We start from the raw sequence: 69257 nt of genomic DNA, 5'->3' as shown, positions 1-69257 counted from the left end.
ATTTTTCTGTACTACTTTTTTTTTTTTTTGGTACTAGAGATTTAACCCAGGAGCACCTAACACTTAGCCACATTCCCATCTCTTTTTATTCTTTATTTTGAGAGAGGGTCTAAGTTGCATAGGGCTTCATTAAGTTGCTGAGACTGGCTTTGAGCTTGTGATCCTCCTGCCTCAGCCTCCTGAGCTGCTGGAATTATAGACCTGTGCCACCATGCCTGGCTATACTACATTTCTTATAGGTGGCAATCTTTTCTATATTCCAACACTTTCAATAAGGAAATTATTATTTTTTAGAAAATCTGAAACATCAAAAAAATGGTTTAATACATTTAGCTGAAATCTACCATTGAATAACTTTTAGTCTTTTTATCTTCAGGAACACAGGATATGCAGGATATATCCATTACATCTTCCTTGCACTTCTGGTTTAAACATATGTACAGATTCCATGTCACTCTTAAATCTATTCAAAGTTAAATAACACTTCTTGTCTCATACTTCTCATAGTCGAGCTCAGTGGCACACACCTGTAATCCCAGTGGCTCAGGAGGCTGAGGCAGGAGGACCATGAATTCAAAGCCAGACTCAGCAAAAGTGAGGTTCTAAGCAACTCACTGAGACCCTATCTCTAAATAAAATACAAAATAGGGCTGGGGATGCGGCTTAATGGCTGAGTGCCCTGAGTTCAATCTCCAGTACCCGCCCCCCCCCAAAAAAAAGAACACCTCATGTTATACACATGTTCTTCAACTTATAATAAACCCATTGTAAGTTGAATATAAAAGTAAAAATTGCATTTAATACACCTAGCCTACTGATCATATCTTAGCAATATAATGCCCTATAGAGTGTCTATTGTTTACCCCCGTAACATCTGACTGATAGGGAGCTGTGACTCATGGCCACTGCCCAGTATCATAAGAGAGCGACATGGCAACTATTAGTAGCCCAGGAATAATATCAAAATTAAAAACTAAGAGAATGTGTATTGCTTTGGCACCATCACAATGTAAAAAAAAAATCATAAGTGAAACATTAAGTTGGGATCCTCTATGTTTTGTTATGCCTTCACCATCCTGAGAATCCTTTAGTCGATGTCTTTACCAATATCTTTCAAAGTTTATAAGTTAAACTGTATACAGCATCCTAAAGTGGGACAAGTCCATGGCTGATATAGAATCTTTGTTCAATTGATGTAGCCAAAAAATGGAGAGCATTTTAAAGACAGCATGTCGTATCATTGCCTGATACTGAGATTGTAGTTCATTGTCTTATTTCTTGTTATGGTTTAGATGTGAGGTAACCTCCAAAAGCTCATGAGTGAGACAACACAAGAAAGTTTAGAGATGAAATTATTGGGTTAGGAGAATCTTAACCCAATCAGTGAATGAATCCCCTGATAAGGATTAACTGAGTGGTAACTGAAGGCAGGTAGGGTGTGGCTGGAGGAGGTGAGTTATTTGGGGCATGGCTTTGGGGTTTATATTTTGTAAGCTGAGCTTGGTCTCTGCTTTCTGGTGGCCAAGTACTGAGTGACTTTCCTCTACCATACTTTTCCACATTGATGTCCTGCCTTACCTCGGGCCTAAGGAATGGAGTTGGTCATCTATGGACTGAGACCTCTGAAACTGTGAGTCTCCAAATACACGTTTCCTCCACTAACATTGTTCTTGTTGGGTCTTTTGATCACAGCAGTGAAAAAGCTAACTAAAATAGTTCTTATAAGTACATAAAAAATTACTCCCAAATTTAGTGCCTGTCAACAACAATAAACATATATTGTCTCACATGGTTTTTGTGGTTCACGCTTTGGGAGAAGGTTAGCTGGGTGATTCTGGTTCAGTGTATCTCATGAAATTGCAGTTAAGATCTCAGCTGAGGTTTCCATCCTTTGGAAGCTTGTCGGGGGCTGGAGGTCTGTTTCTAAGATGGCTCACTCAAATGCTTGTCAGATTCATTCTAGCTCAGTTCCTCACCACATGGACTTCAGAGGCCTGCTTCATCATCCTCCTGACATGGTATGAATGCTGCCTTTCTCCAGAGTCAATAATCTAAAGAGAGAACTGGGCAGGAGCCACAATATCTTTTAGGTTCTGGCATTGAAAGACACTCTCATTTTTACAGGACACTATTGGTTGCACAGGTCAGCTTTATCCAGTGTGGGAAGAGTCTACGTCAGAGGAGGGAGGGATTGTTTGGAGCCATTTTAGTGGTTGGTGCAGGAATCCATCCTCTATCCTCCAAGGAGTGACCTCCCTACCCCACACAAAGCATACTTCCATCTTATGATTCCTCCCCACCCTAAAGTATTACCCTATTATAGCACCATTTCTTTTTTTACGGTGGTGCTGGAGATTGAACCCAGGGCCTTGTGCATGCAAGGCTAGCATTTTACCAACTGAGCTATATCCCCAGCCCAACAACACCATTTTAAAGTCCAGAATCCTGCATCCCAACCAGACATAGATGTGGATGAGGCCTTTTCAGAATGGCTCCTTGGGTACAGCTCCTTTGATCCAAAGACTGAGAACTACAGAGATAAGATTATGTTCTCCCTGTCCACACACATACAATGGTAGGTCAGAAATGGATAACCAATATAGACATTCCTATTCAAAATGTAGAAAACCAGAAGTGTGTAGGAGTCAGGAATCCATAGCAATTCTGGAATCCAGCTAAGTAAATATTGAAGGCTCTTCACTAATATTCATTCCTACTGCTTTTGGAATGACTTTTGGTTCTACCTTCTTGAGTTACTTCTTTTCCCATGAAAAGCAGCCTAGGTTTGCAGCTGTGATTTTTTTTTTTTTTCCCCAAGTCTGGTTTCTACCTATAAAAATTTGGAGGCCCCAAAGCCTCTTTTCTTTTTTATTCTATATCTGTTCCTTTCAGTTCACCCTGCTACTGTTTTTAACAATTAAATATTCTTAAAAATGTGTGTCTCCAGTGAATTTTAATGGAATTGAGTCCATTATACAAAACCCACACCTATAAATCTTTTGAGATAAGACCTTCTGTATTTAGGTTTTCTGCTGAGATTACTAAAGGGCAGTACCTTTTGCTTTCTAATTGTACTATTTTTCCTCTTAGGCACAATATTACATCTTTCTAAGGGTTTCTTTCTTTTTCTTTCTTTCTTTCTTTCTTTCTTTCTTTCTTTCTTTCTTTCTTTCTTTCTTCCTTTCCTTTCCTTTCCTTTCCTTTCCTTTCCTTTCCTTTCCTTTCCTTTCCTTTCCTTTCCTCCCTCCCCCTTCCCTTCTCCCTCCCCCCCCCTCTCTTTCTTTCTTCTTTGTTTTCCATACTGGAAACTTTGTACCACTAAGCTACATCCCCAGTCATTTTTTAAATATTTTTTTAGTTGTCAATGGACCTTTGTTTTATTTATTGATACATGGTGCTGAGAATCGAACCCATGCTACGCAAGCACTCTGCCACTGAGCCACAATCCCAGCAACCCCCGCCCCCAGTTATTTTTTATTTTATTTTAGTATAGTTTAGTTTAGTTTACTTAGTTTTTAGGACGGAACTCAGAGCATTCCACCCCTGAGTACATCTCCAGCCCTTTAATTTTTTGAGTCAGGATCTCACTATGTTGCCAGGCTGGCCCAATTTGAGATCCTTCTATTTTAGCATCCTGAGTAGCTGGGATTACAGACTTGCCCCACCCCCAAGTTCTAAAGTCTAAAGGAAGGAATTTAGAACCAAGTCCTCACCTTCATTTTCATATCATGAATATCTGGCTGTAGCTGGTTTTGATCTTTTCCTAGAAACCATTTCTTTAATTTAGCATTGTTTTCCATCCTGACAGGCTGCAATTTTCAAGTTCAACAAGTCTTGGATTCTTTTGATTTAAGAGGCCTTCCTTTAATTATTCTTTCTCCAGTTTTACCATAAACAACAAGAAGAAACCACGCACAAGAAGGAACCAAACATCTTCAAAATTCTAACGGGAAATTCCTTACCTAAACCATTAGATACACCATTTCCAATACAACATGACTGCAGGTGACAAGGTTGCTTAACTTTCTGCCACTATATTAAAATATCTCCCCGTTTTTTTCCCCAGTTGCCAATAAGCTTTCTTAGCAGCAGCCTCTTCAAAGGCTGTTAATAGCAGCCTTTTCAACACATTTTTCACACTCTGATGGGGCAGCATATGCTTGTAATCCTAGTTATTCAAGAGGCTGAAACAGGAGGATTGCAAGTTCAAGGCAACCTAGGTAATTTAGCAAGACCCTCTCTCTCAAAAAAAAAAAAAAAAATGTATCGGGGTATAGCTCAGTGGTGGAGGGCTTGGCTAACATATGTGAGGCCCTGTGTTCAATCCCCAGTACAGGGAGAAAAAAAAAAGACATTTTCAAATTTAACTAACACCCTCTTCAATATCCAGTTTCTGCCACTGCCTCATTCTGATGACTCGCCCACATTTTTAGAATTTGTTAAAATAGCAGCAACCCACTTCCAGATATATTAGTTATCTTTTAACATACAGAAAATTACCACAAAACTGGTGGTGAATGGTGGTTCAAAACTACAACAAAAAATTAACTATCAAGGAATGAAGTGGCTCAGGCTCACACATGTGCTTTGGAGGCTTAAAACAGGAGCATTGAAAGTTTGAGGCCAGGCTACACAACTTAGTAAAGCCCTTAACAACTTAGCAAGACTCCATCTCAAAATTAAAATAAAAGGAGCTGAGAATGTGGCTCAGGGTTCAATCCCCAGTATTCCTTCCCCTCCCCCACTATCTCTTTCTCTCTCTCTCTCTCTCTCTCTTTCTGTGTATGTGGGGGGGTTCAGTTTCTGTGAGTCAGATATTTGGAAGCAGCTTATTTAAGTGGTTCTAGTTCAGGGCCTTTCATGAGATTGGATGTAAGATATTGGCTGTGACTGAGCCATCAAAGACTAGGATACTTCTGTGTGTGGTTGAGTACATTGTCATTCTGGCTGTCAACAACCTCAGCTCCTTAACCACATGTACTTCTCCATGGGCTAGCTGAGAGTTCGCATGACATGAAAGTTCTTCCCCACACCACTGTCAGAGATTGATCCAAAAGAAAGCAAGGTAGATGTTGCTGTATCTTTTGTGCCCTAGCCTGGGAAGTGACATATCATTATTTCTTCAATATCTTTGTTTTTAACCTAGTACTTTAATTCAGGGCCTACCACATGCTAAACTCTACCACATCCCTAGTCCATTCTCAATGTCTTATTAGTTATAGATCAACTTATTTATTGTGGGAGGGAGATGCAAGACAATGTGAATGATAAGAGCCTGGAATCACTGGGCCTATCATGGAGACTGGCTACCACACCCACTAAAATCTCTGATAATTTGATTTCTACATGCTTCTACTAAGCTAGATTCATTCCTTCTGGTTTTTGTTGATTTTTTTAAATTTAAAATTTACCCATATCCATTATTAGATTATTTGTTTATTTTCAGTGCTGGGCTTTATACAGGCTAGGCAATTGCTCTCTTACTACTGAGCAATATCCCGAACCCTCCATCATTAAATTCTTTTTTTTTTTTTAAGTTGTAGATGGACACAATACTTTTCTTTTATGTATTTTTATGTGGTGCTGAGGATTGAACCCAGTTCCTCATACGTGTGAGGCAAGCAGCCCTCTGCCATTGAGCCACAATCCCAGGCTTCTATCATTGAATTCTGATTGTAGTTTCAATTTCCTATTCCAACCTATTCAAATAATTTTGAGTTTTATTTCTGTCATATCAGCAATACTCCTGAACTTTGAATTATTGTGAAGTGTGCAAAGTAAGGAAATTTTAGAAATTCAATTTATTGATTAAAAGTCATACTAAGCATTTATGTCTCTAGGGCCATGTACACATTTAAAGTTTATAAAATAAGGACACATCTCTTTACCTGCATCATTGTAGAATTAAATAACCATTATTTCATTTTCTGTCAGATATAAACAGGGTCCAATTCTACCATGCTTCATGATAACATAAATATGCTCTGCACTGGGTAGCTACAATTCCTTCAGGAACTCTTACATACTTTTGAAAAACTGAATTAGACTGACAAAACCCTCAAGAACTTAATAATAAAGAGTGCAAGTTAAAATTTCTAACTTGGAAATCAGAAACATAACTGAATTACCTCTTCAAAATTATAAGATAGAATAATTTCATTACCTTTTGCCCACTAAATTCTAAGTTTTTGTTGGTCTTCTTCTCCCATTGGACTTCCCACGAACCTCTGTGTTATGGATTCTTTAAAAGATTTCTATTTTATTTATTTATTTGTTTGGTGGTGGTGGTGCTGGGGATTAAATCTGGGGCCTCACATATGCTAGGCAAGTCCTCTACCACTGAGTTACAGCCCCAACCCAACAAATAATTTCTTATTTTCTTAATTGTTAAATTGGCTAATAAATTGTTGAAGTATTTTGAAATTCCTCCTCACTAGTCTCTTGGTATGCAATTCCTTCTACCAATTGGTACCCTAAGTTGCTTCCTAGTGTTCTAAGATGAGAATCTTTTTTAGCCTCCTTCTATCCAATCAAAATTGACCATTTGAAAAGGACAAAGTTAGACAATTTAAGAAAATTGAGGGATCATTTATTACCAAGGCCTTAATTCATATTAGTGTATCTAGTGTGGTGGATTTTTTTTGTGGTGGATTTGTTTGTCCATACAAACCATGAGAATTTGCCATCTAGTCAACGCTTCAGTAGGGCTACTCTTGGATGATGAACATGTCAGTTGATGAATTCTTTACCAGGAAAATCTGGGCTTCCTGATGCTGGGATTCTATTTCTCTAGATCTGTCTTGTCATGGATTATTCTTTTTCTTGTTCACTCAACTTAGGAAACTTAATAGCATTTTCAAATTGCTATTAGCAATTTGAATGTTGTTGCTACTAATAAATGAATAGCATTTTCCTACTTTCATTAGTGACCCATCATCCAGCCAGTCACAAAAACTTGAAGTTTGCCTGAATTCTCCCTGAAACTTCTTATCCAACAGACTTTTAGCTATATTTCTTAGTTCCATTTTCTCTCTGCCATAATCCCAATTGAAAGCCTTTGGTCAACTTCTGGCACACCTCCTTTCCACATTAAGTCATTAAGGCACGGAATCTATCCACTCATTCCACTGCTTGGAAGCTTCAGTCCTGTCCCCTCACTGACGACAAGATGAACTCCAAATTTCTTCATCATATTTTCAGTGTCTGCCACATTCTAGCCACAATTTAACTTACCAGACTTATCTTTCACTCCCTTCCCACGCCACATTATTTTTGGTTCATTAAATTCATCCCACATCTACAGTCAAGTCTCTAGTATGCTTTTTCCCCTCTGCTTTTTGTTAAAACCCTGCTTGATTTTTATTTTGCATTGATTTAACTTTTTTGAGGCAAGTTCTCTCTATAATGCCCAGACTGGTCTTGAACTCTCAGTCCTGTCACCTCAGTCTCCCAAATAGCTGGGATTGCAGACATGCTCACCATCATGCCCAGCCCTGCCCAGCTTTTCAAGTTAAAATCAAAGGGAATCACAAACATGATGTCCTGATCCTCTCAGCTGGAAGACTTTTCATTCTTTGCTGAAAGTCCAGGGTACTCTGTAGCACTCCAAAGTTATTTGCTGAGTTCTGAGAATTCAGCATGCTTTACCTCTTCTTGCAGATTTTAAGCTTCCTGAGAATATGCGTCATATCTTTCCATGTGTAGCAGTTAGCATATCTGCTTTGCTTAGAAGTGGAACAAGATAGGTAGGTATTATACCTTGATTTAGGAGTGGTAGGTAGTATGGTTAAAAAAAAAACTTTAGAGGTCAAACAATTCCAGATTTAAATTCAGCATTACTGGTTTCTAGTTGGATGACCTTGGGCAAATAATTAATCTCATCAGTCTTGGTCTTCATCAGTCAAAGAAAATGGCAGTGCCTATTTCATGGATTTGTTGTCATATTTAATGAGATATTCTGTATTAAACACCTTAATAAGTAATTATTATCTTCCCATCCTCTATTGTGCCTAGCACAGAGTCTTGCAATAGTTTTCCATAACTTTTTTTTATTAAATAAATGAATTATTAAAAATTTGTATTATGAATTCTGAATTCCATTTTAAATACACATACATATGTAACAATTAAGAAAACACATTGGAAATATATAAGGGAAGGATAAAAATGGTAGAACAAAGTATAGAGTCAAGACATTATTTTAAAAAAGTAAGCAAGAAGAAATTTAATTTTCAATACAGACTTCTAACATAATTTTCTCTCTGCAGAATATGCTGAGAATTCCTTAAAATTTACTAAGGGGAAAAATTAAATTACCTGTTATTAATTCTAACAGTTTGCATCTTAAATTGCCTATAAAGATGTTTAAATACAGCAGCTGATGGGAAGCCCAGGCAGTCTGCCATAAGCTGCTAGAAGATTCTGAACCACTGGGGAATTTTTGTGCTGGACCACCCACTGCAAAAGGAAAAAGTTGGTACCCTTGCCACTGTGGCTATTTCTCTGGAGTAGTACTCTGAGCTGTTGTAACCATTTTTCTTCAGGAAGATCATGGAGGAATAATATGTGAGAAATGACTGGACAAATGTTATTTGTCCAAGTTTCAAAGTAATAATCAAAGCTGGAATTAAACTTTCACACAGCAGCTCTCCCAAAACTTAAGTCTGTTTATATAGATTTGGGTTGACTTGTTTCAATCTGCTTTGTAGGACACAAATTTACATGAATAAAGCTAGAATTTCAAGGCAAGTCACGCTATTTAGTTATAGTTTGATTCAGATTTTAGGTTCTTTTTTATAATCTTTCCCCAAAATGTCTTTAGAAACAAGCCCGTCAAACAGTAATGCTGAAATAACACTTGCATTTGAAGTCCTGTTTCTAAGTTCCTTGGAATAATCTTTTCATAAAAAAGCAAGAGATAACTCAAGTGGTGGTAAGCTGAGCCTGGAGAAGGTGAGGAAAGCTGCACAAGATCTTTCCTCACAATTTTCCCATTTTGTAGCAACTAATATTTAATCTATTTTATCTTCAAAATGTTATCTGTAATTAAGAGCAGTCTGGGAATCTAGTGTCCTGAACTAATGCAGAGCAGATGTTTGTGAAAGTACCTGAAATATAATAGACCTTTAGTAAGTAATATTTTGATGGTTAAAAAAAAAAAAAAAAGAAAGAAAATCTTAACAGGTGTGTGTGTACTTGCATGTTTACGTTTGTATGTGTACCCACAACCCTCCTTCCTCACCCCCTCACCTGCCTCACCTCCCAGGCAGTGTTAGCCCAGGGCCATTAGAAGACATTAGAAGATGAAAAGTGTCTACTATGGCTTCAAAAGTCCCTCCTTAGGACAAGACTGTAGACACAGAAGAGGCCATTAGTCTATCAAAGCAGGAACCCTTTTTTGTCACAAGTGGCAGAAACCCAATTTGAATGAAGTTAGGCCAAACAGGAAATTACTGACCTAGACTGACTAGCAAGATCTCAGAAAGGACACAAGTTTGATTAGACCTGAAGGATCCTAGTAACCTGACCATCACCAGGACCTTCTCTCTTGAGCTCTCCTTTGTGCTTCTCTGAGTCAACTTCCTGTCTTATCAGAGGCTGCTGTCTTCTGCCTTGGAGAACCTGGTTTTTGACAGCTCATCTCATTATCATGAAAAGGACTGTTTCTCTTCTCTAAATTCTCATTGGAAAATTTGTGAGGAAGGATCCAAAGTCCAGCTGAGGTCATGTGCCTTGTTTTGGGAATATGGAGACCCACTCTAGGATTGGCAGCCTCCATTAGAACAATACAGTTGGGGTTAAAAAAGACCAGTTCCCTCAGTAGGAGGACAGTTTTATTTACAGAAAAAGGGGAGCAGGGAGGGTGCTGGGCAGACAAAGCAAGTGTTCATAAAATTGTATTTTTAAAAATTAGGATAAGCCAGGCTTGGTGGGGTGTACCTGTGGTCTCAGCTGCACAGGAGGCCAAGGCAGGAAAACCACTTGGTTCCAGGAGTTCAAGACCAGCTCGGGCAGCATAGCAAGATTATGTCTTTTAAAAATCAGAATTGGATTTATTAAATATGAAATAAAGGTATCTTTTTCAGTTGCTTTTTATTTTCTATAAAACGTCTTTCTCGGTCAACTATTGGTGCCTGCCTGTAAATCCCAGTGACTCAGGAGACTGAGGAAGAAAAATGGCAAGTTTGAGGCCAGCCTGCACAATTAGCAAGACCCTGTCTCAAAATAAAAAATAAAAAGGATTGGGATATCACTCAGAGAGAAAGCATCCCTGGACTCAGTCCTCAATGCTGCAAAAATAAAAAATAAAAGAAAAATTAATGTCCTTCTCTGCCACTTAGTATTTATCTCATATTTCCTCTGTCTTAAATGTCTGGGGCTAAAAAACACCACCTATCCCTTTTAAGTCCTATCCCATCCCTACTTCAGCTCTGTACATGAGATGCACTCCTTGAATTTCTGTTAAAATGTGATTAATCAAATATACTCATTTAATCTTGATTTTTCCCCCAAACGCTATTAAAATGTCAGAGGGGAGAGAGGTGCGGGGGGGGGGGGGAGAAGCATGCAAAGGGGGAAAAACAGAATAAGCCCCTCACATACAAAAAAGGAAGAAAACTGTAATAAATGAAAAGTGACAAAAACTTTTGGCATATAGAAAGTAGATGTGTAGTGCAGTTGTTCAAAGAGCTGGAGAACTGAATTCTAAGCTCACTCACATTGCTGTTGGCAGGAGGTTTCAGTTTCTCACTATAAAGTTGCTTATGAAATACTAATTACAATGGAAAAAAAAACGTAACATAAGTCTTTAAAATAGCATTTAAACATTAAAATAGTGAAACAGATATTACCTTAAGTAATTAATTAACATCATCAAATATTGATACATTGACATTGGGTGCCTCATGACATGATGTACAAAGGGCACAGCATTGCTATGCACTATGCTATCCTGAGTATCATAGAAGATATGTAATCTGAATCTAATCATATGAAAATAGTGTGAAAAATAAAAACTGAGACATTCTAAAAGTCACTTATAATCTTCAAAAGCTTTAAGATTATGAAAGTGTATCGTGTGCTTTGATAGGGAAGTGCACAGGAAGGACACATTGACCTAACCCAGTGCCAGGGCATAAGTGAGGACTTTTTCAGAGTAGGGATATCTGAGCTAACATCTAAACTAGATTTAAGAAGGGACAGTGGGGATGGGGGAAAGCGAGAAAGGACAGCAGAGCCAGGAAAGATGGCACATGCCTGTAGGAGGTTGAAGCAAGAGGATTGGAAGTTCAAGGCCACCCTCAACGATTAAACAAGATCACAATCAGCAACTTAGTGAGATTCTGTCTCGAAATAAAAAGGACTGGGGTGTAGCTCTGTGGTAAAACACCCGGGAATCAATTCCCATTTAATAAAAGAAAAAGAAAGAAAGAACAAGACAAGACAGCAGATTATAAAGTACAAGACTAAAGAAAAACCACTTGATAACTCGTCAATTGATATATATGTGTATGCAGACATATACATATATACATATGTATATTTATATATAAATATATATATATATCCTTATTTAATATTAGCAAGAGTTTAATGCTTTTTCTACTCTATCTAAATGTCACATGTCAAAGGTTTTGATAATTTGTGTATTTTCCTTTTATTTTATTTTATGAAAGGCAAGTTCTAATCACACCAACAAAAAGTATATAGGATATGAACAGTTCTTTCAGGGAGGCAGTAGTTTTTGTGGCTTTGTTAGACTGTGCCTGATTTGAGTCTTATTCTTGGCTTGATTCTGCCACTCACTAATCAGAAAGCCTGAGGCAAATTACTGTTGAGCATCAATTTTCTCCTCCATCAAATAAGAAAATAATAGTATCTACTTTGTAGTATTGTTGTTGTAAGAATTAATTGAGATTACATATGAAAAGCACTAGCTAGATCCTGGCTCATAGTAAGTACTCAACAAACTATCTTCTGCATCACTCTATATTATTATATTTAGAGAAATTATGAATAAAATAAATCAAAAAATATATTGAGTGCTGTGAAAATAATGTCATGATTGCTTTATGAGAGTGTGGATTATTTTTTAAATGATGAGTATAGCAGTTAAGCCAAGCAAAGATAATTTTTTCAGCGGATTACAGTTTTGCCCTCTCCATTGTTTTTTTGAATCCCCAGTCATGTAACCCTACGTGACAAATGGTATATCTAAGAGAGTGATTCTCCAGTAGAAATTGGGGTCTTCAGAAGGTCCGCAGACACTGAAAAACTCGATTGTAACTCTCTGCTGCTCCAGTCCCTGCTGTTTACTTATTTGTTTGTTTATATGTGTATTTTTTTAGCTCATTTACTTAGCACTATAGGGCATTTTTTTTCTGGTTCACATTGAAAGCAACCGATGCTTCATAGATGTTTCATCAACATCTTCTCATTATTTCTGGTGAAGTGTGTTTAGTTTGTTGTTTATCATAATAGTTGAAAAATGGGAGTGCATATGGTAAGTGTTCTAAGGAATATTTTGCTACTAATAAATTAGTCAAAAATATGTGAAACTTATTGGACAAAAATTAGCAAGAAATAAAGATATACTTTTTTGGTCTGTAACTTTAATCAAAGTCTGAGTCGATAAAATCCTTTTTTGTTGTTTTTGGATCAGTGATTTTTAACTTCTTAGGTTTTCTTATGTCTAACCATAAAAATGGCAAAGCAAGGGCTAGGGGAATAGCTCAATGGTAGGGCACTTGCATAGCATGTGCAAGGCCCCAGGATTGATCATCAGTATGGTAAAAATAAAGGGGGAGAGAGAGAGAGAGAGAGAGAGAGAGAGGGGAGAAACCCAACTTTATACAAAGTATCCAACTTTATTCAATATGCTATGAATCATAGTATAATTTGATACTATTATAAATAGCAAAATATTTTAAAATGCAAAATAATGTGAAGATTGAAAATATAATCTCTTAACTAGCAAAATTATCCTAGACAATTGCAAACTGGAAACTTCTATGTCATTTATGTCTCCTCCACCGCCCCCCCCCCCCGCAATAAACATACCTCCATACCTCCTTTGTCTACATCCCTTACCACACATATTCTTCAGGATAGATTTTTTAAATTCTTTATTTTAATATAACTATATTAAAATATTAAAATTTGTCCAATATCTTTTTGAACAGTGATCATGATTTATCCTAAAAATCCTGTGACGTAGTGAAGATGATGAAAAAAAATCAAGATGGAATTTCTGCTATAGAATTCTTTTACATGTCCGATTTGTTGAGAAAAGGATTAGAAATTAATTAGAACTAATCTGAGATTTAATACATGCCAATTCAATAGATTTCAATGACTTTGAACTAGTATTTTTGTGAACAAAGGTTTTAATGATATCATTTGATCAACAGGCATTTATTGAACATCTAATATTTTACCAGGTATTGTGCCAGGCTCCCATAAGAAGCTAAAAAAGACCCCAACAATTAAATTCATAGTAAAATACCCTCTTTGATAATTGACAGTGGAGTCATTCAAACAAATTTAGCTGTGGAGTATGGGAACAAGTGCACTCAGAAATGAAGTTTAAAAATTAAAAGGGGAGAGAATTGTGAAATTAGAATTACCTTGAGGAGATCTTGGAAGAAGTCCTAAAGGAAAAGAGAGGTGCAAAGGAGAATGGAATGGAGCAGCTCTTCTGCAGAAGAAATGATGATCTTTCAATCTTTCTAGTCTAAAAGATTTGCAGGATGAAAATGAAAGTGTTTTCTAATTACACAAAACAAAAAGAAAAATCACCCTAAAATACTGCTGAGTCAAGAACAAAAGGATAAAGCACAAGAAAAACAAGGACCTTTGTATGAAAAGATGCAGAGATGAACTCATATTATCAGCACATAAACACTATAAAAGGACTGCTCTTTATTTTCCCCCGAAAACATAATTTAGGCAATGTGTGCAAGTTCACAGGTGGCAGTTTCAGCAGGGGAGGAGTTTCCAAGGTAAGAAAGATAAACTGAACAGAGAGGTTTCATTTTTGGGGGGACCACAATGCAAAAAGTCATGCTATCTGGGGTAAAAGGAGTATGTTCCTCAACCCTCCGGAATATCCAGCATGCAGTGGGGTTTTATTAAAAAACACACACCTGGTCCCTCTTTTGTTCTGAAAAGCCAGTTTCTAGTATTGTATGCTATACTTATTGGTCCTAAAACCTTTATGATTCATATAAGCACTCTATATTTATGAGTACAAATGGTTTACAGGTCGATTCTTGTTTGTATGGAACAACTTTTATATATGAAAGACAATCTGAAGACTTAAATTAAAAGAGAGGTCAAGCAGAGGGAGTAGCTAGGATTCTGGAGAAAGCCTACTGAGATGGAATAAGAGCAAGAAGAAAAGGAGAAAATAAAGGGGGTAGAATATAAAGGAAAATAAAGAGATGTAGACAGAGACTTAAATTTTTCTGATCCATGCAGTTGTGTTGGCAGCTATTCTTGATCCCCCAATCTCTGACAATGCATCTCATGTAAATGCAGGGTCCAGCAGAGGCTTGGGGTTGCCAAGTTGCTCCAGCCACTGTGGCCTCATCCTCTCTCCACCTCCAGGGTGGCACCCCACCCAGATTCCTTCCTTGTCAAACTTGTTTCCAGTCACCCAAGCCCTCTAGTCTGTGACCTCTTAGTCAAACCGTCTGTTACCCAGGACACAAATAGATTGAGGGTGTCAGATAACATGGTAGTTTGGTGGGGAAGTAGACAATTTGAGTGCTGCCATACATACTCTTTATAATACTCCCTTCCCCAACCATGGGCACCTTTAAAAGTAAATACTCTTTCTCCACTCATGCTTCCTTGTGTCTCTAAGTTACTGAAGGGCAACTGAGTGTGTGATTCATGCCTCTTTTTATTTATTTGTTTTGATGTGTTCATTGTTTCTCTGGAGCAAACTGGTGGAACATTGAGTCAATTCTGTTTTTCTTGGGGGAGTGGGATAACAAAAAGATCGGCTCTAACTGCTTAGGGGGATGACATAGCACATCATATGCATGACAAAGTTAGAGTTGTGACACTATGTGAAGTGATGAACACTGTAATCACATCTTGAACTGAAGCTGTATTCTCTAGGAACAAGCAGAATGGTGATGTTCAATTAATACTAGTACATGGTACTCAACCCAGACTTGATGCCTGCTGAGTGAGTCTCTGAAAAACCTTGAAGACATTCAGGGTAATATGGGCGGGGGCGGGGGAGGGGAGCAGGGAATCACTGAGAGGTTGCTATAGGCAAGGCACTGAATTTTACATAAGTAATTATTTTGCATAATAAATGAACCAATTTTCCTAAGAGGTACAAGAATTTTCTGGAGTTTGTTAGCAACAAATGAGAGAGCTATATAGCATTACATATCTTGCTTGTACCCATCTTATCTCACTTTTTTTTAATGGGGGAGGGGAAGTGAGGATTAGGAAGAGGGAGAACAACAGAGATAGAGTAAAGGAGTCACCTTCCTATTCAGGAATTTGTTGAGTGCCTGAGTCACTAACGTTTCCAGGTGAGGGCACAAAAATTCAGGAGGTGCATAGTCTTTTAATTCTTCCTTCAGTTCTGTTATCTTCTGCAAATACCATGCATTTGGCTGAGCACTAGTGCATAAGTTAGTGCAGAAGTAACATTGTGACTTTTGATTATTTATGTTGAAAGAATCACATAAGTCAGAGTTAGCAAAAAACTGTCCAGGGGAGTGGAATGAGAGGTGGGGTCCAACCAGAGCCTGGGATTTCATCGTGGTCCACAGGCCAGGGCTTGTGCTTGGCCTCAGCCTCAGGGGCCAGGTCCAGTGCCCGTTGAGCCACCCACGGCGCACCTCCCCCGCCTCTCCAGTCCTGGGTCCTTAGGCTTCTATTGCCACTTCCTACCCACCTAGCCCTGTTTTCTAGGATTCCACCCTGTAATCCAGAGGTGCAGCACTTCTTTGGCCCTGACGGCAGGGGTTCCTCCTAGATTACAGCTGTCCCCACCAACGTTTAATAGGAGACAAAAATCTGTTCTAGATATTTCTCAAATAGGAGAGAAAGGACATTGGCTTGTTTTAGTAGTCCTTAACCACAGACTCCTCAAGGACAAGGTTGGCCCATTAACCCTCGACCCTCCAACCTCAACCTGTCCTCAGCGCAGCTGAATGGTCCCTGGGAAGTGGCGGGTCACAAGAGACTTGGGGTAGTAACACTGCTGCGGCTGCTGAAAACGCCGAGCTGGCTATAGGTCATCGCTCCCAGGATCGGATAGATGATTCATTTTTATATGTAACGTTTTACCCTACTCTATAGCTCTGGCCGGTTAATGTTCAAACCCCGGGCTTCGAGAGTCAGTAGGAGGCAGCAGGGATGACCCACTCAAGGTATATGGCCGCTCCAGAGTGAAGACGCAGAGGCCCGAGAGAGGGTGAGAAGGGGTGTGGTGGGAGGGCTTCGCCTGCCGGAGACTCCCTTGGAGGACACATCTACAGCCCAGGCCACCGAGCTTTCCGGGGAGGCACAGCTAGAAGGCCGCACCCGGGCCGAGCCGGACCGACCACCAGGCAGCCGCCCAGGTCCCAAGTGGCGCGTGCGGGGGGCGTCCTGAGTGCAGGCGCCTGGGCCAGCGTGTCGCCCCAGCTGGACCGCACGGCCTTCCGAGCCGCGCCAGGGACCAGACTTCGATGACCCGGGTGCCTGGGGCTTCGGGCGGGACGCGGGCGGGAAGTGGGGGCGCGGCGGCAGCTGCAGATTAGATTTCAGTTTTGTTGTCGAAGAGACCCGCAGAGTGCCAGGACCCAAGAGGGCGACCCGGAGGTGTGTAGGTGTCACTCCCGGACCCGCTTCTCCGACTGCCTCTGAAAATACTGTCAGGGTAAAGGGAGGCAGGACGTCTTACCACCGCCCTTCCCCCATGTCACCGGCCAAAAAAAAAAAAAAAAAAAAAAAGAACATTAAGATCCAACAGGTAACAGGTGCTCTGGTTAATGGAAAGGGGGAGGACGGAATTGTCCCCGAGTCATGGTTCAGGCGGCCAATGAGGCCCCAGGAGAAGCCGCCCTTAGGGGCACGCTCAGGTGGAACGTCATTCTAAAGACCTGGCCGCCTGACCCAAGCGGAATGCAGGCGTCCAGAATGTCCTGACCAACTGTCCAGAACCTCGCGCTTGGAGCTTGGCAAACTGGCCCAGTTGCGCAGCTGAAGGAGGTTCGGGACTGGAGAGCCTCTCTCTGGAAGGCCGGAGCTGGGAATTGCGGCTCAGCATTCACACAAGGGATTTTTTTTTTTCCTTGTCAGAGAAACAGATAAACAGGACACCACCTCATCAGATAAGAACGGCTCCTTCAAGGATTTCAAGGGGGCCGAAGGCTCTGAGATCCGTAAAATCCCGTAAATGAACATCGCCCGAGGCCCAGAGCCCACAGAAGAAGGGTTTTATTTCACTTTCTTTTGTTTGATATTATTTTATTTTTCAAACAAAGTGATCTGTAGTCTGTAGCCTAGGGCACTAGCAGGCAAAGCCCCTTCCTTAGCACCGAGGATGGCCTGCAGGGTCTCCACCACTGTCCACAGTCTCCCCTCCCCCTCCCTCAAGCCCGCACACAGCGGGGTGAAGCTGTCACGTCAGCTCGACTGGCGGTCAACCAAATGGAGGGAACTGCGTGAAGTGATGCCCCAGAAGGCCCGGCTAGCCCTTCCGTAGGGCAGAGGGAAATGCCATTAAACTACTCTTGGGTGCAGCAACCCCAACCTGCTACCTACCCAGAGAAGCAGAATTGCTGGACTACACTAGTCTGAGTTCCAAATCACAATCTGATGTGGTGCCCCACCACTTTCAAAGACAGAGGGGACGGTTCTAGGTTTCATATTCCAGAACGAGGAGGAAAAAGGTTCCTACCCTGAACTTCGAGTCAGGGGGTTCCCCGCTAAGGCAAACTGCTGGCGGAGGCACAGAAGCTTTGCTACTTCTGGAAGGAGGAAGCTTTGATGCGGCGAGTCTTGGGCTCTCAGGAAACCACCGCATGCCTTAATCTCGGTACTTAAGGTCCCAGCCTCACGAGTCATTTTCTAAGTTGCTAGAGCAGGGAAAAAACAAAACAACAATGCAAAAATAATGTGAAAACTTTGCTAGGGACAAAGACAGTAGGAGGGGAAAATAACAGGAGAAAAGTGGGGGGGATAGTGCCTCATTTTTTTTTTTTTTTTTTTTTTTTTTTTGGTCGGAAGACTGGAAAGGGAGAACTAGATGGAGAAAGATCCATCAAAGTCAGAGTGCAGACACACACCCTGGTCATGAAGGGCCCATTGAGTCTGAACTTATGTTGTCTCTCCGAAGAAAAAAAAAATTTGCAATTCCATTGCACTATACCCCAAAGTATTCACCTTTTCCATATAGTCATTGCATGTTTTAAAAGTGTTTTTTACAATTAAAAGGAATTTAGATGGTACTTTTAGACTTTTTTTCTGAGTAACTTCAGCTTCAAGTATATCTTGGTTTCCATAAATTGCCTGTGTTCATAGTGGATTGTTAGAAAAGGAGGAGCAATTTTTTAAAGGCAATTTAGTAGAATTAAATACATCTTCAATGGGATATTTCATTTTTTTGAAGGACTTGTCTAATCTTCAAACAAAATCTAAAATCAACATTTGCATAAAGGGCATAAAATACTTCACAGAACTGAATGAAGTTATGCATCCCAAACACAATAAATTCTGTTTTCTATTTTTTCAGATAAAAAGTCAACAATGAGAAGTTCACCCTCAGGGAGGAGGTGTGTGCCAGAGAAGGGTTGAAGGTGATAAACTTTTAAGATTAGAGTAAAAATTTCTCTATATCATCTGCTAAAACTAAAAAAAAAAAAGGTAGTTATGTGTTTACAATGGTGTTTCTTTTTAACCCATTGTTATTTTTTCAAAACCTCATCTTTCATTACCATTTTCTCAATATCAGTTAAAATACAATTAATTGTTTGAGAAGATAAGAAAGAAAGGGTATTTTAAAAATTCCTTCTGAATATTTGCTGCCAGAATTTCTCCCGTTCACTTCGAGACCTTTTCTCTATTAGCAACGTTTCTTGTTACATTAACTGCAGTTCGGGGAGGGGGGAGAGAGATGACGGAGGTGGTTTATAAATCAATCAATAGGGAGTCTATATTCATAAAGGCCTCTGATCCGATTACACCCCCTCCTTTCCCCCTCCTCTCTTAAAAAGTTAAATCGGTGAGTCAGGGACTCCCACCTTAGCGTGGATCGCCTGTGGGCGGCTGGAGGCCGGGAAGCCCGGGAGACGGCGGCGGGGGCGCCCGTGGATTAGGATGTGGATTGCAGGACAGACCTTTGTTTGGCCACATTCGCGACAGAGGTTGGGGGAGGGCTGTCCTTCAAGATCTCACTAGATTTTTATAGACTCGCCTTAAAAGGATTCGCCGGGTTAATTTATGGGGCTTTCGAGGAATATTGGGACCTTTAAAGACACTGTTTGTTTTTTTCCCATTAATTTTTTTGTTAAACTCCTAAAAGGACTCCCGGGTTTCAGCACCTCGTAGGAAGGAGGTGGGGGATGGAAGAAAACAGGCCAAAGAGAAGAGGATTCACTTCCTAATCAAAGCGCCGATGGGGCCCGGGTTTCCCAAAATACCTTTTACAATTAAATGTATAACCAAGTTGTAGACATTAAAACTCAGATTTGGGAATTGAGAGGAAATGGAGATAAACGTGGGCTGTACACACCTTTCCCCAGGTCTCCACCAATCTGAATTCGGTATTAGGAGAATCAAGGGTTGGAGACCCTGGAGTTTTGTTTTTTGTGTTTTTTTTTAAATGAAATAAAAACCCGAGGATAATCCAGAGACACCAAGGTGGAAAAAGACCCGAGTAACAGGTGGGCAAGTGGGAGATAAAAGAAGGCCCCAACACCGCGGATGGTGTGCGCAGGCTGCCTGCCGCAGGCCTGGACCATCTCCCGGCTCCGGGCTTGGTGAGGAAGGTGAGCAGAGGCCAAGAAGCTTGGGCTCCGCAGGCCCGACCTCAGACTCGCCATTTTTTAACCCAAGAAGGGGAGGTTGGTCCTCATGCTATAACGTTAAAGGTTTCTATAAGCACTTTAATACACAACTAGCTCAGAAATCATTAAGAGACCTAGAGAAGGAGAAAAAGATACCCTCAAACTCACCGGTAACGTGGTTGACACGCAGCAAAAATCGATTGAGTGGAACCGAGGTGGTGGAAGGTGGCGATGGCTGGAGGGGGTCCGGGGAGGGAGCAGGAGGGGTCAAGGAGACCGACCCCACAGGCTCCGGAAGAAGGCTTCTCTCTCTCCATGGGAAAAGTAGGCGCGACCTGTCGGGCGAGCAGGGATAGGAGTGGGGGAAGAACCCAGGAGAAGGTAAAATTCTTCTTTCTGGAAGTCCAGGGAAAGCTGGGGTGGTTGAGAAAAGGCCTCTCTTCGGTCCCAAGTCTCCGCCCCCAGTCTGCGCCACTCCAGTCGGGGAAATGACAACTCTTCCCAAACTCGACTTCCATCCCCCCTACCCCCCCCCCCATTGATTGAGTTCTATTTGAGCAAACAAACCAGGCCGAGATTCGCCTCCTCTATCCAGCGCTCCCAAGTCACCCTGGGTCTGACCTGGAGGAGACCCAAACTCTCCCCTCAGGTCTCGTTAGCGCTTCTAGCTTAGATCCCCAAATCCTTCTTCCAGTTCCTTCCCCTCCCCCTCCCCCGTCCCCCCTCCTCATCCCCTACCAGGAGGAGGCGTGGGGAGGCCGGGACCGGTGAGTCCCGGGGCTCCAGAAGCCAAAGTCCGCCAGAGGGGACCGTTTTCCTCTCCACTGCTCTCAAGTGAACAACAAGGACGGAGGTGACCCTCGTCCAAAGGGCTTCTATCTGCCCCCTACTGCCGTGTGATCCCGCCACAGGTCGAAGGCAGAGCTTTAAAAAGAGAAAGAAAGAAAATTAATGTGCGTCGAGCACTGATCTTCAATCGGGGACATTATCTGAGATCTTAAGTGGCAGCCGCAGTTCCTTGCAGAACAAAGACTCAGTGTCTGAGCTCCAAAAGCTTCTAGGTAAAGTTTCAGTCAGATAAAAGCAACCTAAGCGCAAAAACACAGGTTTTCTCGGCTCCAGAAAATCAGCGGCTACTTTTCGATCTCCATTCCCGGCACGGTGTTTGTCCTCGCCCACGGGGCGGGGTGGGGAGCGGTGTGTGTGTGTGGGGGGGGGGGGGGGTGGAGGTGACAAGAATAACAAAAGACCTCAGCAGTCCTCCTCCTCCCCCATAACTCTCCTAGCTCCAAGGCGATGAATTCCTTGGGAATAAGTCCTATTTGCTACTATTTAAGAAATCAAATTTCACTTTTAAAGAAGAGATCTAAAAAGCACCCATAAAGAAAGTGTGGGTGGTTAAACTTCTTTTAAACACTTTTTCAGCGACCTCATTCCCAGTTTAGATGTCAGAGGATGGGAGGGAGGGCCAGGGCTGTAATTCATCTTGATTTGCTTCATTGTCCCGCAGTTTGCAAACTATAATCCTGTATAATTTCAGGAACAAGCAGGTTTAGAATTAATGGGTCAACATTATTTAAAACAAAACACCGGGAGCATGACCTTTGCCTCAACTACATATTGCTCGACAAGTCTCAGGAAACTCCACTCTAACCTCTCAACCCCTGGGCTCTTTGAGAAACTGAAAGGCTGCAGTTATTAGAAATGGTCTTTGTTTCTTTTCATGTATCCACAGGATTTGAAAATAGTAATGCAATATAACATGAAGGATCTCTCTACTTAAGCCTGAAAGATAAACGCAGAGGCCTAAATATTTTGAACTGGAGGTGTTTCCACATAAATTTATTATAGATATATTCCTCTTAAGAGGAATGTATATAAATGGTACATGAATACATGCATACACATTTCTCCAGAACAATTGACTGGAGGTGCAGTTTCTCCTCTGTTGGGGTGAACTTGAGAGTCATGTGTCTATATTTCTTTCACCTTTCTTCTTCTTTTATGTTGTTTCTAGCATAATGGAATCCTCTGGGTTTAAGCCAAAGAAAAATCTGAAAGACAAGACCAGACTTTGCCATCTTCCCTCTCTCCCCAACCCTAGCCCCAGCCCCAGCCCTAGGAGTGCCCCCCCCTTTTTTTCCTTTTTAGTTTCTGATGAAGGACTATAATTTATTTCTACCAAATTTAAATAAGCACTGCCACCTTGTATGTTTTACTGGCAGGCAGAGGAAACTAGTTTGTTTAGGAGGCAGTGACTGAGACACCTCGGCCAGGTGACAAAGGAGGGGGGAAAGAATTCAGACCAATTTGTATGCAGTATATTTTACTCCCATGAAATAAAACACATTTTTTTCATATTTGCTGAAAAGTAAAACAATAATATTGTACGAAATGTTATACACAGGGTAGGTTGTACATAGCAGTTTCAGAAACATCATTGCATCCACCAGAGAAACTATTCTAAAACTGATATTCACACATTTTTATAATAATAATATGTTAGAAACATACAGTGTGGCATTTAGTATATACATTCCCTTGCTCGCAAGCGAAAAATCCTAATCGCTTCTGTATAACATGCTTTATTTTAAAGCCTAACCTTTAAAAACACTGTTGTGATATTACTAACAACTGCTTTTATAAAATTAATTTGACATTTCGATATATATACATCCTTTCAGTCATTTTAATGTTAACAATGCTAAACTTAAAAAATAACAAGCTTATAGTAATGTTAAAATGTCATATCCAGTCAAACATTTGTTTGTGTATGTGTCCTTGCAACTGTTGGAAATACTTCTAGTGAAAGATGTCAGACACTGAGGACTTTCCTTTGAAAACAAAGGAGCTCTCTCTTTAATTCAGTGGTTTCCTTTTCTCCTTATATCTGCTTTTTCACTTCCTTTCTTTAGTGCCCACGACCTTCTAGCATAATTCCCAGTCTTTCAAGGGCGGAGTTGCCCGATCCCGCACAGTCCTAGAATCCCAGCGCAGTGGGCGCGGCTCACACGGGCCGGTCCACTGCGTACTGGCAAGCACTCAGGTTGGACGCAGGGTTCTGCACGCTGGCGTAGCCGAAGCTGGAGTGCTGCTTTGCTTTCAGTCTCAGGCTGGCCAAGCTCGAGTTACACGTGTCCCTATAAACGTACGGAGGAGTCGGTGGCGCATAAGGACAAGCGGGTGTCGGCACCGCGGAATTCAGCGACGGGCTGCTCAGGTTGTTCAAGTTATTCAGGCTATTGAGGCTGGAGCCCGGAACGCCCGTCACCGCTGAGGGCACCATGCTGGACGACATACTCATGGATGAGATGGAGTTGGGCGGGGAAAACATGCTCTGTGACGACAGGGGATTGACGTTCATTGAGTTGAAGAAGGGGAAGCTCTTAGTGGACAAGGAGGCTGACGTGAGGCCCTTGGCCGCCCAGTTATTGTAGGAATAGCCCGGGTACATGTCGTCGTAGGGCTGCATAAGCCCGTTGAACTGCGGCCCGAAGCCATTCTTGCACAGCTCGGCCTGCTGGTTGCGCTCCCGCTTTCTCCATTTGGCTCGGCGATTCTTGAACCAAACCTGGGCGCGGTAGGGTAAGGGAGCAAACAGAGGCCACAGTGGGGATTAATAAAAGCTAGATCACAGAGCACACCAGAGGCCAACCCTCCACCAGACGCGCGTGCGCGACGCACCCTGCAGCCAGGCACCCCACACCGCCAAGGCCCGCACTGTTTCCAGCCCCAAGCCGCAGTCAGAGCCGGGAGGCCCAGCCAGCTCCGGCCTGTGAGCGTGGGTTCCGAGCGGGGCCGCAATGTCTAGCGGGCTGTGGGCCGCTTGATCACGAACCCAGACTCTCCTCAGGGGCCAGAAACACTTACTGTGAAATAAAGGAGGGTCAGCCGACTGCCCACCCCTTCCCAGACCACCTTGTAAATTTGCTTCTACTCCAAAGCCTCAGACCCCAAGAGGGTGGGAGGGCACCGGAGTACCCGCTCTTCCACCCGCACAGTTCCTCCCTCCCCTCTTGGATCTCCACTGTCGTCCCCACCCCCTGGAAGGAACCCCTTCAACAAGAACCGGAATGCGGCACTCTTCCTCGCCTAGAAAAACAATCCAATAAAAAGCAGAGGACCACCTCAATCTGCTCCTTAAACTCCAAGAGCCCAGAACGGGACGGTCTCTCGCTCCCCTTCCTTGGTTCTGCTTGGTCTCACACTCCGCCCATTTCAGGCCCCTCAGGCGTGCCTTGACCACCCCAGGCCTGACCCGACGCTACCCTTTGGTTTTGCAGGCGGCCGACCAGGCCAGTCAGCCCCCACCCGCGTCCGGTGGCCCCGCCACAACCTCGCTCCAATCCACATCGCGCCCACCAGTCGCCCCAGACGGAGTCTTTTGTGTATTGGAGTGAGGCCTGGCCCGAGATTTCTGAGCTGACACCGGTGATGTTTCACATTACACATCTCCGCGGGTCCCAGACGCCTAATCCGCTTTTTCCCTTTCTTTCTCGATTTCCTTTTTATCCCCCTTCCTCTTTGCACCCGACTGCTATAAAAAGCACGCCTCACTCCCACTTGGCTTGAACAGGCAGTCGCTGGAAAGAGGCAGCTGGAGGGAGCAAGATCCCTGCGCAGCGGCTGCACAGGACAAGGGAGGGGCTATGGAAAAGCGGGTGGGGTGAAGGACTTTTCCGAAGAATGCCAGGAACCCCACAAACTGTGTTTTTATTTTAATTACTTGCCATTTCTACCCTAGGCCTTCTGAACTTTGTCCAGGCGAGAAGGGTACGTGCAAGGCCCGTTCCCCTGATGCTGAAGAAGGCTAATGGAAGACTGACCTCGCGCAAAACCACGCGGCCTTAGTCCCAGCTCTGGTTCCGGGCAGTTAAAGTAAAACTCTATCAAACTTCATCCCGGCTCTTTTATCTATCAGCATAGCCTCATACCCTGCACAAATGCCTCCTAGGAGTGCCGTCATTCCCTCTTACTTAGAAGCACATTTTGGTTTTTATTCTTTTTATTCTTTTCGCCGCCGTTTTTGTTACCTAACGTTTTCTTATTTTTGTTTTCCTTGCTATGAGGACTTTATTTTTCTACCCAGAAAACTTTTTTTTTTTTATCATTTTAAAAAGCAAAACTTCTAGATGCTGCTTGGTTCTGCTTGCCGCTTCCAGAATCTTAACAATTTTGGAATTTTCCACCGACCAGCACAAACCAGGATGTTGCTATTGGGTAATTTATTTAAGCTCATTTTTGCCAATCCATAGAGTGCAGATTTACTTCAAAGTTAAGGTAAGCTCTTTTCCTAAAACTATGATTGTAATTTGGTAGAGGGTTGTATCAGTATTCAAAGAGTTCAACTCCTGAGAGAAGATGAATAAACCAAATTTGAAGTCTTCTTTTTCCACTTCTCTTCTAAGAGAATTTAGCAGAATAGTAGTTCTGTATAACACTTTGCTTCCCGGGATCACAAAACCAGGGAATAGGGTCTGAAAGAGGCATAAATGGCCATACCCCCGCAAAAAGACCGTATAAAGAACTCGAGCCGAAGAAAGAAATGGCTGAGCCAGGCCGGGCGTGAAGGTTTCCCAGGGAGGGCCAACCCTTGCGTGTCTGGCTGGGTTTTCCTTGTTAAAGGCACACAGGTTGGAGCCTGTTCGCGGCTCCTGACCGGGAGGGATTTTATTAGCTCTGGTCTGGCGACTGCAATCCGGGAACACAATGCCCTTTGCAGAGGAATGCCCACGCGGCCCAGCTTGGGAGGGCGCAGGGCACCGCAGGGAACCGGTGTAGCTCCCAGCTCCTGCGCCAGGCAGGCAGCTCGGCCTCGGAAGGGGGAGCTGTAATCTTGCAACACCGGCAGCCACTAGGCCTTTGCGAAGCTGCTCCCCACCAGCGCCCTGCGAGGCAGAGTTGCCTTCCATACTCCTCCCTGCTCCCTGGTCTGCGGGCCTTGCAGCTCAATAACGCCCTCCCCTAATTTCCCAGAGTTGGAGCTTGCTCCTACCCGAACTCGGGCTTCGGTAAGGTTGGTCCACACCGCTATTTCTTCGCGCGTGGACATGTCTGGGTAGCGGTTCCTCTGGAAAGTGGCCTCCAACTCCTGCAGCTGCTGGCTTGTAAAATGAGTCCGCTGCCGCCGTTGCCGCTTCTTCTTGGACGGGTCGTCAGCGCCCACGTCCTCATTCTTTCCCTGCTGGCTCTTATCTTTCTCTGAAAACGATACACACAAAGGTTCCGGTCAGCTTGCCCACCTGCAACCCCCAGACTCCAACCGGACCCGGCGGCAGAGGCCGCGAAAGAGCTGGGCTGCCGGCAGCTGGAGGGGTTCGTGCTCAGCGACTCCGCGCTGCAGGGAGAGCTGCATCTATGGGGTGTGCAGACGAAAGTTGTGGGTGTGTGCGCCCCATCTCCTCTCCTCCCCCCAAGCGCCGCACGTTTTATTTACATGTTTATCTCAGCAAGGCGGCACATTCATTTTTATAGCCCGTGCTTTCAAGTATATTTACACACCTCTACGCAGCCACACCAAGTCTCCCCGGTCGCGTGCACTTGCGCGCGTCTTTATAGACCCCCCTCAGCTTTCGATGCAGTTTGGAAGTTAAGGAAAAGGAGCTACTGGGATTCATTAGGTTCCCAGGTTCGCCAGTACTTTGTGGGGGTGGGGGGTGCCTCTTCGCAAGGAGCATTTGAGTGGTTTCAGAAGTACTTTTCTAACGAGCTGAAAGCAGAGAAAACAGGGACAGAGGTGGAGTGGCCTCTGAACATCCTTGAATGGAGATGCTGGAACTTTTGTGATCCAGGAAACAGAAAGGAAGCCAGTGTACGAAGTGGGGGGTGGGAGATGGCGGCAGAATTGCGCTGCCAAATGAGCCAGGCCAGCGGAGGTAAAATGAAAAAGGGACAGGGTCATCAGAACCCTGGCTTCCGGAAGTTCTGCGGCCAGCCAGCAGAACGACCACTCCCACCACGCCTCCCCCTGGAGGGGCTGACTTCCTTGGGGTCGAGAGGGACCAGGCGGCGCGCAGGCTGCTGTTCTGGAGTGTCCGCGGGGCGGCGCGGCGCCTTACCTGCGGCCTCCGGGCTGGAGGTGTCGGAGATGGTGTGCACCTCCAGCCTGTGCTTGGAGGAGTCCAGGGAGCGGGGTTGACCTGGAGCCAGGACCGAAGCCATGGCTAACGGCTGGGGATGGTGACCAGAGGAGGAAGAGGAGGCGGCCGACAGCTTAGTCCCGGCTGCTCGGTGCTCCAAGTGCAGCGGGCCTTTCATGCAGTTCATGGACGAGGGAACGCGCCGCCCTACGAGTCCTGGGCTACCGCCCCGCCGAGCCCCCGTGGCCGCCGCTGCACGCTTCGAGTCGCGCTCTAGGCGCGTAGTTTCCCCGCTGTGGCCGCTGCAGGCAGATCAGGGTTCGCAACCCCTGCTGAATCCCGGAACCAAGCCTCCCGGGTCTCCTTTGGAAGGCTCAAGCGAAAGAATCCGGCAGCCGAAAGTCAGAGGGCAAACGGAAACATGGGGATGTGAGCAGGAGAGCACCTCTCGGAGCGTCTTTGGGGAGCAGGCTTCCACGCTCCAAAGTGAAACAAGAGTGTGCAAAGACCCCCTTCTGTCCTCCCTCCCTCCCCCAAATACCCCTCCAATAAGGAAAGCTAACGCCGATCACTCTCTGCCCGCCCCTCGCTCGCAGCCCTGACAGCGAAGTGTCAAGAGTGACAGGGACAGGTAGCTGATATTAGATCCCCCGCGGCGGCGGCAGCGGCAACAGCAGCGACGCGGCCTCTGAGCACACCCTCCGCGGAGCGCACGCACACCCCTTCTGGCCGTCGAGCTGGAGCCGGGCCTCGCCGCAGCTCAGCTCCAAGCACCCAAGCAAGCGACGGACAAGATCTGCGGCTCCGCGCTTCTCAGTTGGCCTAACATCTTAAAACCAGAGGCGGGCTTCCTGGTGGCGAGACGTCACTCTGCCGCGGCCCTCCCCAACCTTCTCAGCCTCCGCCTCCTCCAGACCCTTCGAGGGGCGGGAGTGACGTGACTCCACACCAATCATGAGGCCCCGAGCTGCGGCTGAGGGGACTGTCCTGTCTGCACCTATCAGCAGTGTGGGGCCGGGCTAATTCTTGCTATGCCCACCGGGTCTACACAGGCACGCTCCTGGGAATTCTGTTCCTGCCCCGCCAAAGGCGATCCGACTTTTAGTTAGGATCCTGAGGCTCAGAGATGAGGGTAGGAGTCAAAGACTTGGGAGAAAGGTGTAGAAAGGTTAATGTTGAGGACTGAAAAGTACAAGATCAACAAGGCACCGCACTTCCCTTTCTTTTGTCTCATTACTCCATTTCAAGTAGAGACAGACACCCCCCCCCTTGCCCCGTATAGAAAGGAGACATGCTACCTAAAACTATAAAATGTTTTAAAAACATCAACAAATCCACGTTCCGATCTTAAATTTTCCAAACTGCCTGTCAGGTGAATGCCGCGCTAATCTGAAGAAGCCTTACTTTAATTGCAAGGAAGACAGAGCCCTGAAAAGGCAGGCTAATAAATTAGAAATCGAGAAGAAAATGGACCCGTCAAAAGAAAATTACCTTGACTTTAAACGAACTACTGCTTGGTGGTTCAGTCCGGATTTATACAAGAATAAAAAGTCGCCTCAGATCACGTCCTCTGTAATGCTTATTAGTCCCCAGACAGACAACACACAATAGAATAGAAACCCTAACCCAGCGTGTTCAAAATGCTGAAAGCTTATCCATTCTACTTAACGTTGATTAAGACACATATCCTAGATCTTTCAAATTCCTTGTATACTGTATTAAGCTCATCCTAACCCGAGAGAGCCATGCTTTAAATTTGACTCTCTTGTTTACTTTATTATCAATCAGATTCAAATCCATAAAGCCTGTAGAATCAACAACCTTGAGCTAATTATATATAAAATATGCTGTAATGAATTTCCATACAATTAAAAAATGTTGTCAAATAACCAATTTCAAGGATGATTTTTGCCATTTTCTTTTCCTAGGGAGCTCAAGCCTATCTTGAATCATTAAAGTACAAGCAGGCAGGGGCGGTAGTATGTGGGCTGAGGGGGGGAAGCCTACAAGAACACTCAACTAGGAAAAGCAAAGCCTTATTCATTTACATAAAAGAAAACAAGAATCACCTTCGTGGTCATCAACTTTTTAGAGCACCATTCCCAAATAAATTAAAGTAAGAAATTCAAATATTGAATATAATTTTTGAAAGTCCTTATTGTCAGTCTGGTGATATATAGCTCTCAGTAGTAGAGTGCTTAGCATGAGAGGCCCTGAGTTCCATCCCCAGCACCACAAAGGAAAAAAAAAGTCCTTTTGTCCCCCAGCTTAGGTCAGCTGAAGAACACAAAGTAATCTCCCCTGGGTTTCTGCATTGGCGATTGTTTTATTGTGGAGTTAGTGTTATCATCCCTGAATGTGTATTTGTTTGACATTACAGTCAATGATTTGCAATGCTAGTATGAGGTATCTTCAGAAAACTCCCTTCTTGTCCTTGTTCACAAGATTGGGAAACTTATTCAGTCTGGGACTGAGCAGATGAAGCTGACTACAAATCTTCTTGCAACATATCTTCCTCCTCTGCTTTGACCACCCGCCCCCCAACCCTATCTCCCCCAATCTAAATACAATTGAGGGCGGTCCGAGGAACCAAATGAGAATAGTTTTTCAGTCTCTTCCCACCAGTATTATCCCATACTATGATGAATTTAGCTACTACAGGAACTTTCTTCATAGTAAGTTTTAAATCAGCATTTCTGGTTTTAACCTTTTATTCCACTTTACCCCATTTCACACACGTGAGCGCGCACGCGCGCACACACACACACACACACACACACACACGCACACACCTGCTCACAGAACACATCCCCATGTGACAGGTCTGCATTAACTGAGGCTCATACATCCAGCTATATTAGGTCCTGCAATCTTATCACTAAATTATACATATTACACCAGCAGCCTGTTGGTAAAGAAGGTTAAATTAATTTACATTCTGCTCATTATCTAGTGCTTAAATGACGCATTTTATCCCTGAGATTTGGCGGAGAATCTCCTTCTCAGACCCCACAGAGTTTCACTGAAGACAATGCTCTTACATTTGTAGTGGTTTTTAATCTGATAAGACTCTAATTTGCTTAAGTCTTTTAAATAAGGGTTTTAAATGTTTCTAGCCGTTTTCTTATTGAATTTCCTCTAATTCCCCCAAGATCATAAAGTATATGTGTAAAGTAAATATTTTCTTCCATTGCACTGTCAGCCAATGACCTATAACAAAGTCAATATGAATCCAGTTCTTTTCTGCCCAATGTGTTTACTAATCACATCCCAGTTTCTTCTTTAAACCTCAGCATATCTATGAACCCCAAAATACCATGATCCTTAAACTTCATTTCATGAAGAGACTCTATCACATCAATGGATGGAAAAAAAAAAAAAAACTCTACTGTAGTGAGCATACTCCTTTCCTAGTTTCAAGATTCAAACCCGGAAGGTGCATTTTTTTTTTTTTTTTTTTTTTTTTTTTTTTTTTAGGTTTAGGGTGTTTTTCAAAACTCCTTATTCTGCAAAACTGAGAAGCTCCACAGAGCCATATAGATTTTCAAACCCATCTCATTAAATCCAGAGATTTTTTTTTTTTTTTTTTTTTTTTTTTTTTTGCTTTAAGTTCTGGTGGCTCTGCTCTTCTAATGGCATTTTCATCATGGTGAACTCACACATGTGAAGGACCTCAAACAGTCTCCAAAGTGGGTGAAAAACCCGAGGGTAAGTGACAGCAACTTAGTGGTGGTACCAATGTATGGGAGATGTTGAAAATGCTGGAGATCTTCAAGCCTCTGAGCAGCCAAAAAGATAAGGAATTTAAATTGTGTGGGTCCACTGAAGTCAAGAGGAGAATAAAAATGAAGTCAAACATATATGTCTGTGTGTGTATGTATATATACACACCACACACACACACACACACACACACACACACACACCACTCCCAACAATTGATTCAAATTGAGGGTTTTCTTTGCATTTTTTCAGCCAGAGTTTCAATCCTCTCCTAAATCTCTTAATTACTTTACACACTCTGAGCAGATGAGATTAGGTAACATTCTTCCCAGGACCAACAGGGCTCACTCCACCATGACAGGGAAACAACAAAATGAAAAGTCTAGATGGGAAAAAGGAAATGTGTGGTAGAAACAAAGACATGGTTTTCAGTGAAAACTCTGTGGTGGTAGTGGTGAGCAAGCTTGAAGATTTAATCAGCATAACACTTGTGTGCTGCATGCACGGGCATTGGCGGCATAGATGGGAAAGAATTGTAAATCAAGAAATATTATGTATTTTGTGATTTCAGCATAACTGTGATCTCTGGCTAGAATTTCTTGATTGACTCTAGAAATTACTATGATTTCAGCCTCCATCACATAAGTTTTCAATCCAGGGAAAAGCAACTTGGTCTCTGCTGCATGGTCTCCTCCTAGTGCAGATTTGAGCTTTTGAGTCTAGGAGACCTATCAGAGGCCGACTCAATTGGGTTTTCTTGCTTACTCTTTCAAAGAGAGACCCTCCAGGAGGGAAATGTGTGACACGGGGTCAGGCGTGTTTTGAGCTGGTATTTGCCACCGATTACCAGTCTTAAAGTCTTATTTAATTTCACACTCTTTAGTGTTAGTTGCGCAAATTCCCTCTGGCCATCGGGCCGAGCGGTTGGGCTGGGCAGCCACTCTCGTTAGTTGCAGCGGAGTATGGGCCTGGACCTACCCAAGCGATTTCTGAATTTTGGAAAGAATCTGCCCTCAGAGCTCACCCGGAAGATGGCTCAATTAGATATCTTCCTGAGCTGTCAGGCCCTAGAGGGGCGGGAACCCTGCCCAGCCCAGGCCAGCTCAAGGACGAGGCCCGCCCGGACTCAGCTCTCAGCCACGTGATGTGCGGTGAGTGTGTGCGCTGGCCGGGTGAGGCGCAGAGGTCAGATGGAGACCTTGCACCCTGCCCAAGAAGTGGCCCTTCCTCCCCTCTTTCCACTGCTTGGCTCCCCCGGAAAACAAACCAAGCTAGAAGAGGTTCCCTCTCCTCCAGAGCCGTGAAACCAACCCAGAAATTTAAAGCTTCTCCGTGGCTGATTTTTTCCCTATTTCCTAAATGGAATAAAGAAGTGCTGGTTTGTTAAAAGGGGCGGATTCTTTTCCGCTTCGGATGTCGGTAGATAGACTGAGCAATACCCACCTTCCCTGGATCCCTGCAAGTGATACCTATGTTTCTGTCCCACAAACTCTAGTTACTCAACCTCTTCAAGTTTGGGGTGATTAGCTGCGGGGGTGGGTTTCGGTGCGGGTGGGAGCCCCACCCTCAATGAGAGAAGAGAGAGATTGGTGGGGGGAGGTGCTGAAATGACTAGACCAATATGCCTCTAATGTCTCCTCACAAATTTGCCTGGTAGCGCTATAGGTTTACCATGCGCTCATTTAATCTCTGGAAAGTAGCTATTTAAATAAAGAAGTAAAATAAAGAAAACGGTAAGAGGCATAGGGGAGGAAAGAATGGGGGGAGAGAGAATGAATGGATGCATGAATGAAAGTATGAGATTAAACATAGATATCCAGGCTTGGAGAGAAAGAAGTGGCAAGGGGCTAACTGAAGTCACTTAAAAAAAATAACTGGATTAAAGCACTCCTCTCTCTCTCTCTCTTCTCCTTCTCTCCCTTTTTCTATTTCTCTCTCTCCCTTCTTTCTGTTTTCTCTCTCCCAGACACGCTGGTAGCTAACATTCAGCATTAGTTGTCATGGTGACCATAAATCACATAAATCCAAAAATACCCACCTATAATCTGAGATGAAGCTTTTATTTCCCTAGCGAAATAATATTTTAAAAGCTGTCAGCTGACAAAAAAAAAAAAAAAAAAAAAAAAAGGAACCCACCTCATTGTAGTAACCCAAGTAATATATTACTTCTAAAGGTTTAAATTAAAATGCCATCCTGTTAAAAACATGCTGGGAGAATCTTGGGTACTCTTCATATCAGATCCTCACAAAGAAGATCTTCAATCCTGATGATTCTTTAACACACACATACACAATTTTGCATGCACTGTCTTCTTCCATTAATTTCTTCCCTTACCTCTCAAGGACTACCTTAGTCCTCACAGGCTCTATGCACGGGATTATAAAAGAAGAGTATTCTTGTAGAGCAGAAAGAAACCTGGGACAGAGCTGAGCCTTTTGGGACCTTGTGTGTTGCTCATTGGTTATTGATCATTTCCCCAAATGAAAGATAGGGGCTTTGTGGGTAAAGATGTTTGCAGATCCTCTATGCGGGGGGGGGGGGGGGGGGGGGGGGGGGGGGGCAACCTATCCGGCTCAAGAAGAAAGGCAGAGAGGACTGGAGAGGGAAAGGTTGAGTAGTGAAGAACTGAGTTGGGTAGCTAGGTGCTGTGGTTAAGTCTTGGCCTAGAAATGGTAGGTATATTCTCCCATTTCTGCCTTTTTCTCCTCCAGGAGGAAACTTCCAATTGGAGACTCTGGGGAGGGACATGCGGCTGCATTTGGGCCCTTTGTCTTCTACCTTGGGCTTGTTGTCTTTTGCCTATCTTGGATTACAGGGTATTCGCCTAGATGAAGAGCCATTAATTACCCATTCAGTCAATATTAGGAAGACGACAAAGCTTTTTACATAGGATTAAGAAGACATCAGATTGTTCCATTAGTATATTCCTGCTCACGAATAAGCTTTCGTTATACATTTCCTTTTCCCCGGAGTCGCTCTAACAACTGCTGCATACATTAACAGCGGGCGGTGCGGAATAACAGCCCAACCAGAAACTTTTGCGTATGAAGTCAGTAGCGAGTTTCGCGACCTGTGAACACTGCTTTTGACAGCGGGGATCCACAAGGGATTGACGACATTTGGACAATCGGTACAGTTTCCCCGTTGGCCGGGAAAACCGCAAAGCAGAGAAACAGCTTCTGCCAAAACGTCAGATTGGATGTTGAGGTGATGGTGGTGATGTCCGGGTGGAGAAAAGAAAATGGAAAACTCTTCTCTCTACCCAGCTCTCCTACTTCACGGCATTTTCCTCAATCCTCATGCCTCCTTCAGTGAGCACTTGTCCCTTGTCCCCTAGCCACAGTAAGAGCCCTCCACATCTCCTTTCTGACAACTTAGGGTCCAGATCGCCACCCTAGAGCCACCATTTTGCTTTTTGCTAGAGACGATCTGAGCTGATCTCGCTGGTATCCGTATTAGCATTAAAGTCGCTTCATAACCGCGAAGGAAACCCGGATTATTTGCTTTCAGGGGGAACATTAGGCGTCCACGTAGCACGTGCTAGGCAAACATTTGCTGATTGAATGGGGGGCAGAGGGGGGAGGCTGCGACCACCGAGAAAGTCAGAGTTTACCCGGCTCCTCTGAAAGAGCCTGGGACCAAGCTGCCATAGAGTAAGGAGGTGTGTACCGCGCCTTGGGTATCCCAGGGGGCCTTGGAATTCCCCAACCTGGAGAAGAAAGTCTATGCACACCAGTCCGTGGCACACTTTTAGCCCAGCCATTCTGCCAAAGCTATTTTAAAATTAATGGCTTCGCTGGGGGTGAGAGGCTGAGTGAAGTTTCTGCCCCACTCCAAACGCAAGGCCAGGCTGGATTTCAGTCCTGATCCTAGAGCCACCACCCCTAAACTTTTGGAGTCATCCACAGGGAAACGTCAGTCAGTCCCCTTCCTGAAGGTCAAGGCCATCTTATGAGTTCTGCAAAATAGGTTCCTTTGGGGGGATGCCCATGGTAAGAAAAACCAAGAGCCCCTGATCCACACCGAGGCTCCCTTTCCGACACTGGCACCTATGCGGGGAGTAACTAAAGTTACCAACTCTTCCTCACCACCCCCTCCTACAGCCATTCCTCTCTTAACCCTCAAGTCCTGGATTTCAAGGGACATTTTAGTCACCTTCGCACTCCTTCCTCCGGTTTCTGAGTTTGAGCTTCGCTTGGGGTCCGCCCAATGGGTATCAAGAAGGGGCCTTTCTGGGGAAGGGACGCTGAACCAGGGCCCCTCAGAGGTCTACCCTGCCTCTTCAGAGCATTTGTAGTCTTCAAGGAGGGTATGGTGTGTACTTGTGGGGAAAGGAGAAGATAGTGCCAATGATAGAGAATCACGGCTTCAAAAGAAATCATATGCTGTTGTATTTTTTTCTTTTTAAAATTATGGGAAGTAAATATTTTTGTTTTAAAAGTGGGTTGGCCAGGAGTATGCAGATTTCCTGTCACTTTATAATCAGTAAAGGGTACTTACTCTGGCAACCTTCAGAGATGCTATAGCTTTGCCTACTCTCATGTGACAGTTTTTCTTTACCGGTTCCCTAAAAGCCAATAAAGTCAAATTTTTCCCCATTTCTTCCCATCACAAGCCTCTCCTTAATTAGTGGCACTAAACATGTTTGGGCAGCAATTTTTCTCTTCGGTCCATAAGGTAGCAAACAGACGTTTTGACAGTGTAGGGGGAAGAAACTTTCACCTGCACTAAAATAATCCGGGCCTGAAAATAGTGGTTAAGAAAACAATCGTTCATTATTTCTAGGTTTCCGGTTTGTTTTTGTTTGGTTTTAATTTTTATTTATTTATTCTTGCTAATTATGGAAAGCGAATGCCCAGGGGCACCTGTGACCTGTGCGGGCAGGACTCTCGGCTTTCAGAGCTTACTGCCCATGTGAGAGGACCCTATTCCATTCTGGACTTCTCCTGGAAGGGGGTCCTTCTTCTCTCAGCCTGTAAGGAGGTCACCTGTCCTCAGAAACCATTCCTCCTGTCAACGAGACCCGGGGTGGGGGGCAGGGGAGGGGGAGACAGATTGAGTCTCTCCGACTAGAGTGCAAGAAACGTCAGCCTCTGCTAGGCGGCTGCCCGCCCGCCCCGTACGAAGCGAGACCTGGGAGCTCAGCAGATCTGTCCAGAGCCCGGGCTGCGCCTGCACAAAACATTCTCCCTGAGAGTCATCGCTGCTCTTGATTTTTAACCATATTCCAAACATTCTCCGGTCTAATAATTTATTTTTATGACCGATTATCAAACAGAAGAAGAATTTAACACAATCTTAATGACAGAAATCACCCGACATTATCTCTGCATTGCCCCCATTTAACCCCATGGGGTTAATCCCGGACAAGTGAGCGTTTAACTGGCCCAGCAGGACGACTGGAGATATTGCGCAGTGTAAGGACCAAGAAGCTTCAGCTCAGATCGCTTTAGACGTTGTATTTCAACAAACGATGCTCCCCCACCCCCTCCTCGGAAACACCGAGAAGCCTAAGTGTAGCGCCTTTGTTTTCTCCTTAGGAATAGGGTTTGTTTACCAGACTGGAGTCCCAAATCGCCCCCCTCTGGCACACATTACATTTGTATCCTTACACTTTAATCCGGAAGGAGGGGGTTGGGGCGGAGGGCTGTGGGGGACTTTATCTCCTCACACTATCAAAGGTCAACAACCTATTAAGGCTGGGTACTTATTTATTACGGAGCCTGGAAAGCCCGGAGAACACTAAATTTAAGTTTGAAATATATTCCAAAAGAAAGTCCCCTTCTCCTCCTTAGACACACACATACACCCGCACGCACATACAGACACAAAATTAAATGACAAATTTCAATTCAGCGAAGGGCTGTACAGTGGGTTAGAGATATTTACACCTTTTACACAGAGCCTACAGATTTTGCGCCACAATGTCCCTTGACTGGTCCAGGGCGAAATTAGCCAAACAACGATATCACCAGAACCAAGGCCTGGCAATCGGCACAAACAGGCAGGTTCGCGTCGTCAAGGGCGCACGCTCCAGTCTACCCTCGGCTGTCGCGCACAGTGGCTGCCCTCAGGCTCTTCGGGGCTGTTGTCAGAACCTCGACCCGCCGAGGCGAACCTTCGCCAACACAATTTTCCTGCGCTTGCCTCCCGCGATAAACTCCGCACCCACAAACCTGGGTGGGGCATGGCTGAAAGCCTCAGGGACCGGGTGGGCCCTGGTGATTCTGCGCGCAGTGGGACACGACGAGCGACAGAGGTCGCTGTTGGACCACTTTTCCGCGCCAGCTAGAGGAGCCGAGGTGCGCTGGGGAGTGCGGAGAGGATCAGACCACAGGGGGAGAAAAGAGGGAGAGGTGTTGGGTCTCAGGAGTGCAGTATAATTTGGGGAAAGGAATTAACGTCCCTGGGAACGGCTGCTTCCCGTTCTAACCAGAAGCTAAGTGTCTGAATTCAAGCAGCCGCGGCGCCGGGTCTGGCGGCCTCGTCTGCTTGTGCTTCACCCGAGGCCCGGAGTCCCGGAGGCGGGTGCCCAGCTCGCGGCCTGAGCTTCCCTCCCGGCCTTACCATTGGCGCCGGGATGCTGCCGCGGGAAGAGCTTGCTGCTCGCTGCCTCTTTCCGGCTCTCGGGAGAGTCTGTGAACTCGACCTTTTTGATTTCGGAGTCTTTGGAGAAGAGACATTCAACGGCCGCCGGCTGCACGCCTGGGCCGCGCGCGCGCGCCCGCCCCACGTGCAGTGGAGAAGGACGCCAGGGACCGTGGCCCGAAGGACCCCGGGGGTTGGGGGTGAGGGTGGGGAGCGAGGCAGGACGGAGGAGAAAGAGGGACAAAGAGCAAAGACCCAGTTAGAGAAAAGAGCGGACGGCATTCCCATCCCCCAGACCCTCTGGCAACCCAGCGAAGAGCGGCGTAGTTTCTCCGCGCCTTCTCGGCTGCCCGCGGCTCCAACCGGGAGAGTGGGTCAGGGCCTTCCGCACGCAACAAGCTGCATCCTCTTTGCCCACCGCTCCCCAAAATTTCTCAAAGGAGACACTGTGGGCGCCCCGGTTCTGATTTTCTTCCTGCCTAGACGGGCCCCTCGGAAAATCGCCCCTCGCCGGGGCCTCGCTGCAGAGCCGGGGCCCACTCGCCGCCCTTGAGTAACGCGGTCTCCCGTCCACTGGCCCAGGACACTGGTCCACGGCCAGCAGAAAAGGACTCTTACCTAATTGCACACACGCCGACACTAGTTTTCGGCAGTTGGTCTCCATTCCCAGTTATCTGCAAAACAGAAGAGAAGGAGGGCTTTGAGAAGCGCGTTCGTCCAACTTATAAGGTTCAGAGGAGGCTACCTGTGTGGAGGTCAACGTCAATTCTAGCTGTTATGCGCCCATTAGGTACTGCGCTTCAAACATGTTTCTAGTACCTGTCAGTTTCTGGCTGCCCACAGCATCTCTAGCCCAGCCTCCTCGTCCCTAAAACCTCCGCATATTTACCAGGAGCGCATCTATCTACGGAGTTGCAGGGAAAGGGCCCCGGAGGCAAGAGGCCCATAAAGCCACAGAGTTCAGGGGAGACTGTGGAACTACTTTCAAGGGTGTCTGTGTTGGAGAGCAACCTTCAGCACAATTTGGGAGCGAGTAGAGACGACTTTTCTCTTTTGAAAGGCCACCATTCAGCAGTGTTTGTCCATTAGTTGGAGCTCCATAAACATTTGCAGAACGTCAAAGCCAACTTGCTCCTGTCCCAGACAGCACTTTCCCTCCGTTTTCTACATTCTGAGATGAAGGGACTTTGGGCCTGGGGTGTTCCAGGAGCAAGCTGACTTTGGGCCTCTCATCCACCAGGAGCCATTTTTCCATATTTAGCCACACTTTTCCCTGGAGATACTCATCCGGCCATTTATTTACCCTAAAGTATGATTTAAGATCGCAGAGAAGAGAAACGGAGTGGACTTAGCGAAACAGAGGAGGGAGAGCAAGCGTTCCTGGAGGGCTTACTGCCCGCCAAGCACGGAGAAAGCCCTAGGGCAAACTGCCCCCCTAGTTCTTTCTTTTCCCCTTCAGGCAAGCCAAATCTTTGAAATTTCCAACCACAGTGCTTGGAGCCAAGCGTTTTAGCGTGCACCCCCTTCTTTGCCACAGGCAAACCAGGGGAAGTGGGCGGCGAGGGCTCCATCAAGTGGGCAACCGAGCATTTAAAAATCATGAAAAGAGGGGTCCTGGGCTCCCGAGGTATGCTGGCGGCAGGAAAGCCCACTTTGCCAGGGGTTGGGGGTGGGAGGGAGCTTTGCGGGGCTGGCGGAGGGACAGAGGCGGGCAGGGAGTTGTGGGCCTACTTCTACCCTGTGTCTTTTTCCCCTGCTTCCTAGCCTCTCCCAGAGTGAGCCTGGCCCCAGGGGCCGCTGGCCAAGGTCGCTGCCTAGAGGAGGGGCTGCCCGGTGCGGTGGCGTGGGGATCGTGTGTGGGGTCCTCCTGGTGGTTCCCCCACCAGCTATTGAGAACTCGGGCGGGGACTCTGTGGATCCTTATGGGCCTGTGGGCCCAGAAGTAGCAGTTTGGCGGCTCCAGATTCAGTGATTCTGCAGTAAAATCACAGGATTAGTCCCTGATTGAGATGTCTGTTCGTGAGATATTACAAAATTCATTATCACAGCTTTCTACTAACTCGATATGAAGTAACACAGATGGGATTTTATTAGTCCAGACTTCAAATGTTTACTTATGATAATTTCAGGGGAAATTTGCATGTCATCATCATTTCGATAATCTTTTTTTTTTTTTTTTTTTTTATATGTCTGAACGGGCTGCATTATTAGCCGGTAGCCAGAGCATTGCAGATGGCAATTGCAAATAGTTGTTTTTATTTTTTTTTAAGGAATGAAATATACAAAAGAAAAAGATCTGGTCGCTGGGTGTAAAGTCAATTATTACACATTCTACGTCCCCTACCCCCCACCCCAGCCCTGTGCTTCAGTGTTGAAGACCAAACAAAGCAATACAAAACAAATCTTCAAGAACTCATAGGGCTCCACTCTAAGGACTGAAAGGAAGGTCAAGGCATGTTCCTTAGCTCACTCCTACGTGTCCTTGTGACTTCAGGATTTATTTTGCAGTCAAAAAGCCCTGAGACCTGCATTTTATACTTTTTATAATGACCAGGCCTAATAGATTCAGTCTATTTACTGGGGAAGAAAAACATTTAAAAGAGACCTTCGATTCCTGCCTGCTAATTCTTAAACTTGCCCTGTTAAGACAAGTCTGGTGTGACAAATTTCGCTTCCAGACTTTGGGACTGGCATTAATGGCTAGTCTCATAAATTGAGGATGTGGGACTTTTCCTGATGGGAAGTTATTTTCACCACAAAAGTTCATGTCTTGTTGGAATGTATATGCCAGGCAGTCTTGTTTTGACCAACTTGTGTTTTACATTGTGACCACACGAAAGAGCACCACACAGCACCACACTGGCAAAGCAGACAGGCAGGCTCTAAGAAATATAACAATTTGTTTAAAAATAATTTCTGTTGATCGATCGACACAAGAATGCAATTGAAGGAAAAAATGTAGTTCTAATAATTCTAAATACTTTTCATATTTCTCCCCTTTGCATTTACTTTGTTAATCCAGAACAATATCTTTAATGGAAAGTTTAAAAATAAACAGGAGAACATGTGTTTTAAATGAACCAAATTGGTGTGATTAGCCAGTAAATTAATTTGCAGTGGGTAATCATTTAAGGAAATTAAAATACTGCTTAATACAGTTCCATATTTTACCATGTGTAAGCCTTTTAAAAACTAATATCGATGCTTTAGGAATATCTGGAGACAAACATGCCCAATTTAGGGGACAAAGCACCTAAATAATTTAAGTGCAGTTTTGCTGAGGTAAAGTACAACATTCCATAAATGAGGTGGCTCTTTAATTTTTCGGGAATGTTTGATTATTGTAATCTTATTCTTATTTCATGTTACATCAACAAAGATCCTCAATTTTGCTCATGTGCTTTGTTTCTCTGACATTATTGGTACTTGAATTTTGATGGATTTCCTCCAAAATGGTATTTCATGTGATAAAACCATCTTTAGTTTTGATTAATGGGCTAAACGGAATGCAAGGACCTATCTCTAAAGCAGATTAATTTTTCATTAAGATATTTTAGAATGTGAGTTCCTGTAATTTTATTTATAACAGTAAAAGTGTTCTCCATTTAGTTTTTTATAATAAGACAATACTTGTACAAAGAGGGTAAAAAAAAAAGCACTCTATGCTAGTCTGATTTCTAAATTGTTTCTTAAAGTAAGGTGATTAAACTGGAATAAAAGAACACATTTCTCGAGTTTAGAATCATATATTTTTCTTTAGACTCCAGTTGGATACTAGTTACCTCCCCTGCGTCCATTTAAAATGTATCTCCTGAAGTGCAAGATTGGAGTTGACTGGTGATCAATTTAAAGGATTTATAATCCAAAGTAATTGTTCGAGCTTGGCATCTAGGCCTGGCTCCCAGGTAATTCGTTTGGGCCTGAGAGGTCACTAACTGCCAGTTAAGATGGAATCTCTTTTTCTAAAGTGTAATAATGGGAAGAAGGCTAATCTTCCAGTAGCTGAAACTTTGTACGAGGCCCTTTATCTTGAGAATGCTAATCCTCAGCCTGAGGATTTGTCCCTGCCGTGTTGGCACCGAGATTTCAGGGAAGATACCTCGTTTTAAATGCCAGCCATGGTCTGGCTTCCCACTCGACTTCAGCACCCCCGTAGATTGTTAGTGTCTGTGACTGGGGACGAAAGAAACAAGGCTTTGCAAGGTCTGTTTGCCAACTGCCTTACCTCGAGGGAAACGCAGCCCCTAGAGCCACAAATCACCTACGGTGAAGATTCTCCAAAGTGGAACAAATTTCCAGACTTGCATTATCTCACATCCCTGCGGGGAGAGATGGCCTCCACTTACCGGCTACCGGGAGAAATCTGCTGTCTCCGCGTCCCACCGCTTCCCAGGACGATTTCCAGAAAGAAGAGGCTCGGGCTGCACGGAAAGCGCCTGAAAGCAGGGCCTGGGAGGACTGCAGAGCTCCCGAGGGTGCTAAGTTCGGAGAGAGTCCACGAGTGCGCTGGGGGCCTCCGAAATCTAGCCGTCACTGGCAATTTCTTTCTGCTCCTCTCCGGCTTTCTCGCTCGGTCTCGCACTCTCTCTCCCCTCCCTCCCTCTTCATCCCTCTCTCTTCCCTCAGCTCCGACTCTGTGTGGGGAGTGACGTGACGTCAGCAGAGATTCCACCAAACTCCACTGCACAGTGGCGCGCGGGCGGGCGGGCGGGCGGCTGAACCCGGCTGTGCGGCGGGCGATCAAGGAGCGAGCACAGCGCTCCAGCGAGCGCGGGGGGGAGCGCCAGGGGCGACGCAAAGCAAGGCAGGGGAGGGAAAGGGAGGTCGGCGGGACGCAGAGTCCGGAGCAGGAGAAAGAGCCCGGAGGCCGAAAAGAGAGGGAGCCGGGCTGGGCGCTCCGACAGGAGCTGACTGTGCAGAAGGAGCACGCGCTCCCGCAGTGGAAAGGAGGACTAGAAGGGAGGGAGGATGGGATGGAGAAGAAAAAGGAATCTGCGCCAAACCGGGAGCCCTAATAAATCAGAGGGGGAGGGCCAGGGCGTGGGGAGACAGACACCTACTCCTGGGGGAGTAAATCAGGACTGCTTGGAAAGACGGGACAGGGAAGGTGGCCCACGAAATGGAACAAAGGACACTGTGCATGGGTTTGTTTGGGTGAGGCGTGGGGAGTGTGTGTGACTGTGTGCGAGTGTGACCTCCTTTTAGGCCTGCAGGGTTGGAGAAAGAGGTCGCAGCAATGAGAGGCCGAGTGGGGGAGGGAGTGAGAGACTGACAGAGGGCAGGAGTGGAGGTGAGTGGGTGGGGTGAGAAGGGATGACTAGGGAGAAATCTGGAAAAATGGGGTGAGTGAGGGAGAAGGTGTGTGTGTGTGTGGGGGGGGGCAACAGCCGGGAGCAAAAGAGTTAGGTTAATAAGGGTAGGAAGACCTGGACGCTTGGCTCAGTGTGACAGAGGCACCCCGCCTGGGGTCAAGGCAGTGGACCCGGAGCGCTCCGAGTGTCCCAGCGCAGGTAGGCACGGCCACGGTCTGACCAGTGTTCACCAAAGGATCGCGCTGGACAAGGCTCGGACGCTCAAAGTCTAGAATTTCGTCTGCTGTACCTACACTCAACAAGTTCACCCCGGGTCACGGATATCTCATTTTTTAAAATGACGAGGTTAAGGTTCCTGGTGAGGATGGTATTAAATTGCACGGGATGGGGGAGGGGAAGAAAGAGGAAGCTTCCCTCAATTCCACATTTGCCCCTAAAAGCGAAGAGTGTGTAAAGTTTGAGGGGCCATTCTCAAGCTCAAGTGTGCCCTACTTCTCAACCCTCATTTTCCGATTCCTTGACTCCAATAAGGGCGTGTATTTTGGTAGCATGCAGGATATTTTGGCTCAGTCCTGTCTTTGGGTGGAAGGACTATTAATACGATTCGCCTGGAAGACCAGGTGCGAAGGCTTCTGACAGGCATATGGGACAAAGTTCTTTCAATCTCAAGGGCGTCCAGTTAATGTATGTTTTTGGAACGTCTCAGAAACCAGCCATAGCTTTCGGGTTCGGGGTTTTCCCATCATGGGAGCAAAACTGAGGCCCACCATTCAAGAGTCCTCCTCTTTGGTCCCCAATAGAGAATAAACCCTTTAAAAGCTGCATTGCTCTTTTGAATCAATATACCAATTCACTCAATTTTAGGAAAATATAGACTTGTTGGGAGAACGTGCATGAAATATATACATTACAAAACGACTGACGTTTAAAACTAAGGGTGGGTTACCACATAGTTGCTGATCTCTTCTTACATTAGAGGTTATCTAGAACATGTTTTGTATTTTCTTGAATTACTCCGTGTTTTGAATTCATCTGAGTTAGCAGTAAAAACAGGCAAACAAACTTGCTCAATTTGTTTTGAGTGCTAAATCCCTTCACTTTGAAATAGCTAACAGTCGACAGATGGACTCATTTTGTGGAAAGGGTTAGCCTCTTTAGCCACGAAGAAAACTGAGGAGATCTACATTTAAAGCCATTTCTAACCTTCTCCTAACATCCATGAAAACTCAAACTTTCTGTTTTTTACCCAGTGGAAACTCAAAGCAGCGTCATTTAAGAGAAAAGTAATGAGGGGGAAAATATCCACATGCTATTTTAAATGTTTATTTCCTTCCTGCCTGATAATTTTATTTCTGCTTTCTAAAATATTTCTGAGGCAAGAAAATTAAATTCCTTCAACAAGCCTCACAACTGAAATCTAGTAGCAGTAGACTGTAAAAGGTGGTTCGAGAACAGCATTTTCATCCCTGGCCTGGGCTATTTTTCCTGCCTGTCCCACCCTCCTGAGAAATGGACCGATGTTTCCCCCTCTTTTTTAATTTTCATTTTATAGAGATTAAGAGATGCTGATAGCAGACCGGCCTTTCTTCAGCTGGTGGCGAGGATGAGAAATCTCACATGAAAGTGGGAAGAGTAAGAAAATTAAAGACAGGAAGGTTCAGAAATGCGCAGGGACCTGGGGAAAGGGAAAGGAGCTGCGCTGCAGAGACGCGCAGATCTGCGCGTGCAACTCCCTCTCCACTTTCAGGATTCAGAGGTTTGCAACCAGGGCTGGGATGGTGGGGCTCCGGGAAGCTCACGTTCCCCTCGCCCCCCTTCTGTCTGGAGTCTCGCCCGCCCCGGCCTGGTTAACCCCAGGGCTGGCCGCTGCAGACACCGCGCTCAGAGCTTTTGGGTCCTCGCCTCGCCCAGCCCAAGTGCAGCTGAAGTGAGCAGCTGGTGGGAAATGCAAATGGCTCCTGGAGAAATAGAAGATACAGAATGATTCTCATTCCCTCCTCGAGTGTGTGGAAGGAGCTGGACATACGTTTCACGCTCCTAATCCTTCTTTTACATTTTTAGTCATACTCCTATTAAACAACTAATTAATGCCCAGAATCACCAGGGAATACATTAGGCATGCAGCGGAGAGGCAGGGTGCTGGGGGGCTACAAACCACCGAGCTGATTTAAGACGTGGATTTCAGGTTTTTCCCTCGTCAAAGCAGTAATGGAAGAGTGGGCCATAGCGATTGTATTTAGATTCCGATTACTACTTCGAATTAGAAGGGGGTGGAGGGAGCGTCCAAGCAAAGCAAGCAATTCCCTGTCCTGCAGATGTAAACAAGATTGTAGCATCAAAGGTACGAGCTCCTTCAGGACCAGATCGCCAGGGCTGAAAGGCGTGGGGGTGGGGAGACACTGACCTATGTATCTGTGAATTTCAGGGATGTTACACTTTCACATAAACAACTCCGGCGCGGATCCCCTGGTAATTCCTGGTAAACCCCACCCTCCTAGAATATCTTAAAAACATTTCCCCCAGAAACTTATATCCTTTGTATTTTATCAAAAAATTTGAACTATATCTGAAGATAATAGCCTTCCAGTAAACCAGTGCATTGGACCATTTCCTTCAGCCATTCCTTTCGACTTTTCCATGGTCGGATTTAATGAGGGTGGGGGCACAGAGAATTAAACTCTGGAAAACTAAGGACTGGAGAAGTGCTGGCTACATGAGCTCAGAGAATTTTTAGAGAGCTTCTAAATGATATTACTCCCGACAATATTTTGAAGCAACTCACAGAGCTGTTAGAACAAGAATCAAAGTGGGAAGCTCAGGGACAACAAAAATTTTGTGATCAAAAGAGGCAAAATCAAGGACAAATATGGGGTGACCTCAGCCAACTCCCTCTCACCCAGGAGTCAGGATTTGGGAAAGGTACAGTATTGTTTTAGAGTCCACTGTGACGGGCTGCGTGCTACCATTTACTTTCTTCACTGTGGATTATGATCTCAACCCTGGCAAGCAATTTCTCTAGCTCCTTATCTGACAACAAGCGAGTATGTAAATACCAATGGCTAGCGATGTTTAACTGCCTCAAACATTATTGATTTGTTGGCTCCTCTAAATTTTCTTTCCAGTTCAGACCTTGTTTCCGAATTGTCTATTCTGGGCGTTTGATCTGTTCCTCCGATGCTACAATACAATAATTGTTTTTAATTTTTTTTAAAGGCGTTTAAGATGAACTGATTGATTTGCATATAAATTAAAATTACTATGCGTTGCCTATTCCGGTGTTTTATAATCATTTCGAAATTAGTACTTAACCACTTGAGCTAAAAGAATATATAAATGTCTGTATTGACTCACTAATGAATTACCTAATTAAAACGTCCGGGGGGTATATGCTGGGCGCTAAAAAGATGGTTAAATCAAGACATATAAAGGGAGGGATGAATATTGGAAGGGTAACTGACCAATATCTGGAACTCAGAAAGCAGTTTCCGTAAAATTCCTAGCTTTAATTTTGGAACACTGGTCTTCCTCCTCTGTTGTTTGTGCTTGTTTGTAAATAAATGAAGTGGAAGGAGCGCTCCGGTGGCCGCGGTCGCTCAGGCCCTTGGCTCTGATTGGGACCTTGCAGTTCTAACCCAGAAGCGCTAAAGTCTGAGACACTCTGGGCCAGCCCCGCAGGTCACCAGGCCAGGTTCCCCCTTTCCCCTTGTCCCACCACCTGGCTGGGAGAGCCGAAGCAGCGCGCTTTCGGCGCGTTCTGTGAGCTGGAACCAGAGCCGACATTTAATAGATATGCTAACTGAGCACTTACCTTCGTCCTGAGAATAGGAATAAAAGGTAGCTCTTCTTAAGAGAGGCGGCGCAAAGGCACGCTATAGGAGTTCAGAAAAGGCTGGCGGCGGGAAATCTGTAGCCTGGGGGCTAGCCAACATCCCCTTTCATTTCAAGCACTTATTGATTTGCTGTTGTCATCTTTGGCGACGCAGAAGGACACTTGAAAGAATTTCTGATGGGGCTCTGATCTGAGAAAGGAGGTGACCTGCCCAAGCTCCCACCAAATTCTTAATTACCACATCAACTGCTTCTTCTTCTTCTTCTTCTTTTTTTTATCCCCCACCTCACCTCCTTCCCCAGTGGAAATCGAGTTTGCTTATTCTTAACTTTTTAATTATTCAGAAACTCCCTTACCTCTCAGTGGCTTCTTCTCGGCAGCATTTTTCTATTCAAACCTCCCCACCCCCTTCTATGGTAGGGCCTGTATATTGATCCCTCTGACCTTTGGCACATCTGGGCCCTCTGAAATCTCTCAATCTTTTCAGATTTGAGGATGGAAGGCACCACCCTCTTCACTATGTGCACACACTCAGAGATATGAAGACTTACAAAGACTGCCCTCAAACCCCAGCGATCCAGCAGATGTTCTCTTTAACGTTCTTCTCTGGAAATATGAAATGCCTGCCTGATTTCAACGTGGATACTATTCTTCTACCCTTCCTTTTTCCAAAGAAGTTTCAACATCTGGGCAAGTGTGCCCAAAACATCTCCACCCACATTCTTTACCAAATTGTGAATAAAGAGGAGCTAATACAGTGGATTGCTGTATAGATGGCATCAGGATTCAGAGTCCCTAATTTCAGGATTCTTCAATCATCTCTGGTTGTCATCTACATTGAGAGAGTCATTCTAAGCAGGAGGCCCATCAGAACCTTTGTTGTAGGATAACAGGTAAAGCCACAGTAAAAATAAAGCCATAGCAGAATAATGTCAGGTTCATTTCATCAGAATACAGATTGTATTTCTGAGTTTTGTTTGAAATCACTGAGTTTTACTATGTGCAAAAATAAACAGGAAAAATGTCAACAGAGTTATTGGTATTAGAGAAGACAAATTCCTTGGCTCATCGATGAACAAAAAAGAACCTCAAACTCTACAACTTTTGATGTTTTAACTTTAGTTTTAATTGCAGGAGTGAATAGGATGTGAACTGCCTTACACATTTCATTTACATCTACCAGACTGAATTTCTATCAAAAAGAATTTTCTTTAATTTATTTTAACAAATTCAGAAAATGAAGCCATAGAGATAATTTGACCTGGGTAATCCTTTGAGTTGACCATTCCTGTAAGCTCAGGAATGTAATACTGTTCCCTTAGAGTCTTTTTGGACTATCTTGTAGGGCTTGCAAATTCTTAACAGGCCTGACATCATTGCTTGGATCCATATTCATTATATGCAAATTCTATTACTCTGATGATTTTAAAATGGCTGTTCTGCCAGTATAATATTGACTTTCAAATAACAAAAAATCTTTTGTTTCATATGCAAAATTCCCCTTTTTACTTCCTTTAGAACTTCCACTTCAATTGTTGCAAGTAATAACAGTTTTTATCATTATTTGCATTCTTTTTAGATTTTTTGAAGAGTGGGTTGAATTTCAGACAAGACACCATCATCACCATCACCACCACCAACAAATTTAAAAGCTAAATTCTTTCTTGTATAATAATTGGTACTTGGAATGTTTTGGACTTACTCAGTATCATCCTACAAATGTAGCTTGTAAACTTTTTGGAATTTCTACTGAGAGCCTGTAGGAACTGGAGCCTTTTCTCTTTGGGAAGATCCCCTCTTTGACAGGCATTGGTTTCTGGAGGGTTGAACTAAGCAGTGAGAGCTGAAGTGGATTTTGGAGGTTGGTAGCCCCTTTAGCTGGAGCAAACCTGGGATTAGTAAAGTGACTGTTGCAGTGGTCAGATCTCCCACTCTGCATTTCTCTTTAATTGGACGCTACTATGGAATCCAGAAGCACTTGGTATGTACATCCTCAATCTGGTCATGGTCTTCACCTTGCGGTTTCACAGAAGGACTCTGATTTGACGATGTTTTAAATCATAATTCTTATACCTATTATCATGGCCTCAATGTTTGATGTCTTTAGGTGAAAGTTGCTCTGTTAGTAAATTGGAGAATATGAAAGAGTTTGGGACAAATAAGGACTCAGCAAAACTTAAATTCAAGGCTTAAATGGTTTTGACCGTAAAGTGTGGCAAGGCTTTCTGCTTCCCCAGCATTCTACTGTAAACTTCATGTGGATCATGAGAGAGAACCTCTGGCTAATGAGGTGTGATGTTGACTGGGTATTAGAAGGAATATTTTTTGATAGCAAAGTGAAGTCAGGAAACCTTATAGATACAATATGGATCTGGTAATTTGAATTAGTAATAATGGTAATAACTAATATTTATGGAGCACCTAGTTCATTTAGCCATTGTGCAAAACTTGTGTGTGTGTGTGTGTGTGTGTGTGTGTGTGTGTGTTGATCATCATATGTCTACCTAAATCAGCACTGTAAGATAAATACTGTCATTTTGCAAATGAGGACAGTGAGGTTTGGGTGATTATGTCACTGGCTTAAGATCACCAATTGCTAAGAACATAAACTTGTAACTGCTAGAGTCCAGAGTGGGTGCAAATTTACTCAGGTCATATAGTTGGTAAGTGGCACAGGGGGAATTTGAATCTAGATTTGCCAAATTTTAAAGACCCAGCTGTTAGCTAGCACACTAAACCAATGATGACCAGAAGTAGAAGGTCACTTCTGGGAGCAAGAAATAAAGAATTTCAACGTGGAACATTTCAAAAAATAAAAGGAAAATGCAGAGATGGGAATGACAAACACACTACCTAAGGAAAAGAGAAAATCAGACATGTTTTCAGAGCTAGAGATGAGGAAAGGAAGATTGACTGGGTGAAAGAGAGCAGAAAAAAAAGCCAATTTCCAATATTTGTCCTGGGCAGTTCATTCCAAGAGAGAGAAAGGGAAGTTCAGGGATATTTCTGAGCCATAGGAAAATTAATGCTCTGATTGTCAGGTTGGCTTGAGCCTAATATAAGATCTCAGGAATTGAGTTTATAAGAACTTGTTCCCAAAGGTTCCAAAGAGAATAAAACCTCTGAATTGGATTTGAGTAGTTTTATCCTAGAACCAAAGAGAGATGAAAGAACTGAGTTATAAGAACATCTATGCTGCTGGAACATGCAAGTTGAGTGGGGAGTGAAATCTAGAAAAACCTGTTAGGAATCTGCTATTGTGTTAAACTATGCCAAGCACAAAGAAGAAATGAGTTTTTCACCTATCATTACCTACCTCTGTCTAGTTTGCATTTCTGCTACTATAATGAGGTCATTTGAAATTCTTTTTTTTTTTTTGCATCACAATTCTTAATTACACATATAGAACAATTTTTCATACCTCTGTTTGTATATAAAGTATGTTCACACCAATTCATGTCTGCATACATGTACTTTGGACATTTTAAATGAAATGACTTTCTGTGCTGAAGAAGAAATCTTGGATAGGAGGCAGAGTCAAGAGACAGATGCAGAGAAAAAGATCAAGATCCTGAGAACTCAGTCTGTGGAAAGCAGTGCTGGGCTAGGTCCTACATTGTTGGTAGAATGTTAAATAGGCAAGAACCCCAAATAGCCTTCCACAATATCTTTTTCACACAGGCCAGTGACTGGTCCCAAAGGTTATTCCCAATTCAAATTTGTCCCACTATTGACAATGATCCAAAATTGGATCTACTTTGGCATTTTTGAGAAGAGATAGATAAATACAAATGTAGGAATGGTCTCTTAGTTTTAAATATCATAGGAGAAAAAGAATGGAAGTATTAATCTGCCGCAGTCTGGCTGGGCACAAATCACCAAGCTGCCACAAAGCACTATGTTCAAACAGGAAACTTTATTGCCTGAACTCCAACAGCACTCCACGCACACTCCCCGGGAACTCTCCCAAACGCCACCCACAGGGCTCCTTACCACACCAACCGGAAATCCCTCCACGGGAACTTCCCTAACCAACGTGAACTCCCCAGGAAATCCCCATGAGAACTCCAAAGTAGCAGACAGCAGGGGTCTATATACAATTGAATCAATTCAGCATCATCTTAATGGCTCACCTCTCAACCATTACTTCTGGCAAAATGCCAGGGACCATTCCGACTCAACTGTGGCTCTCAACATCTCCCCCCTTCTGTTTAATTAAACAACAAGCAATGTGGCTTAGGGACCATGCCTGGGACCATGTTGTCCAATACAACATATGGTCCTTACCTGTCATTGGATGAGCTGACTTCAAGGCGTCAGCCTCCTGTCTTAGGTTGGTACCATTGCAATTGGATCTTACCTGTCATTGACTAATGGTCCAGCATACAGCCATACTTGTGAATAGGCCTTTGCACCAGTGTGTGTGTGGGGGGTGAGGTTCTTTGCCTCACCTCTGGTGCAAAGGCCAAATTTGGGGGCCAACAGAGGTGAGGTAAAGAACCTCAAGCTCTCAACATTAATCTAGTTTTCTTTTTTCTGGCAAAAATTCTCTCCTTTCTTTGTGCTACATATAGATAAGGTGACATGGAAGAGTAGAGTCATATCAAGAGATAGGATGGGTGAGTTCATTTTAAGGGGAAACTCAACCTGTGCTGTCACAGGAATCTGCAATGGTCTCCTCCAGAATGCTGTGATATTTTTTAAAATAAAGTTTGAAGAATCAGAGAGCCTTATTTTCTGTCTTTACTTTGGTGCTTTTACAGTTTTTTTTTTTTTTTTTAAGATGAGAAAGAGAATTAGGATCTATAGAATAAAAAGTCACAAAAGGACCTAGAGGGTAGCCTGTTCCCTCAGCCTATGCTTAAATTACTTCTGGAAAGAGAGCTAGCTACCTTTTTCTAGAAAAGATTCTCTTAAAATTCCTTGGTAATGCATTTTGATGGTTCACAATTTCATATCTACTCTGGATGTCTATCAACTGAACTCCAATTACTGAAGAAATTGATGCTACACCAAACAGCTCTAATTAATGGAAGTCATGCTTTCCAGGGTCCTCCAAGTATTTCACATAATTTTCACTAAAAAAAGCTATTTAAAATTATTAGTCTTATTTAACAGATGGAAAATTGTGTCATAGAGACTTTTAGAGAACTATACTTGGTTTTGCAGTGAGACACAGGAGAACTAAATTAAAATCAAAGACAAAAATTCTATGTTCAGTGCCTCCCCCAGACACATCAGTTCTTTCTGCCAGAGGAAAGCGCCCGTTTGATTATAACTCTATCTGTCCTTCTGTTTGTCTGCCTGTGAGTAGTTTATGTTTTAATCCATCAATTTATCTCCTTGCTAGTTTCCTAATACACCATACATTAGCCAATGTTGATAAAATTTCACCCTTTCTATGAGTGCTACTTGAGCAGATTTAGATGGTTGTCATATTTTTCAAATATCACATGGAACTAACAGTGCCGCTACTGTTTCAGTGTCACGATTTTGTTCTTATCTTGAAACTACACATCCCATGCCTTCTATCATGGGTGCTGCCTCCACTTACTAGAAATTTGGATATTTTTTCTTTATTTTGGGAGGAGGCCCATCATTTTATTCATTATACTCGAGATTATAACAACAGCCTTTTGTTTAGATGTGTCTTTTTTCACAGGTATATTTAAGTTGTTTTCTAAGCTTGACTTCATGAAACCTGGCGATTCACTAAAAAAGGCTTAAATTACCTGAGGAAAAATGTTGGAGTCATCCTAGTGCAAATCTGATTTTCCATGTTCTCTCTTTACCTGGGTATGAAATGTTCTTTTTTTTTTTTAATCGATATATTCCAAATATTGTGAAGTATTTTTCCTGAATATAATAGGATTCTTCCAAACATGTTGTATACAATGAACAGATACAATTATTGCCAATTAAAAAAAATAAGCCAGTAACAGAAAAACAAAAACTACATCATACTCATATGTGGGGGCTAAAGAAATGTAGAGCTCATAGGAACAGAGTAGAATGGTAACTCAGGCTGTAGTTATTAGTGGGTGGATGGTGGGTGGGAAGACACTGGATAGAGAATATATAATCAACATAGTTAGATAGGAGGAATCCATTCAAAAGACCCACTGTATTGCATGGACCTAGTTAATGCCTACACACTGTATTCCTGAAGAATGTAAGGAGAATGAACACTAAGCGTTTTCACCACAAAAATGATAACTCTGTGAGGTAATGCATCTGCCACTTAGCTAAATTTAGCTATTCTGCAATGTAGATGTATACTTCAAAAACATCACATTGTACATGAAAACTATAAGTAATTTATCTGTCAATTAAAAAAAATTTAAAAAGCAACAAGATTCTTGCTCATTTTCCTTTTTGATCTTTGCTTTTCTTATCTTCCCAGAAGTATCTCCTCTTTCTCTCAAAGATGAAATTTCCAAGAGCATTTTGTATTATCTCCTTGCCCCCCAGGAGAGTAGTCTCAAATGGTACAGCTCAATGTGATATTTTTATGATTCTTAACTCTTTTTGCTACAGGAGACAATGCATACATCTTCTCCCAAAATATGATTCTCATTCTACTGGTTTCTGATTTGCAAAAACTAAGAGTGAGCCACAAAAGTCAGTTAAAATGAAGATAGTGTTTTCATCATGAATTTTTTATTTATTGTTTTGTTTTGTATACCCTTTCCTCATTCCCCACCCTTTCCAAATCCACAAGAATGTGCTGAATAGAGAGAAGAAAATCAAGAAAGTAAAAGAAATGACTGAATTTAAATGAGAATAAAATCAGAGGCAGGGGCTAGGATTGTCACTCAGTGAGATAGATGGCTCAGTCTGGTACATTCATTCTGTCCTAATCTGTTAAACTGAGTTCTGGATGATGAAAATATTTCTAGATGTTTAATGGGTATAAGCTGGGTTAAAAAAGAAAGACTAATGGAAACTTGTAATGATATGCAAACAATCACAAAGAAATGAAAGAAAAGAGAGATGGTTAAACTATGGTAGAGTTCAGGACTGAGGAAAGAATAGAGAATAACAGATAGTAGAAAGGTTTGAAGATTGATTTTAGAAGGATTGATTTTTGAATCTTTTGTTTCCCGGATTGAATTTAAATAGTATTACCATTTTTAAACTGCAACTTTACTTCTAGTTAGAGGTAATATTAACTTCTTACCTCCTCAACAATTTTGTTACAAATGACCTTTTGTATTGGGAGGAATGTGATTTAGTTTAAATGTTGCTAGCTTAGCTATTTTGTTAAACATATTTTTTGGGGGGAAGTTTAACAGAAGGGGGATAGTACATATTTCTAGGCCCCTCCAAAGATTATTTCACTGAAGAACTATAACCTAATCCATGAATTAGTTCAGACATAAGAGGCTTTCTGGGGTTGGAAAGAAGGCAAGGATGAGGACCAGCTTCAAGGCTGTTCTTATTTCACTTCGCTACCAAACCAGCAAATCTGGATCTGTCACAGAGAGGTCCAATTGTGAGAGTCACTCAAAAGAGGATCTGTACAAGTGGGGCCTGGTTTGGTGATCCTGAAACCAATGGGGATGAGAAGCCTGGCAGAACAGAGGAGCTTCAGCTGGGATGCTGGGGTGGAAACTACCCCCTCAACATCCTGTTCAGTTACCAGGAGTCCTTGCTGCCCATAGGAACTTAGTCATTGGCCTATTCCTGCCTGGCTATGACCTATAAATAGCTAAAGACAAAGAGTGTAGCTGAAGAATTTAGGAGGAAATAAAAATCAACACATCTTTGTGAAATCACAGGAATTTAACTCTAAAATAGGATAAGATTCATTGATTTTAATTGACAAAAGTCAATTAAATGCCTGCTTTCCTATCTCAGATTATAAGCACATACCTGAAATTTGTGAAGCTAGAAATATTAATTCAGACCTTCAAAGGAACTGATAACAAAGGGGACTGTAATATAATAGCCACATATTCTTTACTACTATTAAGTTTCCATTAATAAATATTGCTATTGAGATGAAAAATACCTCATTGTTTTTGAAGTTATTGACTGTGGTTTCAATTGTTATTTTGAACAAGGGATGCTTTTGAAGTTAATATTTTCATCAGAATCTTTATATTTGAGCTCATGCCTTTATATAAAAATACAAATAACTTGTCATGAAACATTTAAGAAAGATAGGTCTATCCAACTTAGAAGTGATTAAACTTTATGATAGTTGAAATTTAATGATTAAACTCAAATTCATTATAGTGTTTTGTTTCATTTAACTATTAGTTCTTTTTTTTTTCTTTTTGGTGTTGAGCTTTGTGCATGCAAGGCAAGCACTCAACCAACTGAGCTATATCCCCAGCTCCCTTAACTTTTAGTTCATTTTCATTAAAAAAGACAATTTAAATAGTTGTATTGTGAATATATTCTATTTCCTGTATTCTATATGTAAGGAAAAGAATATGTGTTTAAATATTCACAATAGGAGGTCCATATAAGGCATTATGATTTTAAATAGGCCACCCTGTATAAATGTGTATATAAATATTTATACACATATATACATTCATTATATACCAACATTTCCTGTAAATTCTATCTTCTCATAATTTTGACAACAAAAACAAATAATAGGATAAATAACAATCAAAATAGGAAAGCACTTCTACTCATTTAGAGAACTCATGTAAATTCTTTAAACACTCCCAATTTATTTATCAAAGATGTTGTCTCATTCCCTAGTGAGTACATGTGGGCCTCATTGAATATTTAGCACAAAGTTGAATCACACACTTGATGCAGTACAGAATCATGCTTAAAACATGAAAACAATGCTTTATATTTTTACAAAGCATTCTCTGAAGTGTTGATGAATTGTAAAAGAAGCTAGCAATCCAGTTTACCCTCTTCCTGCCTCTCCTGTCCCTAATCTCTTCATTCATAGAGATGATTTCTCTATAATAGTAATAGCTAGTTAGAATATATTTAATAAAGGATTGACTCTTAATTTAAATAAGAGTAAAGTCCCTATGGTAAGATTCTTAGTAAGGGTTATGAGGGAGCTTTTTATTTTTCCTCCCCAAGAACACCTTGGCATAGTTACACATAATTAAAAAAGTATATGGCATTATCTGAAGCTGGCTCTTCTTTGGAATAATGTTGGTGAGAGTTAATGAAAACCTCCTTGTCTCAGGCCAATTAAAAAAAAACACGAACATAAAATGATAGGTTGAAATATTTTTAGATGATTTATCACATGTCAGTTCCAATCACTAGATTGTTTTGGCCCTGGGAAGGTAAAAATTTCTTCCTTTTTGCTTTAAATTCCTTTTCATTCATCCTTACTCTTCATGTCAAAAGGACTGGTCAATTGTTCTGTATTGAAAGTATGACAAATTTAGTTTATGGAAAATTTTATTTCTTCTTAAGAACTTAGATAATGTTTCATATGAACATTAGCCATTCTGGATTATGTTCAGTATCTTTTCCACTTGCTTTAATAATTCATTTATATTAAAAGAAACTAGAAATTTGAACTGTTGTGTTTTGTCATAGAAAGGAGGACACCTCCGAGTCATGTGGCTACTGCTTGTTAAGCAGATTATATGATTAAAAAACAAAATAAAACACCTACAAGGGAATGAATTGTCACAATTAGTGAGTCTAAATTAAAGAATGATTTTTTAAAAAGGCAGTTCCATTTTCTTTCAAGTGTACATATGGTGACCTGGGTCAGGTTCTGAAGTGCTGCCTGCTTGAGCTATTTATGCTAGTCCAGCTTAGTTTTTGCAATAAGGAAGAAATAAATATGTACATAGATAGAAACAAATAAATCTAACTGACAACTCTGAGAGCTTAGTTGAAATAGTAAAAATTTCTAATTATCTATGTTTTAGTGTTTTTCCAAACAGTTTTAATATTCTTTCTTTTTTTCTTTCTTTCTTTTTTTTGGTGATGCTGGGGATTGAACTCATGGCCTTGTGCATGAAGGCAAGCACTCTACCAACTGAATTATATCCCCAGCTCCAGTTTTAATTTTAATGCAATGCTAAAGTAAAAATCATCATAAACCATACACTTCTATCTTCTGTTAGTCAATTTTTAAAGAACTAGCTAAATTTCTAAATGATTATCTAGACTGCTTATTTGTAAGCTTTCCATGTGATTGCATATGGGTAGTACATATCTGTAAATTTTCAAAGGCCATTAGCTGAATATTATTTATTTTTGCTTGCCTAGCATAATATTGCCTAGTCCTTTGATATCAAGTATTGGTATTTGCTGAAGGGAAGAATAAAATTGAAAAATGATCAAATTGAAAAACTGTCCTTGTGATGAAAATACTCAGAATTTAAAATGGCCCATCTGGCAATTGTGACAATATCAACTGTACTAGCTCATGGGCAGCCTAGTTCTACAAATAAGTCTTTCCCGTTGGTTAATTGGACAAGCATGCTCTTCACTAGATAATTGAGGGTGTAGAGTTTTTTTATGCTCCTTTTTGTAAAATTATTTAAATATTTCATTTATATGAGATAAAATGCTTCTCTTAAGAGTGAAACAATAAGTTCTTATTTTCATTCAGATGTATTTCGGATGAGAATTCATTTGTAATAATGAGTATATCATGCCAAGCAATTTATTACATAGGTACTATTATTGTCCCTGTTTTGCAAAAGAGAAAACTTAAGGACTTAAAGAGGGACAGTGACTTTCCCAAAGTATCACAAAAAACAGAGATTAACAAATAATTCCAAGCTGGGATGCAAATCTAGACCCATCATACTCTAGAACACATCATTTCCTACACACTTTCAGCTACCTGTATTGATGAAGAGTATTGTTCTAGCACATATATTTTCAGGACCTTCAGAATTATTGTTGGGAGTCATAGGGGTTTTTTCATGGATAACAGGTACTGGAAAGGCCTAAGTATGATAAAAAACACCAAATATTAACTAAACACAAATTTATTTCAGAAAACATCTTGCAGATGTTTCGGGGCAGAAGAAATAATCACGGTGTGTGAATTTGGAGAAGGTGAATGAGGCATTGGGAAAGGCTTCTCTTTTGTAAGGATATGCACTCTTCTATCATTATTTTATTAAATTTAAGCAGAGTCTAGCTTTCACTCTGGCTTGTGAAAGAAAAGGGGGATTCCAATTTTTGCATTCAGTTCTTTGTTACATTTCTCAAATGCCTAAACATGATTCTCCATTTGAGGCAGCTGAGGGGCTCAATTTCATTTAATTTCATCTTTGTTGTTGTTGTGTCAGGGATTGAACCCTGGGACACATTACCACAGAGCCACATCCCCTGTTCTCTTTATTTTTTTTATTTTGAGACAGGGTCTTGCTACTTTGCTGAGAGTCTCACTAAGTTGCGGAGGCTGGCCTGGAAACTTCTATCCTCCTGCTTCTGCCTCCCAAGTTGCTGGGATTACAGGCTGCTCAGCTTCATATAAAGAGACCTCAGAATAAGGCTCTCCATTCCCACCATGTGATCTACTTTCATCTTATTGCTTATTTTAAAATATATTTGACATACTTTCTGCCATTAGAGACAGAATAATTGGAAGTCTGTTTTGGATAATGTCTGGGTATGAATAATTTCAGTTTAATCAATTTACAATTATAAATGACAAGTTCTTTGCCTGGAAGGGTTGCTATCAAGATGGAAAAGAGAAGTACAGGATAGCAGAAGGAAAATGAACTTCAAACACTTTACAACTTTGTTTAAGGTCTGATCTGTTTACTTTCAGCTGGGCAGGGCAAACAGAAGGAAGCAACATATGCCAGACAGGTACTGCTTAATGCTTTGTGTTCCTTCTTGAGTTGGGTCCTCACTGTTTCTCCAAGGCATATGCATTCCTATGAATTTTCTCATTTTCCCCATGAACACACACGTTCTGGGAAGTTAAGGGACTTGTTCAAGATCTCATAGACTTTGGGTTGATCTTGGATTGAATGGAATCTATCGTGCACACAGTTTTGTTTCCAACACAATGTCTCTTTAGCCTCGTACAAAACTGGGTGTGTATCAAGTAGCTAAGAGCCACCACTGAGCAGCTCTGCTTCAGATTAGTTATGCCAGATTTTTTTCTTCTTTCCCTTCTCCTTTTCCTTCTTTTTTGATAGATTAGACTTTCAATATATAAAACAGTTCAATTTTGTTGGGGTCGTGTTGGTTTCAGCATTACTGAAAGAAAGATCCTGATATCGTTTTAGTTAATGCAATGGTTGTTTATCGATGCATGGAGGCTGCCTCTTATTTTTCTCAGAAAAAGAAGGCATTCAACAGTGTTTGCTGAATGAAAGACTAGCTGTGATAACATTGCTTTTGTCTGTTTTCTAACTGCGCACATGCTGGGCCTTAAAATATGCATGGAATTTTCTGTAGAATCAGAAGATGCTGAGGTTGGATGGGTACCCAAAGAACATCTGAGCAACCCCTCATTTATAGATAAGAAAACTGAATCCTTGAAAGGATAAATGAATCATCCAAGATTATATGTCTGGCTGGCAACGTGCTTGGGGCTAAGACCTGGTGCCTCTTTTCTGGCCTTCTCTTAAGGGATCACTATAAGATCTCCTATTTTAGTATTTTTCTTGACAAGGCGGGGAGGTCCGGTTCTAAAACACTGTACTATACCATTACACTTTGTTATTTTCCTCTCTGGTGTTTCTAGTGGGGTGTACTGGGTTGAATGGTGGCCCTTCAAAAGGCTTGACCACATCCTAATTCTTGGCATCTGTGCATGTTAATTAATTTGAAGAGAGAGAGAGAGAGAGAGAGAGAGAGAGAGAGAGAGAGATCTTTGTACATGTATTTAAGTTCAGATCTTTTGATTTTTGGTACTGGGGATTGATCCCAGGGTACTTTACCCCTGAGGCCACGTCCCCAGCTCTTTTATATTTTTTATTTTGTGACAGGGTCTCGCTAAGTTGCTGGTGGCCTTGCTAATTGCTGAGGCTGGCCTCAAACTCACTATCCTCCTGCCTCAGCCTCCTGAGTCTCAGGGATTATAGGTATTTGCCACCACACCCAGACTTAAATTCAGATCTTGAGATGGAAAGATAATCTTGTATTATTTGGAAGGGCTCTAACTCCAATGACAAGTGCCTTTATAATTGAAAGACAAAGGGAGATTTGAGACTGCCAGAAGAGAAGAGGAGTTGTAAAGAAAGAGGTAGAGCTTAGAACAACATGGCTGCAAGCCAGCAGAGCCAAGGAATGCTGATAGACATCAGTGGCTTGAAAAGGTGAGAAAGAATCCTCCCAAGGGGCTTCCAGAGAGAGTGTGGCCCTGCCAACACCATGCTTTCTGACATCTGGCCTCCAAAACTGTGGAAGAATACCTTTCTATGTTTTAAGTCACCCAGTTTGTGATAATTTTACAGTAGCCTCAGGAACCTAATACATGGGGGTGGGAGAGAGCATAGAACTGATGTTAATTCTGACATTTCTCATTTCATGGACTTTGAGGGAGAATGGGTTTCTGTTGGTGGGGGTGAACAATTGAAAAGCCTTAGGGACAGAGAGGGGTTGATTGTGATAATGGATGGAAAAGATGACCTTTTTAATGATAGGGACTATATAAGAAAATCTCCCAGAGGCAGACTTGGGAATACCATGTCAAATAAGGTGAAGGAGTAAGGGAGAGACAGGCCATTCCCAGTTCTTTGCTCACACTTCCTTACACTACTTCCTGGGAACCTGTGAGTCCCTCTTGCCCAGGTGCACAGCCTGAACCTCTCCGCCCTTTCTTCTACCTTTTTTTAACCTCTGACTCATTCCCCAGGGCTCTGTTCGGAGTGCTCACCCCCATCTCCAAATTAATATGTTGCAAGGAGATAAAGGCTGATTGCAACTCATTGTTATCCTCATTGTTATTGTTAATAACACTTAAATCTTTTACAGCTGGCCTTGGGTGCATTAACCCCAGGAAAAGATAAGTCAGTGGGGCTTTGGTGCAGATTTCACACTTGCCTAAGGGAGCAATATTTTTGTAGAAAGAGGAATATTCCTTGTGTCCTTCCTATCATACTCCATGAAGGGCAGCCCAATGGGTGGTGTCCTCTAGCCTTAGATGTTTAAGGAGCAGTAATCATAAACACAGGAGGAAAGAAGCTCTTTTATCTATACTGGGCTTTCTCCTGAAGTTGTGTATGTGATAAAGTGCTGCTCAATTGGTATAGACTTCCACTTGGATGTGATTTTCTTTCATTCAATTACTTAACTTTCCTGTACCTGTTTCCTCATCTGTGAACTAAAGATAATGTTACTTACCTCATAGGCTTGTTGTGAGGACTAAATGAGTTAATCCAGGTAAAGCTCTAGAGTGTTGCCTGGCATAGAGTGAGACTGCAATCAATGTTAGCTATTATGTATTAGTAGGGAGAAACAGCTCTTCTTATTCCTGTCTTCCATGAGGGGAAATCATGCTGATATGATCCTAACCTTTAAACTCACCCCTTAGTTCTCCTCCTGGTGAACTACTTGGCTAATGATAGCCATTATTCCAATTTCCTATGTGATCAGTTTTTTGTTGCTGTGACCAAATGCTTGACAAGAACAACTTAGAGGAGAAAAAAATTTATTTTGGGTTCATGATTTTCAAGGTCTCAGTCCATGGTCAGTTGACTCCATGGCTTTGGGTCTGAGGTGAGGCAGAGTATCATGGTGGAGGGGTATGGTAGAGGAAAGCTGCTAGCTCATAGGGGGCATGTGTAAGGGACAATATATAGTCCCCAAAGGTACACCCCCCCCCCAGTGACCTACTTACTTCAGCCATGCTCCATCTGCCTGTAGTTACCACCCAGTAGTTCATTAAATAATTAATACATCAAAAGGACCAATTCACTGATGAGGTTATACCTCTCATAATCAAATATTTTCACCTTCTGAACCACGCTACTTTGCCTAACACGTGAGTATTTGGGGGATATTTTGGTTCCAAACCAAAACAGGGTCTATTCGATTAACTCCTGAGTATGAGTATTTGGTAATCTCTTTCCTTACTCTCTATGTAGAGCAGTGGATGTGACCTTGGTAGTGTGTCTACTCCATGTTCTCAAACTCCCCGCCAGGGGCACTATTCTGGGTCTAGTAGACTGAGAGTTGGAATAAACATGCTGATTTTGGTTCTGATGGTAAGCTGATCCTTGTCTGGATCAATCACGAAGTGAATAAATTTCCTCTAATTAAAAAAATTATTTTAAATCAGTACATGGTAATGTAATATTTTTGTGATATTATGAGATATTTCAGTACATGTATACAATGCCTAATGATCAGGTCAGGGTAACTGGCATGTCTATCACCTGACACATGTCATTTCCTTGTGTTGGGAACATTCAAAATCCTCTCTACTAGCTCTTTTGAAATATTCAGTTAATTGTTGGCTGAAGATCCAGGCTTCCCTCTACCTGTAATGTACTAGTTTAACTTGTTTTCATGTCTGTTGTAAAGTCAATGAGCAATGACAGAGAACCCGCAGCCTTCTTGAACTTCTTCTTCAACTTCTCCTCTTACTTTGGTGGTGGTGAGAGTGACAATTTATCCCATGAGGCTATGGGGCATTAGAAACTATGTCTCCTCTCCAACTAACGCCTCCTTATAGCCTTTAACTAACCCCTCTCCCTTTCTCCATTCTTCCCTCCCCAACACCCATCCTGGGCTCTGATAAACACTGTTGTACAATGTTGACATTTTTGTTCATGTGCTGACTCTTTCGTCTTCCTGTTGGTTCAGTGCTTACATTGTATTCCCTCGGAAACACCAATGTAATTCTTATTGTCAGATTAAAAACAACAAAAACACTCTGTGTCTAAGTAGGAGCTTCCAACACTTTCCTGTGTTTGAAGGTGAAGTGCAAGACTGAAGGTCCAGGCTGCCCCTGCCCTCCAATGCACCAGTTAAATTAGCTTGCTCTCATGTCTCTTTTAAAGTCTATCAGCAGTGAAAGTGCACCAGCAGTCACTGTTTCAAGCCCACAAGCTCCTCAGAAAGGACCCTTTAAAGACACACCAACAATGCCACGCTGTGGAATGAGTGAAATTGTGCAGTGTGGGGATCATAAACAGAAGATTTTTATTCCTGAGCAAGCAAAATGAAAATTCAGCAAACAAATCGAAGAATCAACACAAAGACCTGAAAGATGAAATGGGAACACGAACTATATAACAATGAACATAAAACAAAATCCTCTCAACACCTGGCAATTACATGGGTCCTGTGGTGAGTCAGAGTGAACAAAATACCCCTAGAGGAGAGAGGAAAGTGTTCATTCCTGTAGAAATACTGACTCTTTTTTTTTTTTTTTTTTACTTCTGTGTATACTTGTACTGTACAGAATACTTTTTGTATCTGTTTCCTTATATGGTTTTAACACCAATCTATGGTGTTCATAAATAAAGGTGGAAAAAAGGGGGGGATGCTCTGTGAGGTGATGTAAATCTCTGACAGATATAGTTGGTCAGATGACTGATGTCTGATCCAGGACTAGATGAGAGTTCTGTATCTTATCACAGGACAATGTCTACCACTTTCGAAGTACTGGCAATAATACTTAAGTTTCCAAATTGTGACATTGAAGAGATACTTTCATGGTCTACCATTTTGGAACATCAGTTCTTCCACTGCTGCCTGAACTCCAAGGATTTTTCTTTGCAGAGTTATTAATGGGAGATTTGGACTTGTTCATCTTAGCAGTGATTCAGGATAAGAGGATTGTCTCATTGAATAGTCTCCAGGTTGTAATGAACAATTTTATAGATAAGGGGAGAAGATGTATGACTTTGAACAAAACAAGTGAAGGCCTGAAGTGGATTAGCTGTGGGTTTTAGCACAGAAACAATCTTGTTTTTAGGACTTACATTATAGCTGTCAGGTATGGGTTGATCAAGAAATGAACATGGGGCTTTCGGTACAAATGTGCATGTGTTTGAGGAAGTAGTGGCCACTGGGAATGGATGTCACTGGTAGGTTGTGCTGGAACTTTACCCATCAAGGTATTAGACGTGCTTTCCCCACTCACTGGTTGGAAAGTGTCAACTGCTCTCTTGCTTCTTAGGGTAAAGTTCTGGAGAATTCTGGGCTCTGTGGTTGTGTTCAGCAGCATCGGACAAGAGTTTTCTGAATCTACTTCTATTAGTCGGTCTATCTCCTGCAGAGGTCTTTTTGTTCTGGATCTCTCCTATCTTTCTGGTTGCTAGTGGGAAGTTGGATGCAGCCCACTACTCTAGCTGACTTACTGAGGTTCGTTTGTTGAGCTTATTCCCACAGCCCCTATTTTTTAAACTTGAATTCCCTTCCCTCTCCCTTTATATTATTAGGTAAACTTCTCTAGTCAATGTCATGGTCTGTAATGGGCTCTGAATGTCACTACTACAGGGACTTCCCAAGGATTCTTTCTTCGGTCATCTCAGATTTGATGCCTGATCCCAACATCTCAGTGACCTACTTACTTCAGCCATGCTCCTGATTTTCCACAGCTTTCCTTCTTCTGGTACAATCACCCACTGCTGGAATGTTGTGCTTTTACTTACAAAGTACCTTTCAGTTTTGATAGCAACCTTATAAAACATACTGGGATATTGCTCAATAATGCAGTAGCTATCAAGGGAATTGATAAGAATGTTGTAATTGTCTATAAATGTGGTGACTTTTTAACTGGTGCACTTGGTAGTGATGCCACAGAATTCTATGGAAACCATATAAGCAAATAGTACTAAAGCTAGAATAAGAAATAAAATAAAATGATTGTAAAAGTGTGGTTATTACGGAGATTAGAGTAAGTACAGGTTTTCTTCAGGCATCCACTTTTTACAAACAGAGCAATTCAGGATTTTCGATTCTTTGGTACAAGCCTGGGATTTGCTATTAGGGTAGACATGTTTAGGTGTTCTTTGATGTTATTTCCACTTCTTGCTTGGTTTTAGAATCCTTTAATTTTGGTGGGCAAATGTTACCAGAATGAAGATTCTCCTTGCAATTAGGTTTGCTATGTGACTAAATTTCAGTCAACGGGATATAAGGAGTAATGGATGTGAAAATTATCCAGGAGTTTTCTTAAAGGAAGGAAGTATGTTCTTTTTCTTTTCTTTTTACCTTTGAGAAGCCTGGATTACAAAAATGATGGTTACAGATAGAGCTGTCCTCTTGGTCTATGAGATGAATTTAGGAGTAGAGGCCATTCTAATACAAATAAGATAGATGTACTCTGGGTCCTTGGTGACATGGGGAGCTATACCAACCTCATCCTCTTACTTGAGTTTTACCTTGAGAGAATTAGCTTATCTTGTTTAAAGCACTCATATTTTGAAACTTTTTTCTTTTGCAGCCAATCATAACTTGATTTAAAAAAAATTTTTGTTCTAACTAGTTATACATGACAGAATGCATTTTGACACATCATACATAAATGAGTATCATGAGGAGTATAACTTCTCCTTTTTCTTGATGTACGTGATACAGAGTTACACAGGTCGAGTAATCACATATACGCTTAGGGGAATAATGTCTGATTCATTCTACTATCATTCCTACCTCCATATTCCCTCCCCTCTCTTCATTCCCCTCTGTCTAATCCAAAGTACCTCTATTCTTCCCTACTCCCCCACCCCCCATTATTAATTAGCATTCGCATACCAGAGAAAACATTGGGACTTTGGTTCTTTGGGATTGGCTTATTTTGCTTAGCATGGTATCCTCCAGTTCCATCCATTTACAGGCAACTGCCATAATTTTATTCTTCTTTAAGGCTGAGTGATATTCCATTGTGTATGTATACCACGATTTTTTTATTCATTCATCTGTTGAAGGTCACCTAGGTTGGTTCTATAGTTGAACTATTGTGAATCGAGCTGCTATAAATATGATGTGGAGCAGCCCGTAATAATGTTAACTATAAAGCTTACAAATGTGTAGTGGCTTAACTGGGTCTTCTAGAGAGATGTATTTATGTCCTAAGGCCCATTGTCTAATAATGTGACCTTACTTGAAAGTAGGGTCTTTGTAGTTATTAAGGATCTTGAGATATTAAATTAAGAATCTTAAGAGGTAGCTTGGGTCCAAAATCAAAGAATATGTACTTATAAAAGAAGGAGAGGGAGACACGTGAGACAGAGAGACAGCCAGGGAAGAAGGTCATGTGTAGACAGAGGCAGAGATTGGAATGATGGTGCCACAGCCAAAAATTGCCAGAAGCTACCAGAAGGTGGAAGAGACAAGGAGAAATTCTTCCCTACACCTACCATAGTGATTTTGGACTTTTGAACTCTAGGGTACCAAGAGAATAATTTTCTATTGTTTTAAGTCATCAAGTTTGTGGTATTTGCTATGACAGCCCTAGGAAATTAATGCAAAGAATAAAGAGTTTTTCTTTTGACAAACAGAGATTCATCTAAGTCATAAAATGATAATTTAAACATAGGCCCGATCATTTTTTCTGGGCATTATATTTATGCCAGGCTTAGAAGAAGTAGTTAAAAATCCTTAATTTGTCATCTAGAAAAAAAGTTCATTTTCTTCCAGAGCATATTTATCTTACTGGAATTCTTCATAAGAACAATCCTATTAGCATATCAGAAATCCATTGTACTTGTATGGTAGGTATAAATTTCCCTTTGAAGATTTATCATCTGGCTAATGTCCATCAATTAAAATCAAGTTAACAGCTTTTGTTTGAACTGATACTGCCTTTCCTGAGTAAATGGATGGATGAAGTACTTCATTCTATTCAGAAGGAACTCAGATTCTATAGTAAAAAATAGAAACTAGGGTTGGCAATAAAAGAGTGATTCCCAACACTGTTTATCAATTTTGCAGAAGGGCAAAAACTATATTAAAATTTGTTATTAAAAAACAGTACAGCTAAGTATTGCCCTGCTTACATAAGTATCTTTAACTAATTTCCCACAAGTGTGAATATGTCTTAGTCGGGTGACATTGTGTGTGTGTGTGTGTGTGTGTGTGTGTTTGTGTGTATGTGTTGTGTGTCTGTGAGATTTACAAATATATGCTTTATTTTTATAAAAATTTTAAAAATAACTTCACCAATTAGAGACTCACTGGTTTGTGAGCATTCTACTCTGAAAATGCTTCCTTGAGGATGAAGGAGAAACCATTTCCATGTTAACTGGGATGGACTAGATTTTGTCTCCCTCCCTTACCTCCTCTTCCCCCTTCTAAATACTTGAATGTCCTCCTGCTTAACTTCAAATATAATAGTCTTTAACATGACACTGAAGCCCTAGTAATGTGGCTTCCTATGGATTAAAACCCTGATATTTATATTTTTATGTAACTCCCCAATGGAGCAAACTGACAGAGAGATGTTGGCATGATGTTGGAAATTGAATGCTTTTCTTATGATCCATGTAATTTCAGTAGAGGTGAGAGATTTAGGATAGCGGTCGGAGGTGATGAGTTTTACAGTGAAGGTCTTCCAGAGCATTAGTTTTGATGACTTTGTTACCAGATCTGTTAATGGAGTCTTAATAACAAATAATAGGGAATGTGAAAACAAGATTAGGAAGAAGCAAAAAGAAAATATTTGGAGTAAAGAACAAGTAGATAAGCAAAGCTTTCTAGACAGAAGGTTCCTGTTGCTAAGGTAAACCTAATTTAGTGTTTCCTTCTGAGCAGCAGGGATTTATGTAAAGGTGCTGGACTTGCAACAAAGGTCTGAAGACATATGCTTGAAGACAAGGTTGTATTTTTCAGGGGAAATTAAGTCAGTTGTATTGATACGGGGCCAGTGGGCCAAAACACTGAACTTGCATAAGCCTGCAGTAAATGGGAAAAAAATGGATCTTTGACCTATACTGCTAGTCATACACCAATTTCTTAAAAACCCCTGTGCCATACCAAACGTTATCAAAAAAAAAAAAAAAAAAACAAAAAAAATAAAAAACAAGTGGGGTGCAAGAGTGTTACATTTTGTATACCAAAGGATAAAGATAATACTTATTTACTGACATTTATGGATAATATAATCCTTAGAGTGCTTAAATTAAATGTTAAAGTTAATCCTCTTTACATAGTAAACCTCATCAGAATTTGGATGAGAAGACTCAAGGCTGAAGCAAAGTCATGGGCACTAAATTAATATCATCTTCCAGAATATTCTAAAAATGAATAATCTAACAAAAAGAAACTGAACTTTCCACAAGGCACATGACTTTGGGGCTTATTTTGTACAGAATTTTTTTTTATTAAAAGATACTAAATGCTTTTATCTTCAATATTAGAAGTCAGTATTTTAATCTTAAAACAGTACTAACTTAAAAAAAAAAAACAGAAAAAAAGAACTTCACCATATCATCAAGTTTAGTTATATATATAGAAGTTCTTTGATTTTGTTTTTGTCTTTTTGAGCACTGGGGATTGAACTCAGGCACACTTGACCACTGAGCCACATTTCCAGCCCTGTCTTGTATTTTATTTAGAGACAGGGTCTCACTGAGTCGCTGTGTGTCTCACTTTTGCTGAGGCTGGCTTTGAACTGTTGATCCTCCTGCCTCAGCCACCTGAACCATTGGGATTACAGCCATGGGCCACTGTGCCCAGCTTTTTAAAAAAGTATTTATTTTTTAGTTGTTGATGAACTTTTATTTTATTTATTTATATGTAGTGCTGACAATCGAACCTAGTGCCTCATGCATGTTAGGAAAGAGCTCTACCACTGAGCCAGAACCCCAGCCCCCAGAAGTTCTTTGTTTTAGCTTTTTGGTACCAGGGGTTAAACCCAGGGGTGTTTAACCTCTGAGCCACATCTCCAGCCCTTTTTATTTTTTTATTTTGAAAGAGGGTCTCACTAAGTTGCTTAGGGGACTTAGTTGATGAGTTTGGCTTTGAACTTGTGATCCTCTTGTCTGGCAGAAATTCTTTATTAGCAACTACATAAGAGATATGTATACTTTTTTTCATGATGAAAATTATATTTATTTTATTATATATATATATTTGCATCGATCTTAAAATGTTTTTTTTCTTTTACATTTATTCTGATTTACTTCTAATTCTCTTAACAATATAAACCCTGGTAAGGCATGGATTTCAACACTCTTCTAAGATAGTAACTTGTAAAGAGCTGGTGCTTACCAGTATCTGACTAAATGGCTGTACCAGGTGGAGGGAAGTAAATAATCCTGAGGTCAGCAATTCCCCATATGAAAGTGTCATAGTGATGGGACAAAACTGGGCCTCCCCCTTGTTTCCCACTGGGGGCAAGCAGTGGTCTGGGAGCTAAGGCTGCTTAATATGGGTTTCCAGGAGCTTGAATTGGGAGTGTGGGAGTGACCTGAGGTTGCAGGGTATAAAGCCATAGGACACTGGGGTCAAGTATAGAACAGGAAATAAAGGAACTGGTGAAGCCTTCAGCAAAGGAAGCTGGCAGAGAATGAAAACTGAAAGCTGTAGAGAATCTGTGGGTGTGGATCAGACAACTGGCAAAACTGAATGAGCAGGTTTGGGAGGTGGGGGCTTTCAAATAGTTGTTTAGAGGTGATGTGACCATGACTGAACCTGCTTCAGACAGTCGGCCCCTCCTATGAAGCAGGAGTTCACACACTGTGCTTGGCTGGGTACTGCCCTGTGCTTCTCCACTCCTTCCTCTCTCGTTTCAGGTTATGGAAAGAGAAGGGTGGGGATGTCAAGCAGGAGTAGAATCCTGGCTTAGGATCTCCAACGCTGTTCATCTGCAGCCGATCAGGACATGTA

At 42.4% G+C, this 69257-nt stretch overlaps 1 protein-coding gene and 1 long non-coding RNA gene across 4 annotated transcripts; both read right to left on the bottom strand.

The window, feature by feature from the left end:
• Positions 1 to 17516: 17516 nt before the first annotated feature.
• On the bottom strand, positions 17517 to 21190 carry LOC143406338 (uncharacterized). Of its 2 annotated transcripts, XR_013092192.2 has the most exons (4): positions 21110 to 21190; positions 20760 to 20945; positions 20190 to 20356; positions 17517 to 18092 (listed from the first exon to the last, which is right to left on the bottom strand). It is a non-coding gene; the product is annotated as an uncharacterized LOC143406338 (long non-coding RNA). The 2 variants fall into 2 exon arrangements; XR_013092191.2 differs by having other exon boundaries at positions 20760 to 21171.
• Positions 21191 to 22330: 1140 nt separating this feature from the next.
• Positions 22331 to 41998, bottom strand: Pitx2 (paired like homeodomain 2). Of its 2 annotated transcripts, XM_076864437.2 has the most exons (4): positions 41759 to 41998; positions 38031 to 38086; positions 26017 to 26222; positions 22331 to 23592 (listed from the first exon to the last, which is right to left on the bottom strand). In XM_076864437.2, the coding sequence occupies exons 2-4, from the start codon at positions 38074 to 38076 to the stop codon at positions 23029 to 23031; spliced, it is 816 nt and encodes a 271-aa protein (XP_076720552.1). In that variant the 5' UTR covers positions 38077 to 38086; positions 41759 to 41998; the 3' UTR covers positions 22331 to 23028. The 2 variants fall into 2 exon arrangements, with proteins under 2 accessions (XP_076720552.1, XP_076720551.1); XM_076864436.1 differs by lacking the exons at positions 38031 to 38086; positions 41759 to 41998 and adding an exon at positions 27080 to 27590.
• Between the last annotated feature and the right edge of the window lie 27259 nt (positions 41999 to 69257).

This window comes from Callospermophilus lateralis, chromosome 8 (genome assembly GCF_048772815.1).
Source record: "Callospermophilus lateralis isolate mCalLat2 chromosome 8, mCalLat2.hap1, whole genome shotgun sequence".
In the NCBI taxonomy this organism is placed as follows: Eukaryota; Metazoa; Chordata; class Mammalia; order Rodentia; family Sciuridae; genus Callospermophilus; species Callospermophilus lateralis.
This window is presented reverse-complemented; position numbering and strand designations above follow the sequence as displayed.

What these genes read in the sequence shown, in the direction of transcription:
- Pitx2 (XM_076864436.1), bottom strand. Translation starts at nt 27,287, where the DNA reads ATGAACTGCATGAAAGGCCCGCTGCACTTGGAGCACCGAGCAGCCGGG. An exon ending in CTCCAGCCCGGAGGCCGCAG is followed by an intron (nt 26,223 to 27,079) that starts GTAAGGCGCCGC and finishes TATCGTTTTCAG; the next exon opens with AGAAAGATAAGAGCCAGCAG. An exon ending in TTACCGAAGCCCGAGTTCGG is followed by an intron (nt 23,593 to 26,016) that starts GTAGGAGCAAGC and finishes TACCGCGCCCAG; the next exon opens with GTTTGGTTCAAGAATCGCCG.